Source organism: Amblyomma mixtum, chromosome 2, assembly GCF_055824585.1.
Source record: "Amblyomma mixtum isolate Tamu chromosome 2, ASM5582458v1, whole genome shotgun sequence".
Lineage (NCBI taxonomy): Eukaryota > Metazoa > Arthropoda > Arachnida > Ixodida > Ixodidae > Amblyomma > Amblyomma mixtum.
Window position 1 is genome coordinate 133,061,821 of NC_143013.1, and position 71,797 is coordinate 133,133,617.

At 47.0% G+C, this 71,797-nt stretch overlaps 1 protein-coding gene across 3 annotated transcripts; it reads left to right on the forward strand.

The window, feature by feature from the left end:
- Positions 1-5,149: 5,149 nt before the first annotated feature.
- nes (lysophosphatidylcholine acyltransferase 3 protein nessy) lies at positions 5,150-57,605 on the forward strand. 3 transcript variants are annotated; one of them, XM_089572562.1, is made up of 13 exons: positions 5,150-5,482; positions 19,362-19,469; positions 26,181-26,287; positions 30,626-30,719; positions 31,404-31,441; positions 39,292-39,309; positions 41,826-41,933; positions 45,041-45,111; positions 48,930-49,038; positions 50,472-50,558; positions 51,159-51,325; positions 51,773-52,079; positions 54,843-57,605. In XM_089572562.1, the coding sequence occupies exons 1-13, from the start codon at positions 5,395-5,397 to the stop codon at positions 54,963-54,965; spliced, it is 1,425 nt and encodes a 474-aa protein (XP_089428688.1). In that variant the 5' UTR covers positions 5,150-5,394; the 3' UTR covers positions 54,966-57,605. The 3 variants fall into 3 exon arrangements, with proteins under 3 accessions (XP_089428688.1, XP_089428689.1, XP_089428687.1); XM_089572561.1 differs by having other exon boundaries at positions 5,151-5,482; positions 39,289-39,309; XM_089572563.1 differs by lacking the exon at positions 39,292-39,309.
- Positions 57,606-71,797: the final 14,192 nt, after the last annotated feature.

The following is a 71,797-nucleotide window of genomic DNA, read 5'->3' on the forward strand; positions in this document are numbered from 1 at the left end:
GAGCAAGAACCAAAATACAGGTATCGCCGCCACAGGCCAAACTCGCAAGTACAAGCTTCATAACGTCATAGGACAAAACAGTGTTGCTAGAACCAATGGTTCTAGCAACGCTAGGACACGAGAAGCCACGAATCACTGAGGCGCAGCCAATGCATGCGCAAATCTCCTTGACGTCGCCAGATGGCGCCACGTGCCGGGCAGCTACGCGCTCGCCTGAAGCATCGGGACCAATCAGCGCCTGCTCGCCGGCGTTAGGCGGGCTCCCGGTATTCCGCTAGCGGTATCAAGGTACACGGTATGCTAAAGGTGTCTATTTGCGAGAACTTCGTTGACGACTTCGAGAACGAGATCCATCGTAACGCTCGCAAAACGCCGGTGCAAACGTAAGTGAAGCGACTGTAGCGACGGCCGCAATAGCCGATAGATGCCTTCAACGTGCGGCCGGCGGTAGCTTTCTTTTCGGCTGCTGCTAGGCCGCACTGCTGGCCGGCAGAAATCACGGAGTCTGCGTTACGTCATGGCACGTCATGTTTCACGTCACTTAGTCCTCTGTCGTCATAGCCGAATTCCAAGTTTGAATCACAGCGGCGGGAAAAACCTTTTCAACTTCGAATCCAAATTTCTTAGAAATAAATGCATTTTTCGCTGCCGGCCAAGTGGCAACAAAGCCATGACATGCCGAACTATCGGATTTTGCTATAAAAAATATATTAATAGTGCTCTCCTCAGTGTCCCTTTAAGGCCGGCGTAGAGGACGCAGACGCAGTAAAGAACGCACAAGACAACGCTGAACTATCAACTGGTTTTATTTCAGTGAAGATCACATATATAACCTTCACCAATGAAACCAGACAGGCGCACACATTACATTTAACATGAAAAAAAGTAAAAATAAATAATGGAGGAAAGACGCCATTCACACAGGGCTTTAGATATCTACAGGTGAGTGCTTTACAAATGTGTGATGCCAGTGCACGTTAAAGAACCCCAGGTGGTCGAAATTTTCCGGAGCCCTCCACTACGGCGTCCTCATAGCCTGAGTCGGTTTGGGACGTTAAAACCCGCAGAAAAAAAACAAATATAATTTTCTGTGTTGAGAATGGCTCACTGAATTAAGTGTCACGAAGCATCAGTTTTTTTTTGGATGATATATGGTATGCCTTGTAAATTGCTCTGAAAAGCTCCCGAGAAAAGTAGAAGCAAAACCAACGGAAACGGAGCCGGCAGATGAAAAGACTAAAGAAAAGAGTGCCTTACGTGCACACACTGTCGCAAAGCGTAAGGAGGATAGACACGGTAAAGACGTCGCTTTTTCGGCCCTACTAATGCTGGCCAGTTTATGCAGGAGCATTGGCCATAAACAAGGCGCAGTGCACTGCCACTAAAAAAAGAAAAGAAAAACAAGTCAATCCAATTGGAAATTTCCAGTTAGAATCAATTGAACGTTCCATTTGGAAATTGGCCCCCAATTAGACCAATTGGAATCCAGTCCAGTTGGGTGAAAGCCACTAGAGAAAAAAACACCATCATCAGCCTGACTCGTGTCTCTCCAATTAACCATGTCCTTCGCCAACTAAATGGAATGCAAAACCAATTGGAGCCCAGATGGAGCTACTTGGACCGCTGGAAGATGCTGCCTTGAGCCAACATTTTCTAAAAGGGAACTAAAATTATGGGAATGCCATGCATGCTTTTTGTGGAAGTAAAACCACCTTCTATTGTTTTTATACCTTATACCCCATTTGTGGGGCTTTCCTGCTGGAGACAGTAGCACTTTTCCGTTAAGTGAAGTTATTTCATTTAATCATGCACAAAGTGATGTGGGAAATAATGAAAACAATTCAGCAGATTACATAAGGGTGGGAAATTGGCCGAGTTGGTACGGATCCATATTATCGAAGCAACACCAGGACGAGGACGGAGACGTAGGAAGCCAGAATAGGTGCCCACTATCAACCGACAAAAAATTTATCAAGGCGGAAGGCTTTAATGCCTCATCGTTGTAAGCAGGAGAAATGTCACGCTTTTCAATTGGTCGTGACGTCAAATTGCGCGAATTTCAAACGGGGCAAATTGTGCTTTGCCTAGTGACCATTTAACCAATTAAAGGGATAGTATAGTGATGCTCCAAGTGGGGTTGAGTCTAGTTAATGAGTTAATGAACCAGTTAGCCTAATTAACCCTTCTAGTAAGACCAGAAAAATAAATAAAACCGAGCAGGAGATTGGTCGAGTTGGGGAACCGAACCAGCCTCACCGGAGTGCGAGACGAGCACGCTAACCACTCCGCCATGCCAGCTCTATGGTTTAGAATGCAAATGCGTGTCTAGTGAATATGGTGTCTTCTTTCACTCCCATCTTCCTGCCTTCCCTTACGACGAGGTTCAGGTGTCCACCGCGATATGCGAGACACATACATTTCCTTTCCTCAAAAACTAATTTACCGACGAGCAAGGCGTAGAGCCGAACGGGCGATGGCGTTCTGTGGACTCGCTGACAGCGTTGCAAGACGCTGTCGCGTTCCACTCTCAGAGGCGAAGCTTAAAGCAGCAACACCGCGCTTAAGGCTTCCGCCTCACCGCTCTTTAGGTCAACAAAGTAACCCCCTAATTTTTGGGACATGCAATATATGCAAAAAAAAAACAAAACAAAAGAAAAGAGCACGAAAGCACATGACAAGCGCAGTCCAGTTCATGATTACATCACTCAGCCATAAAAAGAGCACGTGAAGCAACACCACAATTCAACACGTACCACAAGGACAGTGCATTCTCAAGGTCAAGTAACAGCAACGATGGCGCACTCACACAAGTATCGGCTGACTTTCTTATCCTAAAAGACTCTATAAACACACCGCGGTGGCTCAGTGGTTACGGCGCTCGGTTGCTGGCCCGAAAGACGCACGCTCGATCCCGGCCGCGGCGGTCGAATTTCGATGGAGGCGAAATTCTAGAGGCCTGTGCACTGTTCGATGTCAGTGCCCGTTAAAGAACCCCAGGTGGTAGAGATTTCTGGAGACCTTCACTACGGCGTCCCTCATAGCCTGAGTCGCTTTGGGACATTAAAACCCCCAATAAACCAAACCATATTAATACCCCTGCCACACGGCAAATTTAATGTCATTCGATGAACAAATGTCATTCGATGAGAATGACATTAAATTTGCCGTGTGGCAGGGGTATAAAAGACGCCATCATCTCCCAGGCTGTCTTATCTCTATGCATCCATCGAACACGCGTTTCTCCGAACAGTGGAGTGTACTTGCTGGGTCGAACGTGTCCCTGAACCGCCATCAAGTGACCTAGCATGTTCCCGAAGGCGCACGTTTAGACAACGCCTCGTCTGACTGGTGTCCATAAGATAAGGGAACATGGGCGTCCGGAAGGGGGGGGGGGGGGGGGGGCGGCTGCCCCCCCTTCGAATTACGCATATTATTTATGCCCTAGTAGAAAACAACTACAAACCTACCGCCTCCCCCATCCCCAGACATCGGTGGTGTTGGTGGTGATTTCTTTTATTCTCCCAAAACAGGGGACCAGTCTAAGGACCGGTTGCGCTGGCTTAGAGGAGGTCGGCGGGGATCCCTTGGGATGTCGCGGCCTCCACCGCGCGCTGGATAAGCCGGCGTTGTTCTGCCGGCTCGGAAGTACGCAGGAGAGACTCCCACGTCTCTGGGGTGTTTGGGTTGTTTGTGTTGTAATGTGTACAAGTCCACACCATGTGTATGAGAGAGGCTGGAGTTGAGCAGTGTTTGCACATGGGGTCTATCTGTTGCGGAAAGATCTTGCTGTATAAGAGGGGGTATGGAAAACTGCCAGTTTGTAGTTTGCGCCATTGGACGGCCTCGCGTCTTGTTTTTTTATTTAGTACATACTGCAGACCCTTTTCAGGGTCCAAGCAGGACAGGCATATATTCTTAAAACTCAAAAGATACAGAACACAATGAAAAGAAATATACATAAAAATGAGGAGACAAATATTGCAAACTATTACGATGTCATAACATGGTTCCAATCGGATATTGTCCGCGGAAAAAACGAATATTTAAAACAGTCAGTTTTCGCAAAATACGGCGTCAATGAGTGAATGTGATGATGTTTAAAGGGGATATGTACTGTGAAGGATCCAAAGCAAACTTATGGTTAAGTAAAGAATAAAGAAACTCAAGGCGATATTTTCCTCTTCGCGTTTCAAGTGTTTCAATATTGTTAGCCGCCATGAGGTCAGTGGGGGAGTCGGTGATTTTAAATTTGGAATAGATAAACCTAACAGCTTTTCTTTGAACCCTTTCTAATTTATATATGTTAAGTTTAGTGAATGGGTCCCAAACAACCGAAGCATACTCAAGCTTTGGCCTGATGTAAGTGTTATACGTTAGCAGTTTTACGTGAGAAGGTGAATTTCTTAGTTTATGCCTCAGAAAACACAGCTTTTTAAATGCAGAGGAGCATATGTTATCTATATGTGAGTTCCAGGAAAGACTGCTTGTGATTGTTACACCTAGATATTTGTAGCTATTAGATCACGGTGTGCGGAAGGATAGAGACATCTTTCGAGCCGCGTGCGCTTCAAGTGCTGGAATGACACCAAACAGCGTATCAGCAGTTATGCTACCTATTTTTTTGCGCCTCACTTGACCTGAAGGTCAACTACATGTCACAGCCATCGGTCGGTTGATGAAACCGAATCAGCATCAAGACATTCAATATTCATTCATCAACTATTTAATTATTTAGCGGTTGTAGGCGTACCCGCGGGTTCGAATCGCGAATATAATGCTGTAATCCGTGTCTAATGCAACATTTGAAAGAAGAAAACGCGCAAAAAAATCTCACCTTTATTTCGTGTCGGTTTCACGCTACTGTGTTCTTCGTTCAAATATATCGTTTCACCTCACCAACCGCTCTGATGCATTGAATGCAGTCTGCCTCCACCTAGTGTTTGTAAGGATCGGTCCCTTACGGGCTGATCCAAACATACCTCCTGTTCATTCGTAATAAATGTTTTTCACCACCACCACCACCCACCAAAGAATGCCGAACCAAAACCGAAAACAGAAACGAACCTTTGCGCAAAGCAACGTCGTTTGTGGCGCCGTCTTGCGGCTTGCACGTTTGCGTCGCCGCGGGGCGCGCTCATCGTTTTCCGCGTATTTTCGCGTCTTTGCGTGCATGGTCTACTGTGCCCATTGACGGGAGGCGTACGTGACGACGGGGAGCAGTGCGCGACGGCAAGTGTTTCGCCGCGGTGCTCGTTGTCGCGTGGTGGTGCGAGTGGTGCTCGGCAAAGCTGACGAAGCATCGCCGCTCGAGCGATCTCCGCGTGGCGTGCTGGCTGTTGTGACGCTGACGGCGGCGAGTGGCCGACTCGAGGCTCTTGGCAGAGCACACCGATCATGACCGCGCCGGGCACGCTGGGTCGGGTGGCCGCCTACCTGGGCTCGTCGGAAGCGGCCTTTCGGCTGCTCCTGACCATCCTCGCAGGTGAGCCAGCCTGCGCTGCGACATCGCACTCGGCTCTTCGTCCAGGCGCCCTTCGCGGCTAACTGCGCTGCTGCACCGGGTGCAGACCCGTCGCTCACCACGCCGGCCGCGCACTCCACCCGGGTTGAACCCCGGACCGGCCCGATCAGCCGCGTCTGAGCCGGCGCCAGAGCGTAGTGCTCGTGGCGCGATCTGATCATTCCGGCTGACGGCATATCAGCCGAGCTGGGGATACGCCGCTTTCTCCGGAGATACGGGGCCGAGAACTGGTCGGGTTCGTTGGCCGTCCGGTCGCCAGAATAGTACGAGGAAAAAAAGCGAAGCGTCCGCCAGCGGTGCGTGCCGGCCGGCCTTCGCACGGGCGCCGAAGACGGAAGCGCGGCGTGTTTTTTTTCTCTGCTAGGCGGGCAGTCGCTGGCCGCAAACGGGGAGGAATTAGCTGTGCTTTCCATTCATTCGACGGCCCGTCCACGACCAGCGGAGCGCTTGGGGTCAGCGCGTGGCGGTCTGCTGATATGTCGTGAGGGTCTGAGACAGATCCCCGAGCATCGGCCACGCAGTACAGTTGTAGTACTACGAGCAGTGAGAAGCGGCGCCTGCGGAGAGGGCAGCAAACTTTGCGCTGCCCACAGCATGCTAAGGGATTCCTCTCATTCGCGAGATAAACTGGTTACGAATAGGGGTTGGAGTTTTCGTTATTTTTTGAAAATTCGGCAGATTTCTGCGGTGTTTGTTTCAGAGGGTGGTTTTTTTTTTTTCGGCGAATATTATTTGCCGTGGAAGAAGTACAGGCGTTTTTCGATGATATACTTGGTACCTCTGTGCGGTGAAAAGTCGCGTTGTTTATCTTGACTTTTTTTGCTAGCGAGTAGTACCGGTAATCAACACACAGTGGTCATGTTCAGAACAGTGGTTGCAATGTGGAGCACTATCGCAGCATGAAGAAAAACTAGGCCATGCAAAGATCAAATATGTGGGACAAAAAAAACTCTAAAGCAACGGGCACAGCAAAACGCATATATGCTCGCCTTGGTTAGGCTAGTAAAACGAGGAGTTTGTCGGGTTAGCTACGAACAGCTTTATCTGGCCGTGGGAAATGTGAGTGTGTGTCATGAAAGGAGCAAGTGCATCACAGAAACAAAGCTATGGATTGTGGAGGAAAAAAAGTAACCACAGCAGAAATCCAGAAACCAGAGGGCCTATGAGCGCAAAGTGCGCAAGATGATGGCAGATCCCGGCCGAATTTCGGTGAAGGCTTATTAGAACTCCGTGTACTGTGCGGTGTGAGTGTGAGTGTGCGTGCGCGATGTGAGTGCAAGAACCCCAGATGGTTGAAATTTACAGAGCCCTTCACTACGGCGGCCCCCTTAGCCCGAGTCGCTTTGGGACGTTAAACTCCATACACCATCCAACCAGTGATGAAAGTGCCGCTGAACTGCCACAGAAGTCGGAACGTGACACTTTTTGAAGATGCTTGTTCATGGGTTCACATTAACAATGGCTTGCTGTGGTTACAGACATTGTCAGTGTCCTTACATGCCATGTCAAAACCTCTGTGACAAAGCAATGGTTCTGATAAGGTAGTGACAGTGTGTGAGAAGTTGCTGTGTTAGTAGGCTGAACTTGATGGTGTGGTGCAGCCTCTTAGTCTGTAGGAGGTATTCACTGAGGCCGCGCTACCAGAGGGCCCGAGCGTCGTTGCGGCAACTGCGCCATGTTTGCGGTCGTTTCACGCCAGCTCTCGCAGTGTCACGGAACACCGTGAGGTACCGGGCCTGAACTGTTAGTGATCCGTAACATATTTTCATGTTGTTAAATGCGTCAGCGACCACTTTTCTTTGTGGAACGCTTATTGTGCATGAAGTTTGCAGTGGAATTCTTCTGTGCCGTGATATAACCGCGAACTGCCTGCAGCAACTCGGCAGCAAAACTGGCTGGCTGCACTGCACGCAAGAATGCACACGACTTGCACCTTTTAATATCAATTGATAACTGTTAGCTAGTCATGCAGGGTACATCGTGGATAAACAGCACGATTAATTACCGAAATTCCAAAACTGGCGACGCAGAAACTCATGTTTCCAGCGGCTGTAGTCAGCGAACTGCTGAAGCTTCTCAGACGGTCTTTCAGTAGAAAGGCAAAGCATCATAGCTGCCTTATTTACACGACAGAATGGTCGAACAAATACTGTCACGCGCTCGTAGCACGAACGGCAGACCCAGCGAGAATGTTTTGCAGTTTTGATTGTAGCTACGTAGCGCTGCTTCGTATGCACAAGACGTCTAGCCCTTTCGCAGCAACGCAGTGTGCAGCCATTCCGCTAGATTCAGTAGTAACACGTCACTTTCAGCAGATAGAGATGACAAATTAAGCTACAGCTAAGCGAAAAGACCCTTCGAATTATTTCACCTGTCCAAAAATGGCACTTCGGCCGTCACGACTTCGGCACCCTCAGCATGGCTCTTGGACCCACCCGCTTGTCAAGTAATTGCACCCTCTCATAGATTTGTATCCTTTAATTCCTTGGCCTGCCGGCAAACTTAAGCCGTGCATAAGGTGGGTCTCGATACCGGTGAATTTAACGCACGGCAGCAGTCCAGCAGTCCTGTACGTCTCATATCGCGCCGGCGCCTCCGCTTTCCTACGGGTCGACCTTTTCACAAAGTGGAACCTTTTGAGCGTGGCCGCTCTTTTCTGCTTCGCACAGTCCACGGAACAACCACTCAGTCACGCGGTGTTACGGGCCGGACAGAAATTATCTGCGGTGACACGCGAAATACACTCACATCACCAGCTATTTAAATGCAGCAGCTGGCTGCGGAGGCTATGCGCGACCGCCAACATGGCGAATGCCGCACCGGCCGCTAGCGCCCCTTGCGGATGACGTCATGTGAATACCTCCTACACCTGGCATAAGGTATCACACTAGTCATGAATACACCTATATGGGAGTAAAAAAGGGAGTAAATTGTCCTCTAGCACACTTCCTTTTATATAAAGGAGTGCACTATAGTACAGCCCACTTCCTTTTCACTCCTTTACCGGGGAGGGGCAGCTCCATCATGTACTGTTCTTCGTAAAAATATATTCTCTGGCCCTTTCTGGCTGTGTTGACGTTTGCTCAGCAGCAAGAGACGCATTTATCGACGAGAAAATTGGCTGTAAAAATCTTTCCGCCAATCGATTCAAACCTGTGACGTCCTTGCCGAAAAGGGCTGGTCGTGACCATTTTGGAGTGATTGGCAGTGTAGCGTAGCGTGTGTGATCCACATCTAAAGATCGGTGTCGATGCGTGCATTCTACTTGCGCAATCGGCTGCTGATGGCGACTTCTGTATTTAATTTTTTTGTCTTTCCTAGCTCTCATTAAAGTTCCGTTTTCAGTGAGGGTGGCCACTGTGATTAGAACGCGGTGCCCTATTGGTTCAGATCAAAGTCTATTTGTCATCAGTGTCCGTTTCAGTAGTGGAGCAATACGTCAAAACATACAAACTGCACTACACAAAGGACTGTAGAACACCGAATTTTCGCTATACAAAGGACTATAGAACACTGAATTTTTGCTTGCATGTTTTGTTTGTTGTTTGTTTTATGGGGCTTAATGTCCCAAAGCGACTCAGGCTATGGGGATGGCGTAGTGGGGAGCTCCGGAAATTTCGACCACCTGGGGTTCTTTAACGTGCACTGACATCGCACAGAACACGGGTGTCTAGAATTTCGCCTCCATCAAAATTCGACCGCCGCGGCTGGGATCAAACCCGCCTCTTTTGGGCCAGCGGCTGAGCGCCGTAACCACTGAGCCACTGCGGCGGTTGACTTGCATGTTTTCTTCTATCATGTGATGCATTAGACATTAACATACATGTTAGGGATCCGTCTTGGGCCCATTACTGTTCATAATTTACATGAATGACATCTTTTCAGGTATTTCTTCATACATGCGTCTTTTTGCGGACGATTGTGTATTGTATAGAATTATTAACGATCAAAGTGACTGTGATGCATTACAACAGGATTTGTGTAAAGTGGCCCAATGGTGTGAGAACTTCGGAATGCATATTAACTTACAAAAATCTGTACATATGTGTTTCACTAAAAAGAAGGTTCCCCATATTTTCACTTATAACATAAATAATAGCAGACTGCTTTCAGTGTTGGAATTTAAATATCTTGGTGTATATTTAACAAGTTCAATGTATTGGCATCGTCACGTGGATTTCGTTTCTGCCAAAGCCTGTCGTGTGTTAGGCTTCCTGCGACGTAACGCTAAACTTTTCCCCTTAAAGACTAAAGAACTGCTGTATAATACAAACGTTAGAAGCATACTTGAGTATGCTTGCACAGTCTGGGATCCGAAATCCTTTCTTGATGTTCAAAAGCTAGAAAGAGTTCAGAATTTGGCCGTTCGTTTTGTTTTCAATACCTATGGGCGATATTGTAGTGTTACGTGCGCGAAAAAATCTTTGGGTTGGGACTCCCTTCAAAAACGTAGGAAAGTTCTGCGTTTAAAATTATTTCATAACATATTTCATTCTAGAACTGGAATAGACAAAACCAAATATATATCCAACCCTGATTACGTGTCTTTACGAAGAGATCATCCACTTAAAGTTAAAGAATACAGATGCCGGACTGACCTTTTTAAAATGTCTTTTTTCCCTAAAACGGTTTCGGAATGGAACAAGCTGCCTGAGGAAGTAGTGTCCATATTATCAAATGATTCGTTTTCTTCCATGCTGTGACATTTTTTTATGTATAATAATTCCGTGTTCTTTCTATCTCATTGTTATCTTTTTTTTTGTAACCACCTGCATGAGGTAGCATTTGTGTACTTTTTGTTCAACCCCCCCACTGTAATGCCAGACAATGGCGCTGTGGGTATGATGATAAATAAATAAATAAATAAATAAATAGATTATTTTGAAATGATTGGCAGAGCATTGTGCAAACTGCAGAGCATGGGAGCCATGGCTGAAGGAGATAAAGATACTTGGCAGAGGTGGTGATAAGATGACACGTGAACTATTAGAAGCCTTTCACATCAGGAAGAGGGGGCATGACTGTGTGAGTGACACATCAGTTAATCTTTTGGAGGCAGGTATCTTGAGCACATATTGTGAACTGACGGTGTGTTTCTTTACTGCGCATGTCTCCTTTTATGTATATATTTTTGCTCTCTTGCCTGCGAATAAATCAGATGAAGTTAGCGCCTGTCCTGCGTGTTCCCTCTTCTTGTGTGCGTGTTCTTGTGCGCTTAAATTCATTTCAAAATAAGCTATGCACCATCTAGCCCAAACAGAAGTTTTGTTAAATACATAGATTACCGCATGATGTTCACCTACGGCCGCTAAATAATTGATAATTGAATTTCTTCTTGACATTGCTTCCATAGAGAAAGAAATTCCTTTCTCTGGGCTGCTTTGGTTTCATCAAACGAATGATGGCTATGACATTTAGACATTTAGTTGACCTTCAGATCATGTGAGGTGCAAAAAAAAACTGCAGTATAACTCCTGATACGTTGTTTGTTGTCATTCCAGCTCTTGAAGCGGGCTAGTTTGTGTTATAGTTAATTGAAACTGCATATCAGGGTTTATATTGCAGGCTTTTTTCATTCTTCACACATCACAGCCATCGTTCGGTTGATGAAACCGAAATCTGAGCAGCATCAAGAAGAAATTCACGCATAAATTATTTGGTGGTTGTAGGCGAATACTACACAGTGATCCATGTATCCTAATGCATTCTATGGAGGAAGAAAACACAGAGCTAAAATTAGGTCTTTAGTCCTTTGACGCAACGATCCTGTTGTCTCACCACATTCTTGTCTTCTTCTGCGCTTCGTAATTCTCTTGTGACAGTTTATAACTCATGCTGAATAGCTAGCAATCTGTGGCGTGCTACTCAAGGTGGTGTCTTTTAAGGCGGAAGCCTTTAATGCCTCATTGTAGCAAGCAGGAGTTGTCAGCAGAAATGTCACGCTTTTCAATTGGTCCAAATGGTCGTGACGTCAGTGTGCGCGAATTTCAAACGGGGCCAATTGTGCTTTGGCTAGTAATTATGCAACCAATTAAAGGGATGGTATAGTGATGCTCCAAGAAAAATAAATAAATTAATAAAACCGAGTAGGAAATTGGTCGAGTTGGGGAATCGAACCAGGGTCTCCACAATGTGAGACGAGTACGCTAACCACTCCGCCATGCCAGCTCGCTGGTTCGGAATGAACAAAGGCGCGTCTAGTGAATACGGTGTCTTCGTTCACTCCCATCTTCCTCCCTTCCCGTTACAGCAAGGTTCAGGTGTCCACCGAGATTTTGCAAGACAGATACATTTCCTTTCCTCAAAAACCAATTTATTGATGTGCAAGGCGTAGCGCCGAATGGCCGATGGCGTTCTGTGGACTCCCTGGCAGCGTTGCGAGACGCTGTCGCATTCCACTCTTAGAGGCAAAACTTAACATCTTAACCCCACCTCAGTGACACAAGCAGCAACACCGTGCTTAAGGCTTCCGCCTCATCGCACTTTAGGTCAACAAAGCACCCTCCTGAATTTTTGTCATTTAAAACAGAATAAAAAAAATGAATTCAACGTAAATTTATCCACAGATGTCGACTGCAGGGGGCTGTAGGGCTAGAGCCTCCCTGTCCCCCCGGAGATCGAGAGATGGGGTTAGGGGGCAGCATATGTTCATTCGTACGATTTTTAGACAGATCGACTAAAGAACTACAGTTGCCTAAAAATTAGGAGAACAGCACAGCCTTCAACAGCCGCGAGCACATAGTTTTGTCTCCCATCAACAAAGGAGAAGGATGACTACACTAGATTGAGTTCATCTTTGAGGGATCCAGTTGGCAATGGGAGCTATTCGGACGTCTCTTGGTCAAAGTCTGTATGCAGAATCAAATGAACAGCTACTTCTTTCGTGTTCTAAGACTTTGAACTCTCCCCCAACACTGAAATCATGTCTTGATCCAAAACATCAGCTTTGATGATATACAGCCTTTGTCAAAAGTTTGGAGTCCAGGGGGTTTGCTTCTGAAGCACACTGTCTGGTTCGTAATGCATCTCCAGCGCTCCAAATTTGCTGAAGGTAAGAAGATTTCTGGTCCTGCCTCCTCCAATGGGTAGGGCTACCACGAATGTTACAGGAGTCCCACTGCGAGGCTTAGAAGCAAACCCCCTGGGCTCTAACAAAGACTGTACCTTTCAATATAAGGAGCCTTTACGTCTGCCTTTCGCTATCCACATGAAGAGCCCCTTACAACACTAATTTTGCTGTCCTATCCCCACCTAGCAAAGGATTGCTTGTTTGAGAGAAGAAGAGTTCATAATCCATCTTTAACTTTTGAATTGTTAGCTTATTTTGTAAATGTTTGTACTGCTGAGCGTTTCTATAGTATTTGAATTGTTAGCTTGTTCTGGAAATGTGTTGCCCGGGGTTTTCTCTCACTTTGTCTAAGGAAGTTATGAATTTATACCTAGCGTTTACGTATTTTTAGTTTGTTTTGTTCTCTTATTTATTAGTTATCTTAATAAGAACCATGGGGTCACTCCTGGTGTATTCACTCGATAGAGACAAATAAAACTGGCATTCACGTATATAGCTTCTGCGCCTGTCTAATCTCTTGTGTGAGGGTGGAAGGGGGAGAGAGAGAGAGCAAATGAAAAAGAGAGTCTGCGCTAATTGGGTCCCATGCATCCCCCCCCCCCCCCCCCCCCTGCAGGCTGAAAACTCTGATGTCTATGGCACGGACATCGCAGAGAACACCTACAGTGCTTAGGTTTTCTTAGGAGAGTGTGTGATGAAGGGTTGTTTTGGAAGGCACACTTCGTCATCTTTTATTCCATTGCTGTTAGACTTCAGGTGCGGTCCATTCGTTTGGGCGATGCCATTGTGTGATGGTTCCCCCTTGAGGAGCTGCAGGGAGAAGATAGCTCGCTTACTGGGCCACAGTTAAAATTAAACCAGAGCCCTACACTGTGGCATTCCTGCTGGCCTGCTATGTCTTTTTTTAGCACAAAAAGTGAACTAACCATTTCTGGCCTGGCCATCTGTATCGGTGTTTGTTCGAAATGAGAATTGCTCTGTGCTTCTCATGGCTCCATGCATGGCAGGCAGATGTTCCGAATGTGCTTAATAGAAAAAGGGAGAAAAGCGTGACTGTCAGGAAGGAGTGAGAAAAATATGGGAACAGCTGGAAACATTTTGTTGGTACAGATGAGCAGCTTAAGGATTGAAAAAAAAAGAAAATCTGCGAGTGCCTTATTTTCACTGGCATTTGAGGCTAGTATAGCTATGTGAAGCATTCGAACCATGCGCGAGTTTTTATTGTAGTTTTGTGCCAGACGTTGCCGAGTGCACTGATATCAGCTAAAGGAATGTGTTTAAAAAATTCAGGGGCACTTTGGCTGTCTAAAGTGCGTAGAGGTGAAAGCGTTTTCCGCACCACTTTGGCTGCTTCTGTGGCACTGGTGGCGTCACATGTAATTGAGTACTAATTACTAAGTGACGACAAATCACTGATTAATGGTTAATTACTGATTAATGCCTGAATACTAATTAACTGCTAATTAATGACGCTTAAGCTTCGCCTTTAGGAGTGGAACGCCACAGCGTATTGTAGCGCTGCCACGGAACGCCACTATCCCTTGGGCGCGATGCCTTTTGAATGCAACGCTTTTTGAGGAAAGGAAATGGCGCAGTAATTCTCTGTCATCTCGCTGGACACCTGAACCACACGGTAGAGGAAGGGAGGAAGTGGGAGTGAAAGAAGAAAGACAAAGATGGCCCATGAAGAAAATGAAAATTGTATTTGAGGAAAGGAAATTACGCAGTAACTGTCTCACATATCTCGTCTACCCGTCAAAATTCAGGGGGGGGGGGGTGCACTTTTTTGACCTAAAGTGCGGTGGTTAAGATGTTAAGCTTCGCCTCTAAGAGTGGAATGCGACAGCGTCTTGCAATGCTGCCAGCGAGTCCATAGAAAGCTACGGCCCATTCGGTTCTACTGGTTTTTGAGGAAAGGAAATCTATCTGTCTCTCATATCTTGGTGGACACCTAAACCTCGCTGGAAGGGAAGGGAGGAGGATGGCAGTGAGCGAAGACACCATACTCACTAGATGCGCCTTTGTTCATTCCAAACCATCGAGCTGGAATGGCGGAGTGGATAGCATGCTCGTCTCGCACTCCGAAGACCGGGGTTCGATTCCCGAGCTCGACGAATTTCCTACTCGGTTTTATTTATTTATATGGCCTGACTAGAAAAGTTAATTAGGCTAATTTGGTAATTAAGCAATTAACTAAGCTCAGTCCCACTTACTTGGATCATCACTATATGATCCCTTCAATTGGTTGCATGGTTACTAGCCAAAGTACAATTGGCCCTGTTTGAAATTGGCGCACTGTGACGTCACGACCGTTTCGACCAACTGAAAAGCGTGACATTTCTGTCGACAACTGCTGCTTACAACGATGAGACATTAAAGGCTTCCGCCTTAAAAGTCACAACCTAAATGTGGATCCTAAGTGGGCTTCATAAGTTCAGCGTGGTATGTTTATGCTAGCCAACGAGTTGAAAATGTGTGGAATGAAGTTACTGGGCTTGCTAACACTGCATGAAGGGTAGCGTCACAAGTGGAGATATGTTGTTAGTGATATCTTTGTCGTATACACTTGCATCCATTTGTTTTTGTCACCTTTGTGAATTGTTAAATTTTGGTTAAGTTTGTTCTTTACACCTGTGTAGCGGGGCTTGCAAGAAGTCATATATTAATGTGAAATGCAGCAAATTGTACTTCATCGATGAAGTATTCATGATTACTTACTTCGTTTCTTTAAGATTTAACTAGAACATTAAATGGGGTTCGATATCAGATACTTCTTTGTTAGCTAGGTCAACTTGACCTTGGCTTTAACCTTTTAAAGTAGGTTGAACATTTGCTCACTAATCTGTTATAGTTTCTATCTGTTGGTGGTAATAATTCTCCACTCAGATGTGCATTTCAGGTTACCTCAGAGCTCTGTTCTATTACTCCTTCTACCATTATTGATTTACATTAATGACCTCCTTTCATAGCCATCTTCTTAACGTGTCTCTGCAGGCAAATGCATTTTGTTCAGCAAAATAAAATGTCCTGCTAGTGGTGATAGGGCCTTTAGACCAACTTAGTCTGATTTTAAAATGGCGTAACTAATTTTGATGGAACTAAAAACAACACTAAACTAAACACAAACAAGTGTTAATTCGTGCATGTGCCCCAGGTGTACAGTCTGTTAGGACAAATACTGAGGCTGATAGTCACCACCTGTTGTGTTTGCCCGGCGCTAAAGCCAACGAGAATTCAGCACTTGGCGGCAGTGGGTCGTGTCGAACAATACTGATTCATACACTACTTGGACGCAGGGACCATGTCATTGTTCACTCCTTGACTACATTAGATCAGCAAACCTTTTTTTCATTAATTTTTGCATCGTCGTCATCCACCATTACATACCCTTTTCTGCCCTGAGGCAATAAACATCACATAAAAAAAAAACATTCCTTCAAAATGTAACTGTATTCACAAGTACTCGTTAATTTGCATTGCACCGAATCTCTCTTGGGCAACTGATTAAATATTAAATTACAGAATCTTAGTGTATGTTTTGCTTTTTTGCACCAAGGTTTTTCTAGTGCTCCCTTTTGTGTAAAGTTATTGGTGTGTAAGAACCTGCTACGTCCCAGAGTAGACTAGGTAGCATCAGCACGATATTCTAATCATGAAAAAGTGGCAGGAATGAATTATGGCATTAGAGCTACTTCAGAATGACTCTGTCATCTTTATTTATTGGAAATGCAACCGAAAGGATTGGAACCAAAGGAAATTGTCCTGTTTTTCTAGTTGTATCATCGCACTACACAGCACAGAGAAATGTCCTTTGGTCGCAGTACGTGCCCCATTACATCGATTTTAGCTCTAAACTTGTTATTGATACGACCAGTGCAAGCACCCTTTTGAACTCATTTCTGCCTTAACATTGGCAGTTTAGAACTGCCTTTAGCAAGGTACAGTTTCCACCCACGTTAACTAGAATTTTTACGTCAAATATTGTACGATCCAAAAAATACTTTATTACTTAGTAATACTCTCACTTTGTATGTTTTACTGCCTTCGCTGGTGCGATTGAAATTGTTTTGTCTTTAGTTCGTGTTTGACATTCTCATCTCCTCAGTGCAATCCCGATTGTTTGGTTTTGTGGGGTTTTAACGTCCCAAAACGACTCAGGCTACAAGGACGCTGCATTAGAGACCTCCAGATAATTTTGACCACCTGGTTTTCTAATGTGCACTGACATTGCACAGTACATGGGCCTATAGCATTTCGCCTCTGTCAAAATTCGACCGCCGTGACCAGTATCGAACCCGTTTCTTTTGGGTGAGCAGCCGCGTACCGTAATCACTGAGCCACCGTGGTGGCTGCAATCCTGTCTGTATTTAACCTAATTTGCTTGTGTGGACTAAGTGGTGCTGCTATATTTTACGCTTTCCCAGTCAGTATTCACAGCGTGATAGCGAGAACTGCATAAATCTTCATTGAGTTTTTTATTGCAGTTGCTGTTTCGCTAATTTAGTACTGTTTTACTTAGTGATATAGGAGGTCTCAGCACAGTCACTGACTACGGGACCTCCTTCTGTATAAATTTGTCTAATTTACGTTTTCAGTTTTTATTTCAATAAACTGATTCTGATTCTGATACCTGTGTGAGGCAAACTTACTGTTAACAAGGGCTTTACCTAGTGCTAAAGGTGTTTGACAGCGTTGCTGTGAGGCGGCTCTAAGGGAGCTGTTAACCTGAAGGTCCTTATTGGGCTGCGTTTAGATGCTCAGGACATGTGGAGCAAGGGTCTTTTCAGACCACTCAGAGTGAATGTACACTGCAGGACTATTGCTGTTCAGTGCGTGTGTTGACTGCACTTGATAAATTAATGGTGCTTTGTGACCCCAACCTCGCCCCCTCTGTTGTTGAATTTTGCTGGTTTTGAGTTCAAAGCACTGACAGCCGACTGGCACTTCCTGGCAGCTGTAGAATTTTGTGCTGAGCATGTAGCCTGGAGTTCTCTATCCAGCCGTTATGGCTGCGTTTGTTTCACTCTAAGCTGAATCTGAGAATGCTCGCAAGCCGAGGCTCTGCTGTGCGCTAAAGAACCCCAGGTGGTTAGAGTCAAGCCTAAGCCTTCGACTCGTTGCAGTGTGGACTTAAACTGCGCCAAGACCCTGATAATTTGGTAAATTGGTTTTTCGAGGAAAGGAAATGGCGCAGTATCTGTCTCACATATTTTGGTGGACACCTGAACCGCGCCGTAAGAGAAGGGAGGGAGGTAGGAGTGAAAGAAGAAAGAGAGAAAGAGGTGCCGTAGAGGAGGTCCCCGGAATAATTTCTACCACCGGGGGACCTTTAATGTGCACTGGCATCGCACAGCACACGGGCGCCTCTTGCGTTTCGCCTCCATCGAAACGCGGCCGCTGCAAACGTTTTTTGGGTGCAGGTAGGAAATCAAGTGTTCTACAAAAGTATTGCAACAAAACCCGGGTTAACGTTGAGGAAGAACTGCCCCTTGCCCATTGCAAAAAAGAGGGTAAAATTCACAGGAGAGCTTGGTGGCTTCTGAATTTGGGTCTCTGTGTATCAAACAACCTATGCAGAAGTGCTCACTGGGAAGATTGTTGCGTACGAGGTGGCAAGGCTGTTTGTTCTGCCCTGAAAACCTTTGCAGGTACCAAATGGAGTAATGATATGTTGTAGCAGCGGCTTCAGCGAAAGCTCCTCTGATGAGGGATTAGTGTCACAAACAGAAGGACCAGGTGCTCACCAAGGTTTTAAAAATTATAACAAAAAAAGACCAGGGAAGCACATTTGAGGAGTGATATGGACACCTTGTTCACAATGACGGGAACGTTGCTGCTATTAATTAAAGAGGTAAAGTTGGGGGTGGTGGGAGTCTCATGGAGATTACTCTACGTCTAGTGTGTTTTATCATCTGTGGACTTTATCTGTAATGAGTCTGGTAGCAAGTGGCGTTATTCTGTGGCTGTGATAGATGGTCCATTGTTTCATGATCATATGCCAAGGCACTGGGAGTTGTGCAACTGTTCTGTTGTTGTTTCAGGCATCCCGTAAAGCTTGCCCATTCTCCGGTGTAGGCTGTGTCATTTTTGGAGCAGCTGTTCCCAGGGGGTCTGTTTTTTTGCTGGCTGTTGTCAGTGCAGATTGATTTTTCTGGCTCTTTCTGGGTACGTTAATGTTTGCCTGGCATCAAAAAACCCATTTGTGGCTGAGAAAATTGACCTCAGAAATTTTTGCTGCCACTTGATTCAAACTCGTGATGGCCACACTAAGTAGGACTGGTTGCCACAGTTTTGAAGTGAAGTGAATGGTGGCATAGGATAGCTTCTATCGTCCGTGCCAAAAAAAATCTGTGTTGACGCATGCATTTTACTTATGAGGTCAGCTGGTTATGGTGACACTTGTATTTCGTTTCTTCACACTGCACCGTGTGGTGCGGTGTTATGCGCTACAGTGGGACGCCACACCACAGCACGCCTGCATTGTAGTTCAAATTCTTTATTTCTGCCTTGTAAAGGTACAGACAGTGGAGGCGCAGAAAAAGCTGTGAGAGACAGCTTGACTAAGCTGCAGTGTTTCCAGTGAAGTGGTGCTGAAGTTTCCTGTGCCTGCATTGTGTGTGCTCACTTGTGTTGGCGAGAAGTGCCCGAGTTTAGGGAGAGCAATCTAGGCAAAGGGTTAGGCCTGTGTGTGCAATTGAATGCCAGTGGAGAGAGAGTCTGGGTGCTCATGCCAAGAGAGGACTGTGACGGTGTCTCTTCCGCCCTATGCAGGCTACCCGCTGGCCCTGATCCATCGGAACTTCCTGCTGGGCAAGAGCCCCAATGCACAGCACTTCTACTTTGCACTCTGCGGCCTGGTGCTCTGCTGCTTCAACTATGGTGGGTTCCCTTGCTTTGCCAATGTTCGCTTGTCTGCCACTCAAGCCCTTTGAGGCTTGGGTAGGCCTGATTTGTGTTGTACGATAATTGACATGAGTAAAAGTACTATCTATCTAGCCACAGCTGCTGCTGTGGCTGTTCAGCCGTCCTGTTGGCACACGATATGGTGCTCGACCCCAAGCTCTTTGTGCAGACTGCCCATGTCTTTGTGGCTTGCGTGAGAGTGAGCAGTCTTAATGCAAAAGCATTGGAAGGCTCATTGGGACAAAAACGTGACGCTGCCCCAAAAGTGGCGACATTATAAAACTCGCTGTTGGTAAGACAGTGACATCGTCAAAGGCGAGGAAATACGAACTTTTAACCAGTGAAGTCAGTACTAGTACATACAACTGCACCAACTACAAAGGAATAGAATAGAATTAGTATAGAATTGAAACGGAATTAGGATGGAATTGAGATAGAAATGCAGTGCTTTCGCACTACTTGCACATAAATTCCTTAATTGCCCCCGGTAATTGTGTTGTTCCTGCTGTATGAACTGTTAACCGGTGAAGTCAGTGCTAGTATATACAAATGCACCAAGTAAAAAAGAATAAAGTAGGATTGAAATGGAATTAGTATAACCAACTACAAAGGAATAGAATTAGTGTAGAATTGAAATGGAATTAGGATGGAACTGAAATAGAATTGCAACAATTTCGCATTACTTGCACATAAATTCCTTAATTGCCCCCGGCACAAGGAAATGCAGTAAGTCCTCACAGTCTTGTAGCAGCAACAGTGCAGTGTTCTCTGCCACTGAAAAAGATGGTCGGGGTATTGGTCTCTTGATATGGGCAGAGCGTCCACTTTGATTTGCAGGGTGTCGGTAAGGTACTACTACAGAAAGTCACTGCACACCTGATAATGATACTGCACGAAACATGTTATGAATTTATGATGGGCTCACCAAACAAGTGCTCATTGTGTACCCTGGCACTCTTCGCACAATTAGCAACGCACCAAAATTTGTCTTTAACCCATTCAGCTCTGATATTTTTTTGTGTTGGTGGACCTTTTGTACCGACCCAACTTTTCACCCTGAGAGCATGTATGCAGTGAATGCTGCTTTGCTCTAAAATAGGCGTCTGGTAGAAAATAAATTGTAGAAGGAGCTAGACACCGCAGCGGACACGGGACAGAGAAAGAAGACGACACAGGGCGGTACTTGCAACTAAAATTTTATTTGAAACTTCATGGCTTTATAAATTTTAGTTGCAAGTACCGCCCTGTGTCGTCTTCTTTCTCTGTCCCGTGTCCGCTGCGGTGTCTAGCTCCTTCATGTCTCACCAACTGACCTACACATCTACCCTCCTAAATTGTAGAAGCAGTGCGACAAAAGATGACGATATACTCTGTGATATACTCTGTGAAAGAAATAATCAGTGTATTTTATGGATCCTTCAGAGCCATGGTGGATGCCTTCCATGCTGAAGGTTAATTTCTGGTGGCTCTGTACATTGCTGGTGTCATGCCCTTCACTCCTCTTGCTTTTGTTATCAGTAGAATGTGCTGAAAACTTGCTTTCGTTGCTGCAGTCAACATCATCAGCGCTGTCAAAAAACAATATTCCTCATGTTTTATAAAAGAGACCACGTCCTTATCCACTAAATAAAATATCAACAGATAAAAAAAAAATGCCATGAAAAAGGGAAACCACTGTTGCCATCTACCAAAAAAGTGTATAACGTCCACCGAACAATTTGTACTTACACGCAATTTCGGAATGGCTTTCAGAAGAGTGAAAAAGCCATGGGCCATTATTTCAGCGGCGTTGGTAATTTGGTCCCACTTCTCGTGAGCGCCAATCTGGCTGCTTTGTCAGTCAGCAGGTTTAACACACTCTACTATGAGTGTGTTCTGCAATGGCAGGCCTGGAATTTCATGCCAGGGTTATTTTTATGGCAAGGTTAGGTTTGGAGATTTGACGAGGGATTTTTGAATACTACTGTGCACATACATGGTTCAGAAGGGCCTGAGAACGGTTAACCTTTTTGGTTTGGTTGTTAGTTACTTCTGGGATGTAGTGGGCCTGGCTTAGCTGCGGCTTATACTATTTGGAGCCCTGTTGTCACAAGCCATGTGGCAGTTTTGAAGCCATGCATACAAAACGAGCATGGAAAATCATTTTTAAGATGGCTTCTCTGCGTTTTAAGGGACTCTGGTGAGCATATGTTTTGCTTGCCTGTTTCTGCAGTATTGAGGACTTTAAATCTGCTGATTAATTTACAGAACTACTTCTTATTGCATAAATTAGTCAAAACAGGTGTAAATGAGACCCTAAAAGCAGTGTTTAGTCATGATGTGTACGCAGGAGAGCATAGCAACAGCTTGATGAGCCCTGGGAGCTGGCAGCAGGCAACGGTGACAGCAGTACAAAAATTCTATACAAGATATCTACTGCTGTACTTAAAAAAAAACAGTCACATTTTATCATATATTTACACAAATAAGGGGTGAAGTAAATGTATAAAAATATATCAAGGCGTTATACAAAGACTAGCATTAACATGCACACGATACTGCAACAAAACTGATAATTGCACACATGAGAGGTTAAAGGGCAACTGCAGCACTTTTTTGAGAATTTAGCGATATTCAAGGATTCAAATCTATATAGGCTGTAGGTCAAGCATGCCAAGTGTTTATGCACTGTCATTTAAAATAGTGACGTAATCGATGACTGAATTTTGCGCTTCTCCTCAATGCACCGGAGGAGTGCACGGAAATTCAGCGTGGCGTCACGGAAGGTATGATTTCAAATTACCGCTGTCGTCAGCCACAGCCTGCCTTGACTCGTTAGATGCTGCCAAACAGCTCTCGGCAGGGTTGGCCTTTGATGGCATTGGTTTTTTTTCCTTCAAAGCAGGCGGTTGTGCTTTGGAAGTGTACCGATACCGTCGATGATGTCATCATGCGCCCCCCCTACTTGGTGTTGTGCGCTGTGGAGAGGCTTGAAGGGCATCCGGATTTTAATCGGCGATTACTTCACTATTTCAAGTGCTAGCCCAAAAAGACTTCGCATGATTTACCTGCAAGTTTCACACATTTGACCCTTTTGAGCTATTTGATTTCTAAAACCTATGCAGTTTTCGTTTAAACTAACGTGTATGTTACATGATTAATCACTTCGTAGGCGGGAATTTTTCCTGGGAAATCCAGACACATTCTTGAGAAAAACCATAAAATTTTAAAATGTGTCTCCCATGGGTTAGTAGTTCGTGTCTGTGGGGATCAACCTTTTGAACGTGTACATGTGAACTTGTGGCATTTAGCGTTAAAGGACGCCCTGTTAACTCTTTCGCTACCGCGGAAAAATGCACGATTTGGAGAGTACTGAAAGAAAAATTTTTTTTCACAAGAACCAATACACCCAGCACATATTACAATGCATGAAATTGTAGCTTATTAGTTACACTTCTGAATGAAACAAACAGAAGAATTGTGTGTGCAAAAGTAAATGAACATTTATTTGTGAAATTTGCTAAAAACACAAAAAAGTATATAGCAAAAACAAAAATTACCGGCTGCACCAAGCCCGAACTTGATTAGAGGAAAACTGGAATATACAAACTGTTGCACGTGTTTATAGCTGTCATTATTCACAGTTTCAGCTATGAGAAAAATTTACTGCACTTTCCATGGCTTGTCAAGTCAGGGGTCATGACTGTAGTGCCACTGTGAAGAGCAATCAGGGGTGAAGATGTGAAGCAGAGGTAGACTGACAAGTGCTTCACATAAGGTTTTATCTTTGGTCCTCCCTTGTTCTCTGATAGCCAAGCTTGCAGTTTCTTCTTTTTTTCATTCTTTTCGGTTGGTGTTGAATAGATTCTATGAAAGGATTGGGGGCGTGGACTTCTTTTCCCTCATCATACCCGAAGATTTCTTGAATGAGCTGCTCCCTGAAAGCCAGCTGATAAAATTTGTCATTTTAGGCAAGCTCTAAAACATCAGGATCGATGAAATAAGTTTTATCAATGTGGTTCAAAAGCCAGGACACTTTCTAAGTGTTGCCAATAGAAGCTGCCGCCACTGAATCATCCGGGTCCGTTACGTGCAAAAAAAAAACAAACAAAAAAGCGAGAAACCAATTTTGAGAAATGATTTTTGATGGCAGAGGGCCAGAATAGATTATTCTGGTATTTCAGTAGAGATAAAGTCGTGGCAGGTCAATAATTCCAATGTATATGATGATTCCAATGAACATCAGAATCTCCAACAGATTCACGTCTTCCCATGAGCCGTCACGGCGAATTTGCTGAAAATCTTCATCCATGCATACTTATTAGTGTTTCCGCACATGGTCTTCATCATTTCCGCCGTGAAGAGCATCAAAAAAAAAGTCGAGAAGACGAGCGAATCTCCGAGCGCCGCTCCGCAGCGATGTGCCGATATGGATACCTAGCTGTCGTCTTGGATGAAAAACGCGACGCGACCTTGAGCATTTGGCAAACTGTCTTCGCCATACGTTGTCAAGACCCTGAAACACAAAAATAAACCACTGTCATCAATTATAAACCGTATGCACCGCAGAAAACACACAGCGAACGAAAACAGAACTTGCATGCAAGTACGCGCTGATGTTCCAGGCTCCCGAGGCGAAGTCTCGCTCTCGAAACCGAAATCCGACGGTTGTACATTGTTGCCCGACTGATAACTGCTGCTTTCGTCGCAAAAAACGAAACCAAAACCGGCCGACGTGCTCGGTGTCAGCTTTCACTTTCGAGGAGCGCGCGGCGACGCGGACGCCATTTTCTCCGGCTGACGCTGCTGCGGCCATTCAAAGTTTTATTTTTCACGGCGCCCCCTCATGTCAAAACACTGAAACCAAGTATGCAATCGAAAGAGCAGTTGTTGAGCTCGCTAACTAGATGGCGGAGCACGTCCACAACGCTCCAAAATGAGCTTTTTTGCGCGGGCGATTTGAATCGATCATATGCGAACGATGGCCTATGGCGCGGTAGCGAAAGAGTTAAATGAGGGAGGTGACACTTCAGTTGCCCTGTCATGTGTGCTCAAAGGGACACTGAAGGCAAATTCATCAAATTATTTTCCTTGCTAAAAATATATTCTCTGGTTTGCTGTTTGTTCGACAACAAAGATTTGTTTTTTTCTAAGAAAATTCAATTAAAAAATTTTCCGGCCAATTAATTTAAACTGTTTGCATGAACGATGAAGCCAGGCCTCAGGGACTCGCACACAAAAAGTTGCCTCTCACTGTCTCCAGTTTGCTTGTTAGAACAACCGATGGTGGGAAAAATGTGGAGGTGTGATGCGATAGCCCAATATGCCCCAGCAGCGACTCATCTTGCCCACACAGAAACGGACACTGTTTCCATATGTGAAAGATGGCTGACACATGTCTGGAGTAGCATGCTATGTTAACAACCAGGCAGACCTCTCCTTTATTCTAAACTCTCTCTCCCTCTGGTTCAGGGTTCGATTCCCAGCTAGTTACCCCAATTTTCTTTTTAGCACAGTTCATTTACTTTATATACTTACATTCCCTAATGACGTTCGAGGCATGTTGCAGCCTTCTGATTACCAGTTTTATAATGTTTCAATCACTTTTCAAACCGACCATTTCTTGTATGATGTAGCCACCCTTTCGACCATTCCGGATTTCTCACTCGTGCCACTGTTGCTGGATTTTCTGCAACACGGGACCCTTAACTCTGTTTTAGGCCTTTTCTAGATTATAAAAGCTATGTCTTTGGTGAGGAGAGTCTCTGTGTGATTAATACATGGTAACCTATTGATGCAGGCTGGCATCAATTTGTCCTTGGTGTCTGTTTAAGAACATCTAAGGACCATTGGCAGCGTACAGTAGTCTGTCTGCTTTCAGGTGCTGTGAGTTCCAACTTGTGCACAACTGTGATTCTGAGAGGTCATGAAGCTAGATGCTTCCTTACTGTCATGTAAGCTGTGCTGTATGAAGCTCAAACATGCCGTGATAAATGTACAGGGTGAGTCCAAAGTTCCCCGGCCTCAGGGTCTGCCTTAGAGTCATGTTGTGGGTCACTGCGGACACAACTCTGAGCCTCAGAATCTTTGCGGGGGGGTTGGAGAAGCATCATTGTCATGTCTGAGAACCTTGGTGGCTGTATAGGTGTCTTAGGTGCTTGAATATAGCATTGCAAAGCAGTCCTTTTTTGCATTCTTTACCTGTTGTCTTTTTTGGGCTTGTGAGGAAGCATTCTGGGTGGTGAATTGGCTATACAAGACTGTGATCTTGCTAATCGACCTTTTCGTGAAGCTGGGCTTGGTGTCAGCTGGGAAAGGAAAACTGTGGCCTTTTCAGTGTGTCTGCTGGCTTACCCTTCGTAGGCTTACCGCAGCTTTGCGCATTCGGGTGAGTTTTTACAGTGGCTGCACTGTCCGGGCCTGTGCTGAGTCCAGCATCAGTATATTATTTACGTGCTGCCTTTGCAGGCGTGAATTTGGCATCTCCCTACAACCCACTATTCTTGGGTCTAAACGTTCTCTTACCTGTCAGTTATGTTACCTGGAAATGTGGGGTTTGAATTTTAACTGGCATTGCTCACGTGCGGCCACATCCGTGAGCGAGATACCAGCATCGAATTGTGTGGGGGGATTTGCTGAGGCGATTGCCTGTCATCATCGGTGTGGTTGTGTGTGGGCCGTCTTGCCTGACTGTGTGGTCGGGTGCAGGTTTTGCTGTGTACCACTCGCTGCTCAACATCCTCATCGTGTACGCCGTGCTCAAGGTGGCGGGTGGGACGCGGGCTTCCGTCGCCTTCAGCTTTGTCTTCTGCATGGTGAGCTTCCCCTGTTCTTACACACCTTTAGCATACCATATGCCGGTTTACCGCTGCTACCGTTACCGGAGTACCGAAAGCCCGCCTACCAGTGGTGAGTACGCGCTGATTGGTTCTGACGCTGCAGGTGTGAGCATAGCTGCTGGGTATGTGGCGCCATCTGGCGGCGTCAAGGCGACTTGCACGTGTGCATTGGCTGTGCTCAGGCTCCCGGTACTCCGGTACCAGTAACGGTAACACGGTATACGCTATGCTAAATGTGTCTATAATTTATTAATGCAAAAGCATTAGATGGCTCATCCACATGGAAACCCGGCATCGTCCAACAAGTGGTGGCACTGCAGAACTCGTGATTGGCCAAAACGGTGTGATGTCATCAAAGGCTGCTAGGAAAATAGGAAGTGGTAACCAATATAGTCAGTGCTGGTACTTAACTGCACCAACTACAAAGGACAGGAATAGAATTGAATTATTGGGCCGCCGCAGTGGCTTAGTTGTTATGGCGCTCGGCTGCTGACCCAAAAGACGCAAGTTCGATCCCAGCTGCGGCGGCTGAATTTCGATGGAGGCGAAATTCTAGAGGCCCGTGTACTCTGCGATGTCAGCACACGGTAAAGAACCCCAGGTGGTCAAAATTTCTGGAGCCCTTCACTACAATGTCTCTCATAGCCTGAGTCAATTTGGGACATTAAATTCCGTAAACCAACCCAAACCAGAATTGAAGTAGGATTAAAATGGAATTGGACTACAATTGCTATGCTTTCGTGTTACTTGTGCGTACGTCCTTTAGGTGGCCCCGGTATTTCTTTATATCTCTACGTACTGCAGCTGAGTGGTGCTATTGCCGTAGTGGGTATGGAAATTTTTGAGGCTAACAGCAATGCTGCAGTGTAAAGCAAAGTATGCGACAATGCGAAGTAGTACAAGCAAAATGAACGACATCAGCAAAACGTAAAAAAAATTGAAGGGGACACTTAAGGTCCCCCTTAAGGGTGTGACACGACAGCGTAATGAGTTAATTATAACCCCTTCCAAAGTATCACTGAGATAAAATCACTGCTGGGCTGGGAACCGTTAAACATCAGAAGAAAAAATTTGAGACATAAATTCTTCCACCGCATCTTCTATAATCAAACAGGAATTGATAGCCGTAACTACCTTTTGGAACCAACTTAAGTTTCGACTCGGCACGAACACTCCAAGAAGGTGCGCGAATACAATACTAACACAAACAGTTTTTCTAAATCATTCTTTCCACAAACTGTGAAAGACTGGAACTTGCTGCCGGAAGAGTGTGTTTCAGTCTTTGATAATCGCGATTTTTACTGTCGACTGTATTCCTGACAATCTAATCCTTTCCTACTATTGTTCAAGATTTCTGTTACCTTTAATAATGTTCACTTATTGTTTTGTTTTACTTTGATGTTAACTTCGCTTAATGTTCTTGTTGCTTTTTGTGTGAAAATGAATGCGTTGTTTTGAAACTGTCTCCCCTGCGGTAATGCCTTCGAGGCGACGCAGGTATTCTGTAAATAAATAAATAAATAAATAAATAATTCCCATATATGCAGAAGTTCATTCTCCACATTCATAGATCCCTGGGAGTCCTCATACTGGTGCAGTGGTTAAGCCCTGGTGCAGTGGTTAAGCGTTGTGCCACTGCCCTGCAATGGCAGGTGCTCCCAGGGGTGGGTCTTGTATGGTCCATGTTCCTGAGCGACCACTCATTAATTTAACGGCCACCTGCCACAGTGGGCAGGTAGTGGTGACCCCTCAAGGTCACATGACCTAGGTGGCCCACTTGCCTCCTAGGCTGCTCACTAGAGATCACTCATGATCACTCATGAGATCACTCATGCTCATGATCTTTCGCTCACATCGCTGATGCCAACTTTTCCGCATAATGAGGCCTTTCGCGCCATTGCTTTAGAAGTGCTAATGCTGTTAATGCTGGCCTTTCCTGAGTGTTGAGCGTTTGTGCTGCATACACGTTAGGAGAAACATTGAGCGTGTGGGCTTGCAGGGGGTTTTCGCAAAAGGCACTCAGTTTTGGTTTATGACTTTCTGCGAGAGGAGATTGTGCTAGTGAAGGTGAGAGACCTGCTGGGGTTCAGTCCAGGTGGGCTTGACTTGATGGGTGAGGGGCTTGGTGGAAATGCCAAGACACAGCACACTCACACTGTATGAGAGTGCAGCCAGGGTTGTGCTGTTTGGTTGATGTGGGTCTTGATATACAGCCTCAGTGTATTCAAAGGTAGCTCAAGCATACACGTATCATGTTTATGTCAGTTAGCATAATTATTTAGGCTATCTGGTAGGTATTTGATGGATTTGTACTGTCCCTGTGATTTACCCCATGAACTGCCTCGCTCACATTACTTGCACGTCAGTCCCTTAAGTGGCCCCGGTATTTTTTTTTATCTCTACGTACTGCAGCTGAGTGGTGCTATTGCCATTGACAGAGTTAATTTTTCAATTGAAAACTAGTTACATATTCCGCTTATGCTGAAGTATGTGTACTGGTGACATTGCAGGTATTCTCAAGTTATCAGAAATTTAGCTTAAGTGTGTACATTTACGTTTATGGGTGTTTAATGTCCCAAAGCAACTCAGGCTATGAGGAACGCCGTAGTGAAGGGCTGCGTGAATTTCGACCACCTCGGGTGCATTAACGTGCACTCACATCGCATAGCACACGGGCCACTATATTTTTGCCCCCATCGAAATTTGACTGCCGTGGCCGGGATTGAACCCACGTATTTCGGGTCAGCAGCCGAGCGCCATAACCACTGAGCCAGTGCGGAGGCTCTGAGCTTAAGTATCCAAAATGTGAGATCTAGTATGGGTGTTTAGGGGTTCCTTGTCAACCACTGTTGGAACTTTTCACACTCACTCTTAGCACACCATAGGAGGCGACAAATATAAATGGGGTGGAATTGAAGATAATACACTGCAAAAAAAAGCTCTTAGGCGGTCTTCAGTCTATTGTTTGAATGCGTTAGCATTTTATTTTGCTGCTGATTCTGTTGTAGCTTCGCCTTAAAGGTACGATCCGATAGCGTTTTTTTGAAGACCCTCTTCCCCCCCATAATGGGCTGTAATATGTCCGTTGAAGTTGCTTTAAGGTCCCTTTAAAGGGCTACAGAGACCTAATTTTATTGTGTATTTTCTTCTTTCAAATGATGCGTTAGATATTAGAATACACGAATCACTGCGTGGTTTTCGCCTACAACTGCTGAATAATATATAATTGAATTTCTTCTCCCGTGCTGTTTTGGTTTCATCAACCAAACGATGGCAGTGACATGTAGTTGATGTGTATTTCACGTGGTGCACAAAGAAACGGCAGTACAAACACTGATACATATCTTTGACTCACTGCAGCACTTAAACCAGCCTGCTTCAATAGCTGGAGTCACAACAAATGACATATCGTCAGTTATAGTGCAATTTTTTTGTGCCTCACGTGACCTAAACATGAACTCCACGTCACAGCCATCGTTTGGTTGATGAAATCGAAACTGCGTTGAGAAGAAATTAAATTATAAATTATTTAGCGGTCATAGGCGAATACCACGGGGTGCTCTGTGTATACCAACGTCTAGTGTGCTATGGCCGAAATGAATGTGCCAGTGATAGCCCTCTTTGTCCACACTGTGGTAAGCAGCATGAGGCGACGCTTATCCGCTGCACTGCCCACCAAAAAGAGAAGATCATCTATAAGTACAAAAACTCCAATAATACAGATTATAAGACAGCAAAAACTGCTTTAATTGAGCAAAATCAAATCTGGGGAAGTTGCCGCAGAAAAAAAATCATCGCCGGGGAAAAAAGCTCCTTAACAACTGGATAAAGACAAAGCAAGTCACCTGTGCATTGAGGACGTGGTTGAGTTCCCTCCTCTTCCAGAGCGCCAAAACGTTGAGTCACCTCCAGGAGCGAGTACACGTGTGACTACTCCACGGCAGCCGCAGTATGCACCCTGGAACCACTCGCATGAAGGATCTATTTGACAAAACTGACAGTACCAGCTCCCTGCTGCGCTCGCTTGTTGAGGCTGTCCACGCTTTTCTTACGCCACTCTCCTCGCCGGTGGCACCGGCCATCCTTGCAATCCTCGACTGCATTTCACCTCTACTTGCGTCTAGTGCGTCGTTTGGAAGTAGAAGACGCGAAAGAAAAATTTGGTGTCTGTAGTCCTTTAAGCCAAGGCTCTGCAGACATTGTGTTCCCTCTGCAAATACCTGTGAAGTTCCCGACCCCGTGGCATCCTTGTGCACTTTTTAATACCCTGAAGTGCACTAAGTGTGGCTGAGCCCACCCCTCCTCCTCCTGTAGGGCTACCTGGTGCTGGGCTACTACTACACGGCGACCAAGGAGTACGACATCACCTGGACCATGCCCCACTGCATCCTGGCCCTGCGGCTCATCGGTGAGTCTGCCCTCCTGTCATTTGTGTGTTTGTGTGTGTATCCTTTGGCACACCTGTACAGGGCTTCGGTCAGAAGAGGCCATCTTAGGTCCCTGGCAAGACCCACGGTGTTACATAAGGCAGGGGGAACTACTTACATTTGAGCTATCCTGACATGCAACCCTTTGCATGTCGGGGTAGCTCTCTCCTCTTTACCCATTGTTACCATCACCCACATTTTATTACCCTTCCTTATGTCTTGACTACTTAGTAGCGGGTTAGTAATGGCGCTTCATTGGTTGGGCTGAACTTCAAGCTTATCTTCTGTATTGTCTCCTTGATTTTGCCTCATGAAAATGCACTTATCATTGATCAGACATTCTTGAAGAGAGAGTAACTGTTGAGGCAAACCTCTTGCATCCGTCTAGCACTGTTTTGAGCGCCCTAGCTTGTGGCCAACCTCTCAGTCACTGACGAAAGTAAGGAGATAAGTTTACCAATTAAGTTAATAAGTTAAAGCTTATAACACAGGCTTACCAGACTGCTGGGACTGGCTCAAGTTCATGTAAGAAGTAGCAACAGAAGTGCCCCCACCTGCCTTGCGTAGGGCAAACTGGGAGGTGCCTAGCAATGCCATTGGCAGCCTTTTTCTCATTGCCTGCGTTGTGCTCAAAAGTCACAATGCAAACTTTCTGTCGTTTGCAGGTCTGGTGTTTGACGTCTATGATGGCAGAAAGAACCCCGTAAGTGGCCTTCGTTCTGTTGTTCGCCTGCAGGCTGGCTTAGCTCTTTTGCAGTAGTGGAGGGAAGTAGAGCACAAAGAACGTATGTGCTGAGCAAATGTTTTTATTTTATGGTGTTTATTTACTCTATACTGTAGACCTTTCTTTAGGTCCAAACAGGGAGGGCACACAGATGTAAGGATACGATCGTGTTGCTCCTGTCCAGCTGGATTGTGGCAGTGCCTGTTTCCCCCCGAAACGTAACCTAACTAAAGCTGACCCAGCCTAACGTTAGTCCAAGGCAAGGAAATGCACAGTGCAGTCAGACATGTTACCCAGTCCATAATAGATTGATTGCAAGAGCATTTCAAGACAGATAACATGATGCTTTGGTTAAATGGGTTTGGGCAGGGCATGTAATGCGAAGATGAGATAACCACTGGTCCTTAAGGGAGTGGATTCCAAGAGAAGGCAAGCGTAGCAGGGGGTGCCAGAGAGTTAGCTGGGCGGATGGTGGTGGATTTTCATGGCGCAGGGGCACCTGTGGCCAAAGAGTGCCATGGCACAAGGGTTTTTCTTCTACTCAAGGAGAGGTCTACGACCCATTTCCCGAGCATTTCACCCTGAATAAGCCGAGCACCAGGCCAGGGGAAAGCCTGTACCCATTGTATCACTGGTGGGTACCCAGCGGAAATTGGGAATCGAACCTCGCACCTCCTGTATGTGAGGCAGATGCTCAGACCACTAGGCCACCGCTGCGGTATTTGGGCGGATGAGATTAAGAAGTTTGTGGGGACACGGAGGCTACAACTGGCAAAGGACAGGGTTGATTGGAGAGACATGGGAGTGGCGTTTGCCCTGCAGTGGGCGTAGTCAGGCTAGTGATGATGTCTAGTTGCTTTAACAGCTGTTGTTGCATCTCGCATTACACAGTGGTGACTGTCACGTGAGCTACTTTTTTTTCTATTACTGTTCTGTCTGTGGTATCTCTGCCCACAGGTCACTTGATGGTTACAAATGTGCAAAGGTTAGGGATGTCGGACTACTAAGTCTCCCAGGGCTCTATGTAACGTGGTGTTTACATCAAGCGGAAAGCTGGGCGCATCAACACATGCTGAGTGTTATGCAAGACCTGAGCCAAAAGGAACAATGGGCAGTTCCTTCTGTTGTGCCCTGAGCACTGGATGGTCATCCTTTCAACTTATGAGCGCACAAATGGTGATCCGTTGGAGATTGCATATACGAACCGAATGTTCAGTGCCTCAAGCTTTTTGTTGCCTTTTATGCAATTTAGCTCTCTTAAAAACAAGTGTGCGCAGAACTGTAGGCTGTTGTAAATTGTGGCATTGGTTGTGCCTAACTGCGACATGCAACTTATGTAACTTCAGAAGATTCAAGCTTGTCGCATGCGGTTTGTAAAAAAGGTGTGTTAGCAATTTTCTGGCAGTTTTGCAAACCTCTAGTTGGTATTGCTTTTACAGGTATAAAATTCTGATCTTCTGTTCGTGATTTGCAGATGCTGTTTTTCTCAAAATTTGGGGATTCCCTCGCCCCCTGTTGTTGTTCTCGACTGTTGTACCTGTTGCCTTCCTCTTACAGGTGCACTGAAGAGGAATCTGAACTCGTAGTTCTACCGCTGGAACTCGATCTACACATTCCGAGTGTTATTAGAAACTTCGATTTATTGCCCTGTTTGGCCGATTGCCCTAATTTAAATCGGATTGACGTAGGGCTCCCGCCTGTTTTTTTTTTTTAATTCCCCGCAAACGGTGGGAGGAGTCAGCCAACCTTTCCCCCAGTCCTGTGGCGGCTTGCTGCTCTGCCATCAGCGGAGTGATATGTAGTGATTGGCGAAAGCAAAGAGTCCACGCGCATTTTTATTTCTTCGGGCCTAATTTGTAGGTATGCAGTCTCTGACTAGACCTATTTATTCACGGGACCCTAGAAGAAACAAATAAAAACGAAAGCAAAGTCGCCACGCGACTGCCTGAAAGGCACTCCATGCGTTGGTTGACTCCTCCCACCGTATGCGGGGAATTAAAAAAAAAGGCGGGAGCTGGACATTAATGCGATTTAATTAGGGAAATTGATCGCACAGGGCAATAAATCGAAGTTTCTAAAAATGCTCGGAACGTGTAGATCGAGTTCCCGCGGCAAAAAGACGAGTTCAGATTCCTTTTCAGTGCACCTTTAAGGTGGAAGCAATTGCCAGCCAGCAGAATGCATTCGTTGGCTCTTGGGGATTTCTGCCCTTTGTGTATGCACAGATTATTGTTTTGTTCATCTTGCTGTGTGACCGCAGTGTACAGACATCATGCCGCGTGGTGTGGTCTGTCTGAGACGGCTGTTATGCTTTGAGTGGATGTTAGTATTTGGTGCTCTGCTCTTGCACTCATTGCCCCGACAAGGCCCTTCAGCAGAGCACTGTGAGCGGGAGGAGTGCTTGCCTCTTCCTGTGGAGCCAAGTGCGTAATGTGACTAAACCGTACATGACTTTAAAGGGAAACTGCATTGCATAGGTTTTAGAAATCAACGAGCTTAAGAGGGTCGAATGTGTGAAACTTGCAGGTAAAGCATGCGAAGTCTTGTTGGGCTTGCACTTGGAATAGTGAAGCGATCGCCGATTAAAATCCGGATGCCCTTCAAGCTTCTCCGCAGCGCACAACACAAAGTGGGGGGGTGCATGATGACGTCATTGAAGGTATCTGTACATTTCCAGCGCACAAATGCCTGCTTTGAAAGAAAAAACCAATGCCACCGAGGGCAAACCCTGCCTAGAGTTGTTTGGCAGCGTCTAAAGAGTCGGGGCAGGGTTTGGCTGATGGCAGCGGTAATTTGAAATCATACCTTTCGTGACGTCACGCTGAATTTCTCTGCACTTCTCCGGTGCGTTGAGGAGAAGCGCAAAATTTGGTCGTCGATTACGTCACTATTTTGAGTGGTAGTGCAAAAACACTTGGCATGCTTTACCTGCAGCCTATAATGATTTGAATCCTTGAATATCTCGAAATTCTCAAAAAAGTGCTGCAGTTTTAAGCAGTTGGTGAAGAGGGACAGAATGCACACAGTTGTTAGTCCAGGGTTACAGTGCTCTCTCGCGTGCATTGCTCTTGTTGGCAAGGAGGCAGTGTTAGCTGGAACGGCAGCCCTGCTTGCCGCACACTGGCACCGTGTGCCCAGAGTGATTTACCAGGCAAGCGGGAATAATGTCCCTGTGCAGCGTATGACAAAGTTGAGAAGGTCATATGCAACAGTGCAGTTTGTACAGTTGTGTGCTGCTCGGGCACACAATCGAATCGCAGTCAGTGGTGAGCATGTAACCAAACTGCCCTGCTGCCTACGGCCTTCTCACCTAGCCTAACCTAACCTAAAATAATGGGGTGGCTGTCTGTCTTTGTTTTTTTTCTTCATGACTCTGTGTTCTCGCCTGGGGTTCGTTAGTTGCTTGTTGTGGCAGCCGGTGAGTTCTTGGGATGCAAGCGCAGTGTTTGCATCTGTCGTGCTGCCCCGTCTTGAGCAGGAAGTATCTAATTACCTGCTCTGCACATAACTCTTGCTTTCATGTTAATGTGCTGCGTGTTGCAGCATGGTTTAAGTTCAACTGTGAATTACGGGTTGCGCTCCGTGGCCTGCATTTGGTGCATGAGGCTGCACATAGTGTGTTTGTTTCCTGGTGTGTTAACGAGCACTAGTGTGTGTTCGTGTCAAAGGTCCAATGTAGGTGGGGCTCTGGGAGTGCAGAGTATGTTTGCCTTGTAACGCAAGCTTTTTGCTGCATCTTTTTGTGAATGATGATGTGACACGGGGCTGCCCGGGGTGAATGTTATTTTGTATCTGTTCTAGAGTGAAGAAGATATCGTGGTAAGTGAACTATGTGTGTATACCTGCTGCCACTCTGTGCTCTGCTGTCATACAGGACAACCTTCAAGCTGTGCGAGGGCTGGTTAAGCTTCGTGTATAGTGTTCGAATGACTTTGTATCCAATAAGGAAAGGTGTCAAGCAGGGAGACACGATCTCACCAATGCTATTCGCTGCCTGTTTGCAGGAGGTATTCCGGGGCCTGAAATGGGAACAGTTGGGGATAAGAGTTAATGGAGAACACCCGAGTAATTTGCAATTCGCTGATGACATTGCCTTGCTAAGTCACTCAGGACAAGAACTGCAAATCATGATCAATCAGTTAGACAGGCAGAGCAGAATGGTGGGGCTAAGAATTAACGTGCAGAAAACCAAAGTAATGTTCAACAGCCTAGCAAGGGAACAGCAGTTTGCAATTGATGGCACAGTGCTGGAAGTGGTAAGAAAATATGTCTACTTAGGGCAGGTAGTGACTGCTCATCCGGATCATGAGAGGGAAATAACTAGAAGAATAAGAATGGGGTGGAGCGCATATGGCAGGTTCTCTCAGATCATGAATGGTAGCTTACCAATATCCCTGAAGAGAAAAGTATACAACAGCTGTATCCTACCGGTACTCACCTATGGGGCAGAAACGTGGAGGCTAACAAAGAGGGTTCAGCTTAAGTTAAGGACAGCGCAGCGAGGGATGGAAAGGAAAATGATAGGTGTAACGTTAAGAGATCGGAAGAGGGCGGAGTGGGTGAAAGAACAAACGCGGGTTAATGACATCCTGGTCGAGATCAAGGGGAAGAAATGGGCTTGGGCAGGGCATGTAATGCGAAAGCAAGATAACCGCTGGTCCTTTAGGGGTAACAGAGTGGATTCCAAGAGAAGGCAAGCATAGCAAGGGGTGGCAGAAAGTTAGGTGGGCGTATGAGATTAAGAAATTTGCGGGGATATGGTGGCCGCGGCTGGCGCAGGACAGGGTTAATTGGAGAGACGTGAGAGAGGCCTCTGCCCTACAGTGGGAGTAGTCAGGTTGATGATGATGATGACGATGCCTTTGTATCCTGGCCTGGCAACAGAAAAATAATAAAAACATTAAGGCAATGAATGAGGCTACTTGGTGCCAGTTGAACTTTGTGCTGTGTCTTTCCTTGATGCTGTAATTGTGAAGGTCATTCTGCACGGGATGTGGGAATCTGTCTGTTCAGCAGGTGGCGCTGCACATTCACCTTGGTTGCCTGGCTCCTTTTGATCTTTCTACTTCCATCTAGCTCTGTTAGCTCAGTGGCTGTGGCTTTCAGCTGTCCAGCGTCAGTGGTCTCACTTCTGGTCCTTGTCATGGTTTTCTCATCTCTCTAGAGGGACAATCACCTTTGTACAGTGCATTGTTAACACTTGTTGAAGGTGGTTGAAATTACCACAGCAGAGCAGGTGGTTAAGTAATCTAGCATATCATGTGGGACTCTAGTATATCATCTAGTACTATATCTAGTATATAATCTATTACATCACGTATAGTATATCAGGTGATGGGGTGCCCTAATGGTTGAGAGCTGTGTTGCGTGCTCCATTTCTTGATGCTACTGGCATCTTGATGCCACTGGCCTTTAAGGCCAAAGTGCCAACACCTTCGGCGACACACCTGTAGCAATGAAGAGTGCGGCTGTTCCTGAGCCTGCTACATTGACAAGTGCTTCAGTTCAATGAGTGCAGCTCTGACCACTGCATTGCTGATTTCAGGTCTGTTGCGAAAGTTATGCTTGAAAGTCTGAGACACCACAGGACAGGTTCAGACACAGAAGAAGAGCAACAACAACACAAAGTTTGGACTTACAACTACTTTGATTTTGTGGTTTATGTGCTGATAGCCCTGGGCAAATGCCAGAGAAGTCTGTGCTTTTTGCTGTTGCTTCTTAGGGTCGCCTGCATCTTCCCTGCACTGAATCCAGCTTGTGTACCAACTTATTCTTCTCGTAAATGCCAAGTGCAGTAGAATCTCAATGGTACAAATCTCACGGGGTCATGAGAAATATATGTGTCATCCAAAATGAGCAGAACCTGTGTGTAAAAACACGGGAAATGCATTGCTGCAGAGCTGTTTATGGCTGACAAGAGTTACGTACGACTGCGTGCTGCCACTCACTGCTCACGTTGAGCATGACTGGTGATATGGCACAGGGCATAGCTTAGTGCTTGAGTGGGCATTTGCAGCTCGCTCGTTTATATTGCTGCGGTGACGTTGGCGCGTTAGGAAGATCTGAAATGTGGCCTGTTGTACGCAGTGCACCTTAGCCAGGGAATTTAACAAATTCACATCGTCTAAATCCATATCAACTGTAATCCTGTCATCGATATTCTACTGTATTTAAGTGTTGTTCGCACAGTTCCTGCATTGTATTGTGAGCTGGAGAGACTGAACGATTTGCTTCAATTCAGCAGATCTCTGTGGCCTGGCTGCCTGAATGCATCATCGTGCGATTTGTTACTATACTCCGTTTCATACATAGCAGGCAACGCTACGGAAGTTGCTGAAGTAGTGCGTCCACGAAATTATATTACTCCGCCACATATCATCCGTTCTTCTCGAAACTCCGGTCATTGTTTGGACGAATACAAAGAGCGGTATAAAACGATGTGGTAGCATTGAAAATGACGGTCGAAGCTGTGAGGCGCTCAGTGTTCGTGCTCTCTGGCCATAATTTTCACGGATTGTGAACTACTTTTCGGCCGCGGATTTAGCAGAAGCGATTCGCCCCACCAACCGCGTATCATACCGCCACGTGTACTTTTTGCTTCTCGAAATCTCAATGAGTCGCAGGATGAAAATGTGGCAAGAGGTAAACCGAAGTCCAGGAGGTGCCAGTCACGGCACTTAAGATTTGTCGCTACGAAATATGCTTGTGTTCACTTTGGTTGTGTGGCGAACTACTTTTTGCGTGCGGACTTAGCCTGTGCGAGCAGGCGCGTTAGCTTTGGCAGCGTTGCCTGCTATGTGTGAAACGGCGTATAGTGCAGTGGTAGGGCATGGCGGAGGTGTCCTCAACAGATGCCTCTCTGTTGATTAGGAAGTGCGCTGGTGGAAAAGCACATTGTAACCCGTGCATTGCACCACTGCACTTCTTGCCCAAGAGGAAGCGGTGTACAGCGAAACTCTCGATGCGTGCTGTTCCCAGCTGACCTGAAGTTTCCTTTGTTGGTTTTGTTCCATAGTGTAATGGGTGCTTGTTGCAGGGGATGCCTCTCTGCAGTGTTGGTGGAACGGTTGCAGCATCAAGATACTAGCTGCACTGCGAGGTCTTTACAAGCCTCTACTTTCTGTGCAGGCACAATTGGTTAGCCTTTAGTTAATTGAATAATGGTTGTCAGCTTTTTGTATGCCCTTCAAACAAATCTGGAAGAAAGGGTCATGGACAAGTATACTTGTTAGTGTCATTGCTGGTTTTCTTTTCTGTTGCCTTGGACTTTTAAAGACTGTTTGATGAAATTTGGCTTCATTCCGTTGTTGTGGTGCCTATTGGCAGACGATAGGGTCTTGTTACAACCTTGAAGTGGGATCACACCTCCCTTGTAACCTGAAGGTTACTAGTACTATCCCACATCAAGGTTGCATTGCATGCCTTTGCCAGGTTTGCCTTTCACAGCCGGCAGGCAATAGCATCCTTGCTAGTGTGGAGTTGAAACTTGGTGGCTGTGACTGGTGTCAGCGTCTGCTGACACCCCCTGTCATGAACTGAGAATAGACAATGCACTGTTGTTTTCAGAGTGGGCACACAGTTGGCTGTACACCTTTGCAAGGGAAAGCTTTGTGCTGGGTTTGGGTCGTGCACTGAAGAGAGGAGTTGCATGTGTTGTCCCTCTGCGTAATGAAACCACGGCTTACCCTGTGGAGATGCGGTGGAGGATCCAGGGTGTGTGGGGTACCACGAGGGATGCCCTGCGACGCACTTGTCGATGAGGAGGAGGTTGCACAGTGACTTTGCCCTCATTTCTTCTCCTCCCACATGTGCCCCGACTTTGGTAGCAGCCCAGTGGAAAACAGCAGGTGAGCGGGCTCTCACGAGGCTGGCTCTCGCACGCTTGCTCCCCCTTGTGCCACCCCCTGAGCGTGCTGCGCGTCGTGCACAGGCGTGCATCTGTCTCTCTGCCGCACACAGCTGCTTGCTCTGTGCTTGCAATGCTTGGCATTGGGGGGGGGGGGGGGGGGGGGAACACACGGAGAGCTGTGGCTACAGGCGCAGTTGCACACAAGGCCTTTACACATTCAGTACAGCACAGAGCACCCGAAGGAAGTCAGTGTCAAACTCAGCTGATGCGTCGACACCTGCTTCTCTCGGCTGAGCAACTTGAAAGTTCTTAAATTCTAGTTTAGACCTTTTCAACTGGTTGCATGTGTGCTTGCTAGCTAAGTGTCATTGGTGCGTAGGAACCACGGAAGTGGCAGCGTGGCTTCAGCACAGATTTGGTCACTCAAGGATCATGACATCGTATCGCATATCTGCATCGTGAACCCCAATGGACAAGAAAGTTTGATGCCGAATGTGTGCCAACATTGCCTCACCCTGTGGTGGCTCTAGCTTACCTATAAAGTTTTCAGAAGACCGAGTCATGCAAAGAAACATTTATTTGTCTATGATGCATCTCTTGAGGCTTCGCTTACTGAGAAGGATGCAGTCCTCCTCACGGACATTGTTCATTGGCGGCACATACCAGGCATCATCATCAACCCATTGTACCGCTTCACTCTAAGAAGCATGCTTCAGCTGCCATCTCAGTGTCGCCTTTGTTCACTGTAGAGTGCACTGATTCACTCTTTCGAGTGGCCTGTTCAGCACATGTTCAGCGGCCGAAGAAATGGAATGTCAGTCTGCTCACAGCATTTATCTGGTCACATCTACCATCTGCTACTGCTTTTTTCACACTGTCGGCAATGTGACCGCGGAAGGGGTGCAGGAAAAGCGTACTGCGGGGCTGATTGGCGTTGTGGTGCGTGGGATCAGTGTAGCAGCACTGTGTGACAAAAGGTTGAGGAAGCAAAATGTGCTGAACTTTTGCCTCATGAGTTCCGTGAAGAATTGGAACACAGGCAGCTTGCAGGTGGATGGCGTGAATGCCCTTTTTTTGGATGGGTGCCTTCAGGTAGCAGAGATGGAAAGAAGCCACAGGCGGCAAGCTGTAGCACTGGTTATGAGACCTGGATGTTTCAGGTCGGACATTGACCTTCGCACATGGGCCACGGTAGTAGTCGGGTTTTGGGCTGCACTCTAGCCAGTTGTGCTGCTGCTGTGCTCAGCCTTATAGTTGGACGCACTGTTCACGTGATGAATTCAAAGCAACCTCGGCCTTTGTATATGTGTGTGTTTCATGCTTTTCATCTGTGAGAGTGGTCTCTTTCGGTTTGTTGTTGTACTGTGTACTTCATTGTTCCTCACATTTGCAGTGATATCATTACATGTTGGGTCAGAGATGCGGGACTGGGACATCCTGTACTGCAGTCGTTTGCTGCTGTTGCTTTGCTTGTGTTCTGGGCGTGGTGTGGCAGTGTGCTCGGTCAGTGTGTTCCGTGGTGTCCGCTTTGACCTGCTGGCTTTGACGTTGCGCTGCCTCCTTCAGCGCTGATGCTTTGCTTTTTGCTGCAACAACTGCCTTGGTGTAAAGGGTTGTGTGTGCTGCACTTGGAGGCAAACACTGCCTTGCAGCTCTTTGATGCGATAGCATTTATGTTGTTGTTGTCTTGCAAAAACCTCCGGGTTTCTCCGTCACGAAATTCCCTGATCACTTTAGAGGGTCCTGACATTATCAGCACCATTGAATTTGAAAATCTCAGGAATGGAATGTTAGAATGCCTTCATTGAATTGTCGTATGGGATTAAACTAAGCTGATGCACTGTTCCACCCCACCCCACAATCCCCCCACAAATCCCCAGCAATCCACCTTAACCCATCCAGGAATCCTTACTAATCCACCTTGATCCATTTTCTGGGGTGAGCCTTTTGGGGAGGCCTCTGGAATTTTTTGGGGCGAGCCAGCTTCTAAATGCTGTCGAATTTTCTTCTTTAAGAATGTAGTTAACGAGGAGATCCCAAGTTTTTTAGGAGGCCATAAGGAGGCTACTGTTGATTGGTTGCCAATGCGATGTTGTGGAGCACACAACAGCTTGTCCCATGTACCAGGAGGGTCTTGCGGGAGCATAGATGGGTAAAAAAAATCCCTTCTGCAACATTGCAAGGAGTAATGTTTCAAGACCTCTCTTTTTTTCTTTTTTTTTTTAACGAGGCGAGAGCCAAAAGTACAATTTTCTACTTCGCACGGCTTTGAAGGAAGCACATTTCCAAAGAGGCTTTTAAGTGCGGCCGATGTGGATGTCATTGACCTCAGTCTTACGACTCGACCTCTTCAACTTGGGTCCCTGATCTCAGTTAAATTGAACCTGGTTAAAGTGCTCGGGTCACCGTGTAATAGTGCAGAATTGCTGCGGAAATGAAGCTGCATGGAAAAAAATGGTGCTGTAGTACTTTTGGGTTGCATTTGGGTGACGTGAAGTGGCGGTGCGTGTGCAGGAGGCGCTGCCGCATGACCAGAAGCGCACTGCCCTCGCCAATGTGCCGACCTTCCTCGAGGTCATGGGGCACTCCTACTTCTTTGGCGGGTTCCTCGTCGGCCCACAGGTACGTCTCTGCACCAGGGGTTGCGGTGTCATGCGGTAGTCCCTTGTAGCCACTGCAGAAGTTCAATGATGAGGCTGTCCTAATGGGGGACGTGACTTTAACCCTTTCAGGTGCTTTGTACGCAATTGTGTAAACAGCAAACTCACAGCCTTTTCTGAGAGACTGGTGCGCATAGCAGTGATTTCATTGTTCCAGTCGAACTGAGCAGCCTTCTTGTCGCAAATAAGTTGTTTTTCTTGTACCAGGTAGCGAGCGCAGCAAATATTTCACTAAATAGTGAGCCAGGTAGCACATTGTCCACAATTTTCGTGCAGACGGATTTTGTTGCAAGTGAAAACATTGATTGTTTTTGATCAATTTCGAGCATAATGTGCACTTTCGAAACGCCAAATGATTCCACGATTCCTAGGGTGCTTACCTGACACACGAGAGCATTTCGATGTTACTATTTCTAACAAATCTGACACTGTGTACGGAATTCTCCACATCGTTGTGAAAACTTAGCCCTCTGGTCTTTCACGCTCAAAAACTAACAAACTGCCTTTCTTGAGGCCTGAATATACTACTGAGGTGAAAAAAAAATAACTGATTTCAACAAAACAAAAAATGGCGCCTCAAAGGGTTAAATTAGCGTCCAAAATCGGCCAAAAAAATTGATTTTTCCATACTTGTTGTAACCGCTTGTGTGCTTCACGTTTTATCCTGCCCCAAAGTTTCATTGGTGAAATCGACTGGAAAGCACTCGAAAAACTACAGAGAATATTCACTTCATTTGAGTCTTTGAACGATTTTGCTCAGGGTTGGTACTAATCAGATTAATGCCAATGCACCAGAAGATTATTTCATGAACTGCAGCGGCTGTGCATTGCGGGGACATGCTCCAGCAGTCGGCGTTTCTCTCCGTTTCGGCTTTCTGACTGCATGCTCACCTTGTGAAGCAGATTTCTTCACCACTGTTTCATCTGTTGTGACCATGTTTGTTTTGTTGCACGCCGTAGTGGAGGGCTCCGGGAATTTCGACCACCTGGGGTTAAAGAACCCCAGGTGGTCGAAATTTCCGGAGCCCTCCACAACGGCGTCTCTCATAGCCTGAGTTGCTTTGGGACGTTAAACCCCAGTGAACAAATAAACCAACCGTTTCTACAACCATACTGCTGGTCAGGGCTTTCTTTCTTTTTAAAATTTGCGAATTTCATGCATGACATTTTGTCGCTCTAGATGTGTCATGTGGACATTACAGAAATTCAGAACAAAAATTTGTATATTGCAAAAAAGAAAAGAATGTCTTGACCTGCGGCTCCCCAGCAGAAATGCAGTGAATGTTGAACCAGCCTTGTGCCACGCTTTCTTGACCGCAGCATTTTTATATGTGAATCAGAGGAATAATATACATTAGAAAACAATCTTCCGGAGATATAGCAGGGAAGTTTTGTGAGAGTAGTCATAAAATTATTTCTAATACGTTAAAAATAGTTTAATGCAAATACATTAAGATGTAAAAAAAAATGATATTGAACTCAGAGGAGGCTCATAGTAGTGTTGAGGGCGGAATGGCAGGCAGCACTCAGGCCGACAAGGTGGGCTCAGTTATTCACTCTGTATACGTGCGCAAGAGAGATTGCTGCGGACCGAGGTGATAAAAATTGAACTCAAGCAATGGGTGTTTCGCATAAGATGGTCTACAATTTTTGAAATAGGCTTTTTGAGTTATAAAAGCACATTTTTTGGCATAATGTTCAGTGCTACAGCGCATCAGAATAGAGCTAAGACATGCTATCTAGTAGGTTGGTTAGCTGATATTGAGTAAACTTTTTAACTATTGCTGTTAGTCCTCTTGTTTATTGAAAGGCGTGTAGCCCACCATTGAAATATCCATATCAGTTTTAAGGCGAAAACCTTTAATGGCTCATACTGTCCAACAGGATAGCTATGCGGGCGAGTTGGTGATACATTATGCAAAAAAACAGCGCGAACAAACGGGGACACGAGGAAGAATACACAGGAACAAGCGCTGCCTGTCATACTGTGGCAGAGTGGCAGTTAGCCGTTAACAAAGCGTGTCACACTCATTTAACTCGGGAACTAAAAAATATACAAGAAAACCGATGGTTGCTTCAGATAGAGGAGGAAATATGAACCTAGAACCGAAGTTATATGACTGTACTTTTCAGGAGGACACAGGGGCACAATAAAAGACACGGACATAGAAGTAGACAGGGACAGGGCGAATAAAGCCTGTTGATAGTAAGCGCTCGTCCCTGTCTACTTCTATGTCCGTGTCTTTTATTGCGCCCCTGTGTCCTCCTGAAAAGTTATGAACCAACACGCCCAAATACAAGTACTTCTGAGCTATATGACTGTAGTTTAATTAGTTAATTAATTATAGGCAAAAATGTCGAAATTGCATCGAAATAGCGCAGATGTTGATATAGCCACGGGAACGGTGTGACGTCACTTCCACCGGAAGTCGTCACAGCATAGTGTCCTCGGCTTTCGCCTCTCAACACATTAAAGGGACAGTGAGGAGAGCTCTATTAATACTCTTTTTACAGCAAAATCCGATAGTTCGGCACTTCATGGCTTTGTTGCCACTTGGCCAGCAGCGAAAGATGCATTTATTTCCAAGAAATTTGGATCGGAAGTTGAAAAAGGTTTTCCCGCCGCTCTGATTCAAACTTGGGATTCTCCTATGACGACCTTTTCTAGCACAGCTGTGCTGTGTGAGGAGGTTTGGCTCATTGGTGACTGACACAGTGGGGACTGGTGCAGAGTTTTGCATGAAATTATGCAGGCCTAGGACGGGCAGGAGAAGCATTGAGCACTGTTTTGCAGTCGTGGAAAGCCTTGGGAGAGCAGCTGTCTAGCAACTGTGCCAACAGCGAAATAGGCGCGCATTTGTAGGGGGCTAGTGGGGAGCAAGTGATGAGGTAAGGGAGCAGCTTAAAGTTGCGCTTAGTTTTATTACGTGGATTGTATTGCTGACTCCCCAGGTGCCTTAAGAGCAGTGCAGGTGCTGTTCTTTGTGGAGTGTGTATTTTCTTCCCTGCCACTCTTGAAGGGGGAATGCATTCGTAAGCAGGGCCTTGTGCCGTTGTGCACATGTGCAGTTCCCAATGAAGCGCTACCTGGACTTCACCCAGGGCCACTTCTTCCATGGAAAGGCTGTCAAGCCCTCCTGGTGAGTCTGCTTCCCTGCGAGGCGGCACCTGCATTCTCAGATTTGGTCCCCATGGCGCTAGATGCCTAGACGAGAAGCAGAATTTGTTGCAGTGACCAACTTGTGCACAAAGACGGTACTGCTCTCTGCTGTGAGATGTAATATGTAAAGGCTCTGTGCGTCGAAAGCACTTGCGTGTGCATTAGGGCTGGCTGGTTTGCATCTCTTGACAACTTGGGTGGCGTGTGCTGGCTTTGCAAGCATCATTTGCACTCAATTCGAGCGCTTCCATCACAGGCTTTCATTCTTCAGGCAGCTTGCAGTGTGGTGCTGCTGGCACTAGCTGTTTCATATAATGTCTGAAGTCGCGTTTCACTGTTTTAACCCTTTCAGGCGCTTTGTACACAATTGTGTGAGCCGCAAACTTACAGCTTTTTCTGAGCAACTGGAGCACTTAATGATTTCATTATTTCAGTCAAATAGAGCACCCTTGTTGCAAATGAGTTGCTTTTTTGTACCATGTAGTGAATGCTGTAAAAAACATCTCGCACAAGAGTGAGCTAGGTAGCACTTTGTCCGCCGTTTTTGTGCAGACAGATTTTGCCGCGAGTGAAAACATCGATTGCCTTTGCTCAATTTTGAGCTTAATGTGAATCTTAGAAACACAAAGTGATTCCACGATCCCTAGGGTGTTTACCTGACACACGAAAGCATTTGGATGTTACTATTTCTAACAAGTCTGACACTTTGTACGGAATTCTCCACATCGTTGTAAAAAATTACCTGCTGGTGTTTCACATTCGAAAACTAACAAATTCCTTTTCTTGACGCCTGAATATACCACTTAGGTAAAAAAATAATTGATTTCAGTCACAACCAAAAATGGCGCCTGAAAGGTTGAATGACTATCACCGATGCTAATGGTTCGTGCTAAATCTCGTGGTAATGGTGAGGAGGGGGTAGGTGTCCGTGGCTGTGCTCCCTAGTGCACTGCACAAGCCCGGCCCGGCCCGCGGGCCAGGCCAGGCTGGGACATGATCTGTTTTGTCGGGCTGGGCCCGGGCCTGGAGTTGCGGGCCTGGGCCGGGCTTGGGCTTGAAGCTGCAGACCCGAGCCGGGCTTGGATCCACGTATAGAAACGGCTAGTGTCTGACTATTCATTCACTATTGCAGAGTGAAGTACACAACTGCGGCATTGGAGCAGCAACACGGATGAGCTATGGGTAATAGTACGCACTGAGAAAAAAAACTATAGCTTTATTCATTGACTTATTTATGTCCTTATTTTCATGCCGCGGTGGCTTAGTGGTCAAGGCGCTTGATTACTGAGCCGGGGAACCAAAGTTTGCTCCTAGCCTCGGCAGCCGCATTTCTATTTAGGCGGCAAGCATGACAGCCATGTAGTACTTTGCAGTATCATTGCTCGTTGAAGAAACCCAGGTGGTTGAAATGATCCGGAGCCCTCTGCTTCGGTGTCTCTCACAGCCTGACTCGCATTGGGCCCTTAAAGGGCCACTGACCAGGGTCCGGACATTTTTGAAAAACAAGCCCACTGCATAGATGAGGCATCGAAGATAACCTCTGCAAAATACTAGAGCCATGCGCGCCCCGAAAAGCTGCGAAAATTCAAATCAAAGCCCGTTCGTTCTTTCCTTCCTTCAAAAACGGGCCCGGCCCACTACTCTGCACCCCGCTGACGTCAAGGGGGGCTACTTTCGCTAAAGGCACTCCATTGGTGCATCGTTCTGACTGACGGGAGAAGGTTGGGCGTAGCCTTGGCGTCGCGTCGTCTGCACAACGCTTTCCGCAGCGCCTTCTGTTCTGGCTCATGCCTACAAACCCGCATGAAGGAACAAAAAAAAAAAAAAACTGCGGAGGGAGCGTGCGGCGACAGCCTTGAACCCTAGCCATAAAAAGTAAAAAAACAGTAAAACTGAGGGAGTTGGCTCGCCCCCCCCCCCCCCCCCCCCCCCCCCCCCGCCGTGATCCCGTCACGAGACGCTCTGCGTGCGCGCTCCCTTCTCAGTTTCTTTTCTTCTATGCGAGCCCCCCAAAACAAGGTTTTAATTAGTAGTGCAGCAGAGCCTTTTCCTCGCTCGCCCACTTCACCGCTCCGCACACATACCGCTTATCTTTCGTGCATCTTGCGTACGCCTTGACTCCAATGAATGACATATGCTTTGGAGCGGAGAAAAGACACAAACACACAGAACACAAACACGCATGGAGAAAAGCAAACGGGCGGTTGCCGGGTCCGCGCTTCGCCGTGTGTTTCGAACACAACCGACTTCCGCCCCTCCGCTCGTGAAACGGTGGGGAGGCCTAAAAGAAAATGAAAAGGTGGCTCGTTAACTGGGAATGACAAACAGATGTATGAAAGGATGCGCTCGCTAACAAGTCTAGGTGGTCGAGCCGATCGCGCCTCTCGATCGTTCAGTGTGCGGAGAAAATGCAAAAGCCAAGAAAAGAATTCTATTGAAGGCGGGGCCATGACGTCGCCCTGTGACGCACTCCACAGACACCACGCCTCCGGCTTACACCGGAGAAGGAAGGGGTGATTTTGCCTTGCCGAGCCTACTCGACGAGGAGCGGGAGAGAAAAATTTCGAGGAGGGAATGGAAGGAGAGGAGGCTCGCTCAAAGTGAGGTAGAGAGTGTCTGCTGGCCGCGGGTGGGCAGGGGGCCTTTAAACCCCAAAAACATAGCTTTTATTTTATAGCTATATTTTTCTTTTGTGATTTTCTTATGTGATAAAATTCACAAACAAAAGCGCGTTTGGTTTTATTTTTGATCAGCTGACCGGAACGTCTCATAAATGAAATAGCCACAAAAGCTCGCGAGTATCTGTAAATCTCATCTCATAACCACATCTATCCCTCCTCGCTTCTTCAGCCTGGATGACATGACAAGTGTTTTGCCCTGTAAGTTATCACGTGGTTCGCGCGTTATCTTCTTCTCCACCAGCAAGAGTAATATTTAACCGGTCTTAATTGGCCATTGATCGTTCGTCATCCCAAAACGTACCTATACACTATTAGAAATGGATTCGGGAAGGACATATTAGTTTAGCACGCTTATAGTCTTCAAAACACACATCGCGAAATATTCGAGCCTTCTAGCTTTTCGTTTCTGCTGAAAGGCGACCAGTTCGGTTATGAGTTCAACATGTGAGATCGCGTTCACTAAAAAAATGTCATCCTACTGCTTGCTAGGCAGCTTTAATGCTTCTACTTCGCGGGCGGCAAAATATAACTGATTAAAATTATGGGGAAATGCATAGTAGTCGATTACGCGTTTATGCAGCCCTTTTTATTTGGCTCTCGGAACTTCCGAGTTTATCTTTGCGCACCTACACGAGATCACTGTCCACAAGACCGGCCTGGCGACCACTACTCTTAATCACTTCCTTCTGGGTTAAAAAGAACCAACTTTCTGCAAGCCAAACTGGGGTTTCAGAACCTTTGTCGGCCAGTTTCTTATTGGTCTAGTAGCAGTCTACTTGCTCAGAGTGAGCAGTATATCTCAAGCGTTACTGTGAAACGGGCCGGGCCAGGCTCGGGGTGGGCTCCACTCCGGGATACACGGGCCGGGCCGGGCTCGCTAGAACGGTAATCTAGCGGGCCGGGCCGGGCTCGGGCTTCAGGTCTCGGGCCCGGGCCGGGCTTGGGCCTCAGATTGAGGCCCGTGCAGTGCTCTAGTGCTCCCTGTGTGGTGGCAAGCACAAAAGGTGCTGGCTTCCCGTGCCTGCGTTTGGTGTCTGTACTGTCAGCTTCTGTGCCGGTGTGGGGGGATCTGCAGTGCTGTCACTGCGTTGACGGTGAGTGGTGTGCATGTGCGCAGCATTGTGCCTGCGCTGTCTCGGCTGGCCCTGGGCATGTGCTGCCTGCTGCTCAGCCTGATTGGCTCGGGGCACCTGGACGAGAAGTTTCTGCTCTCGGACGAGTACGCGGTGAGCCCTGGGCCTCTTTGGGCCCTCATGTTCACTTCTTTTGCTGCCTCTGTCTGCTTTTTTTTTTTTACTTCAAAAGCAGTTATACTGTCACTGCTGCTCCCAGGTTGCTCCAGGATTATCGTTCTGATACAGAGGTGCTCCAAAATAGACATTTTTCTGCTCCGAAAATTACTCCAGGACTTGAAATGGCTGGACCACCACTGTGTCTGTCTTAATGTGACGAGCAGTGACTAGCAACCTATTGAATTAACCTTTAATCTCAAACTTTGTTGTTTTGTTTGCAAAGTTAAAATCCAAGGAAAGGTATGCCTTAACTCAGTGCACTGATAACTGGTCAATTCCTCGTACGCAGTCAAGTAATGTAAAACAAACTTCATTTCCTTACACCTGATACTTTAAGGAGATATGAATCTAACTAGCCAAGTCTGTAACTTCCTGGGAGACAATTCCGAGCTGTATTCTGTAAACAGGGTTACCTGATTCGCGATGAAGTTTGCAGTGTGTGCATTCTTCTGTGTTCATTATTATTTGCCTCCCATGCAGTGTGTGGCTCTACGGCATCTATTGTTCTATTCTAGGTGCTTTGTGAAGGCCACAGGCACTTTCAAGCTGTCTTCTTTAGCTTTAAACTTGTGGGCTATTATCGGCGCACATGCAGTCGGAATGCAGTCAGTATACTGTATTCTAGACTAAACAGCAACAAAGACATAGTGTAGCTTTTGTCCATTTTCAGTTGAGGAAATCGGCTCAAGGCGAAGCACCTTGAATTTACGTCTGGGTTATTCTGTTTACATGGGCTGCCGCAGTGAGAGGTGGGGTTGATGATGCAAACATAGTCATACCTTACAGCCACCACTGCCTTGTGCTACCTTCCTGCATTTTGTTCATTGCTTGGCAGCTGCAGTTTAATGTTAAGCCTAGTAATGCTAAGCCTAACTGTAACGCTAAGCCTAACCGTGCAGCTCTATCTGCTACCTGACTCTTTTCATGTCTGCTGGCTAACTCTGAAATTTGTTGTGAAATTGTTCTATTTTTTTTTTTATGTGGTGAAATCTGAGACTCATTCTTCTGTCCCTGAATCATTAGTGAAATTACTACTTAACTGTGGGAAATAACTTGTGGTGGAAGGAGTTTGCAGCTGAGCTGTAGGTAGTGTCCCTGTGTCCATTGAGGGGTGCACACTCGAGGCCTGTGGTCCCGACGAGAATGCCAGCCCCCTGTAAGAGGGTGAGGAGGGTAGTGGATAGGAAAGAGGGAAAGTGGTCACACTGAAGATAACGCTGTCTCTCTTTGTATTTCTTGGTGTGTTTTTCTCCCACCAAGGTGTCTAAAAATGGCATCTTAGGTGCAGCCAGTGGATGAGCGGTAAGGTGCAAATAGGCAGCAGGGAAGGAGTATAAGAAGAGCATGGTTGCTCCCCCTGTGTGCAGGCCCATGGTCCAGCCATGCGTCTGCTGCTCATGGGGATGTGGCAGGTGGTCACTCTGCACAAGTACGTCGCCTGCTGGCTACTCTCGGTGAGTGGCCCCTCCTCTGCTAATCCTGTGGTGCACGATGACTGTCTTAGAAGAACAATCACAGCCATGCACTTCAAATTATAATTGTACAGTGACATTCTCAGCTGTGCATGCCTGCTATCCAAGCACTCAGCTAATCTAGATAGTGCCTGTTTTTAGTTCAACATGGATCTCATCTTCTTTTGCATTCATGCCTGTCATTAATGGTGACTGTAACACTTCTTACTGGTCAACTTTCTCACACCATGGGCTCTGCATTTGTCACAAAACATTTGGTACAAAGCCTTTGGCACAAAGCAGCACCTAAATGTCCAAACATGTGCATTCCAACAGAAGATAGGGGTGGATATATGGGGAGGGGAATAACCTCCCCCCCGCTCCCCCAAGTTACAATTTCTACGTAGGAAAACCGTGCTGAAGCCCTTTTTTTTTTTGCCAAAGAAAAAGGTAGAAGAAATACTTGGTTCAGATGGACTCTCCAAGAGCGACCCATAAGTCGATGCCCCTGATAAAGGGGGGGTCAGTAGCACTGTGACTGGGCTTTGTCAGGAGGAGGTGGTGAGCGTGTTGTTAAGTGGGCCGTCTTGTTGCCCCCTGCAGGAAGGCAGCTGCATCATGGCGGGCCTGACGTACAACGGCCGGGACGAGAATGGCAATGACCTCTGGAACGGCTGCGTCAACATCTCGGTCTGGCGCTACGAGACGGCCACCACTTTTGACGACCTCATCAAGTCCTTCAACATCAACACCAACCTCTGGGTTGCACAGTGCGTGTCCCTACTCCTCCTCCCCTGTACGAAATCCTGGAAGGTGCACATATCTGCCCGCCTGGGCTATTGTAGGAAACAGTTGAAAGTGGCAGTGTACTCATGTTTCATACATTAATGGATCGCTGATGGTACTGCTTCAGTATGGAGGTAGTATCTGACCAGCTTACGGTGCTTCGTGACAGCATTTGGTGACCTTGTCTGTCATGTGAGCATCAGGCCACATTGCGATCTCAACTTTCTTTAGTGCCAGTCCATTAGGAGGGCTGTGACGGCGAAAGCTGTCCAGCATTGGCATCTGTGTGAAGCCTCCAGCTGCTAACCGTGGCAGAACGAAACACAGACTGCAATGACACATTGGCCATAAGAAATGACCCGCTGTTTACCGATTACTCACTGCCATGGGAAAGGAGGCTACCCTCACACAATAAACAAATGTCGCTGCAGGTACGTGTTCAAGCGTCTGCGCTTCCTGGGCAACAAGCAGCTGTCGCAGCTGAGCGCCCTCCTCTTCCTGGCGCTGTGGCATGGCCTGCACTCGGGCTACTATGTCTGCTTCTTCAACGAGTTCATTGTGATGAAGTTTGAGCGGGACATGCTCGAGCTGATCGAGCGGCTGCCACGCCTCAAGCGGCTCATCTACCACCCGTACCTGCGGCTGCCCCGTTTCCTCTGCCTCAAGGTGTACGTGCTCGTCATGTTCGGCTACTGCATCGTGCCCTTCGTGCTGCTCTCGCACCAGCGCTACATCGAGGTGAGGCCCATTGTTTGTCGGGGCAAGGATGGGGCCCCACATCCCCTTCATCATCATCATCATCTGCCTGACTACGCCCACTGCAGGGCACAGGCCTCTCCCATGTCTCTCCAATTAACCCTGTCCTTCACCACTTGTGGCCACCGTATTCCCGCAAACTTCTTAATCTAACTTTCTGCGCGGTGGCTCAGGGGTTATGGTGCTCGGCTGCTGACCCAAAAGACGCGGGTTCAGTCCCAGGCTGTGGCGGCAGAATTTCTTTGGAGGAGAAATTCTAGAGGCCCATGTGCTGTGCAATGTCAGTGCACGTTAAAGAACCCCAGGTGGTCGAAATTTCCGGAGCCCTTCACATGGCGTCTCTCATAGCCTGGGTCGCTTTGGAAAAAACTAAAGCTGTTTTCTTCAGATCAAAAAACCGTATATTGGGCAAGTTACCTGCTTTAAAGCTGAATGATTCAGTAATTGACATCGTGCCTGCAGTCAAGTGTCTAGGAGTATTCTTCGATGAACACATGTCATGGAACTTGCAAGTGGCATCAGTTGCTACAAAGGTCTCTCGCGTGTCTGGTATTCTTTTAAAATTACGATCATATTTACCAAAATGCATTAAACTTCTAATATATAATTCATTATTTCTATCAAGTCTAAACTACTGTCACCTGGTATGGGGCACTACTACTGTTTCAAATAAAAATAAACTCTACATTCCTCAAAAGAAAGCAATTCGCGCCATCATGAACACTCCATTTGACAGTCACACACAACCAATTTTTACTGAATTAAACTTACTTCCTATCCCGGACATGTACGATGCTAACTTGTTCAGGCGCTATGAAGCTGGCATAAAAAAGAATAATACCGCATTAGTTAAGATTGCAAACCTAAAGCTAAAAACTAGTATTCGTACTACACGACAAGCTGAAACCTGGGAAATTCCATACTCACGAACAAATTATGGACTTCAAATGTTGCGTCATCTCCTTCCCTCATACTTAAACAAATGTAGGTAGAAGTTTTTTTTTTCGGTTTTTCTTTTTGTTACGAATTTTATATTTCTTTAGTCATTGTTTAGTTTTTATTGCAGTCATTCTCTTGTTGACATATCATGCAATATTTCTATGCTATTAAGAACTGCCTTCATAGTAGATTTGTTTCATACATGCCTGTATTTATATTCCTAACAACTGTACCAAGTCGCTTACCTTCTGTGAACTTCCATTTGTGTTCCTTTTCTTTCTTTTTTTTCTTTTTTTCTCTTTTTTTCTGAGAGCTGTGTACAATTAACTTAGAACAATTTTCTCTTGCTGTATGCCATGCTGCCATGTAGAAAAGGGCCGTGGGCCTAGTCAAGCCCATAAAGAGGCTTTTTGTCCACGACCCTCAGCATTTTTGCGGTGCTGAAATAAAGATTTGATTTGATTTGATTTGATATGTTAAACCCCATAAACCAAACCAAACCTAACTTTCTGCCGCCCCCTGCTACGCTTGCCTTCTCTTGGAATCCACCCCGTTACCCTCAAGGACCAGCGGTTATCTTGCCTTCGCATTACATGCCCTGCCCGAGCCCATTTCTTCCTCTTGATTTCGACTAGGATGTCATTAACCTGCGTTCGTTCTCTCACCCCCTTGAGGTGGGCTATGAAGGCCTGTCTTGGTCACTCTGTGATCAGGGAACCAGCGCGAGCTCAGGAACATGTCTGCTTTAGTTTCCGACGCGATGTGCTCAGTGCCTTTGTTTGGGGAGGCTACTACTGACTGAAAGTTTTCATCTCTCCCACTGCTTAACCGAAAAGTAACTCTTGCAAGACTAGGGCGAAAAGAGAAACGTTGTCCTGACTTCACCCTTTCTCGAAAGAAAGGAAAGGTAAGGCAGTGATTGCAGCTGATAACACATAGCAGGGCAATGCTGCAAGGGGCTTTCTCTACATAGCCCTTTCTACACTCCAGTTATGCGTGATACTGCCAAGGCTGGCATGCCTTCTTGTTCATGCTGGCTGCATCTGCTGCAGAAAAATAGTTTGTCACCAGTGGAAAGAGAGAGAGACTGTGATGAATACAGGAGAGGCAGTGGGAATAGAGAACTCTACAAAACTCTTTTGAATCTGAGAGAGCAATAACTGTACATCTTACTGCAGTGACAAATGGACCTTCTTTTGTTGTGACAGTGTCCAAGTGCCACGATTTCAGGTGTGTAGTGTTTCATTATGCACTGCACCATGCGAAGGCAGGATAACCATTGGTCCTTAAGGGTAACGGAGTGGATATCCAAGAGAAGGCAAGCGTAGCAGGGGCGGCAGAAAGTTGGGTGGGCGGATGAGATTAAGAAGTTTGCGGGGATACGGTGGCCACTACTGGCGAAGGACAGGGTTAATTGGAGAGACATGGGAGAGGCCTTTGCCCTGCAGTGGACGTAGTCAGGCTGATGATGATGATGATGTTCATGGACTTGGTTTATGAGCACATGTGGGCATCGCAGCGCTTTTGGACTACTGACCCCTGGCCTTCACCGCGTCATGGTGGAGGAGGTAAACGAGGAATAAACAGAAGGTTGGGTGGCCATCTCTGCCCGCACCTCAGCCCAACTAGATTCACATGTATATAGACACCAAATTTGGGCTTTTTGTGAGCAGTGTGCCCCGTCTGTGTTTGTGTTCTGTTTTTCGGCCAACATTTTAATGGAGGGGGCCAGCTCAGGGAGAAGTGTTGAAGAGAGTGACTGAGCAGGGATGTGGTCAACTGTGTGTCTTGCGTCTGTTGTTGCAGGCGTACAGCCGCGTCTACTGGATCGGACACATCGTCTACCTGAGCTGGATGCCCCTGTCAGTGGTTGTGATGAAGGCTGTGCCCAGGCTGCCCAAGGAGGTGCCCGCCAAGAAGGAGAACTAGGCCCCGCACTGCAGCCAAGGCAGCTGTGCCCACTGGGGCAGCTGGTCAGGGAAATGAGTCGCTTTTTTTTTTTAGAGAATATAGTTACGCGTGAGCCTATGATAAAAAAACAGTAAGAGAACGATGCCCCATTTTGCTCCTCACTTTTAATGCGAGGTTCCAACGAAAGGTTAGGGCAGCCTTTGGCATTTTTCACTGTGTCAAAAATGGCAGTTCGTGGCACTGTGTGTGCTGCGCAGACAAATTGGCTCGGGGTAATCATTTCCGAGCCTGACTCAACATTGCAGCTGTGGGGTGTGCCAGCGCATAGTGGGCCGAGAGTTTTTCTCTGTGAGGCCTAATTGGGCTGCTAGGCTCGGGTGAACTGTTTACAGAATCAAAAGAGGCACGAATCTTTCGCCAAGTTGCAAAGAGGGAGAGGCACACGAAGTGTCCATTATTGCAGCTGACACAGGTCATCTGTTGCTGTACAGTATGGCAGTCTTTTTTCTATGAATATTTCCCGCACAGTGCTTGTAGCAGCAGCATCAACAGCACCTTCCTGTTAAGGCAGCGTACCCACGTTAAATCAACTTCGTTAGGGAGATCAGTGGCACATCATCATTGCAGAACGTTTCTGTTGTTCACTGCTGCAAGGTTGTGTGTGGTTGTGTTGTGGTCATTGAGTTTTTTTTTGTTGTTGTTCTCTTGTGCTGAGCACCTTGGTTCATGCTGTCGTCGACCCACTGTTGAAGAAGAGCCACGTGGACCAAATTGCTTGTTCGGAATACGGAGGTCTAAGGTGAGGGTATTTGCACACTGTTAAGACCGAGAACACCGATACTGAGGCGCCTTGTGTCGCAGTGACAGCATTCTGTTGAACGTTTAGGTGGAAACGCTGCACTTGTACATATGTTGAATGAAAGCTACTTAGGTCTTTTCAATCAACGGTTCTGTGTAGGTGAGTGACGTGTTCTAGGAAGCTTTGAAATGGTAGATGTTGTGTCCTTAAGACACAGAGTCCTGTGGTGAAGTTTGCTGTCTGAGCAAGTCTGGCACAAACTCGTTAGGCCAAGCAACTTTTTTCATTGAGCACCGCCCCATTTGCTTATTATTGAGTACAGTGTAAATAGAGCCGGTGACGTCGGGCTTTGTTGCAATCCACTTGACCTTGTTGCGGAGAGTGCTGGTTTGTCATCGTCAGGCGGCCATGGATTGCATGTGGGTTGTCAGTAGATGCCTTCATACATTTCGTGAAATACTCTCTGAGGGAGTGAGAGCACAGACCTGCTCTTCACAGTTTGAGTACACTCGTGAAGGGAGCATTGTTTGGCCCCGTTTTAGGATACTCTCTTGATGACAGTGGTAATATCGAAAGAAAGGTTTGATTCCCTAGCAGGGGCTCATGTTGTCTTAAGGGTTGGTCATCGCCAGGGACATGCCCATCCACTTGCCAGGCATGTGTGGTAGTTTTGTGAGCACTACATTTCTCTTTCGCTAGAAATTGCTGTTCTTCCTGAATGAGCACCCTTCCCTTTGCTCACCTGTGTCGCCTGGGTTCTGGAATATCATGCCTGGCTCTGTGGTTTGAGCACTGTGTTGAATCCAGTGTCCAGACTATTTGTAGCGTCCATTAAGAGTGAAATGCGGCACACTCTGACATAATCTACACTTCCTTTTCATTTTCCTTTCTGCCTGTCCCATGGGGTCCTTGTTGTTTGGGTCCTCTGTGCATTGAAGTAGGACTTTTAGCTGCTTTGTGATAGAGTGAAAATGCTGGTGCTAGTTGAAACTGTAGAACCTCTTTCGACTGAAGCAATACACAGTAAAAAATTATGAAGCCACTAGGCCATTTCTTAACTCTAGCTATGTGAGGCTACGCCCTCGCTTCTTCAGGGCTCAGTGTAATATTGCGTGCCCCTGCAGGTTGTCCCAGCAAAAAAGTAGTCTGTTGTCTTCTAGTGCATAGACAGGGGAGCAAGCACAATCATGCTTCTTCAGCTTCGCTGCTCCATTGACGCAATCTTGGCAACCAAATAAGTTAGACCCTTCACTGAAAAGACATTGTGTTTGAAGAGTATGCCTATGCAAGTACGGTATAAAAAGGATCATATCACCTTACTGCAAACTCGCAGCCACTATGCTGAAAGGTTGACACCCACGAGGCAGTAGCATGATTTCACGAGGAGCCATCGATTGCAAGTTCTGCTCAAGAGGACATTATTTGTCACCTGCGAGAAACTGTCCTCATGTTACCACATGTGTGCGCGGATGTCGGTTGGCTGCGTTTTCTTTATTGTCTTAGTGGCTGCCATTCCACAAGATGGAATGTGCCACCCTGCCACATGGATGTCCACAGGATGTCCACGGATCTCCACGAGTCCACAGAGAGGGCTGAGAGCTTTCCACAAGTTCTACCCTTGTGCATAGTGAACTTGCAGCATGACTTGCAGAGTGCTGACTTAAACCTGCGCCATGTTTTTTTTTCCTTTCGTGCATGCATCACTAGGAAGGGGTCCAGTACACTGCTGCAGCCTTTGTTCACCCATATTTGAGAGCTGTGCTGACGACGTAGTTTACACAGTGCCCTTCTTCCTCATGTGCAGTATTATACAGCATACATGAAGGTGCCTTAATAAACAAAAAAGTCTTTCGTTTTGATCTGCACGTGTTGTGTGTTCTTTTCAAGCATGGTGTGCCAGTCTTCTTTCAGGGATGGAGCTTCAAATAAAAGTACAGAATATGAGATATGCAGCCATTTGGGTGCGCAGAGTGAATATTGAGAAAGGAAATACAGTAAAGAAATAAATTTAACCCTTGGCCCTCAGTCCCCAGCGGCTGCGGAGCAACTGACCATGGCAGCGGTCAGACCTGTGACGCAGCGGAGGGTGCTAAGAATCTTGGTCTACGGAGAGGCTGCCATTGGAAACTGAACCTGGCAATGTTTAACGCTAGAATCTTATCCAGCGAGCCTTGCCTAGCAGTGCTGTTCGAGGCACTAGCGGGTAATAATTGGGATGTCATAGGGCTTAGTGAGGTTTGGGGGACAGATAAGGTGCATACAGTACTAGCGCGCATGTACTTTGCCATCGTGGATTAGCGGACAGGAGAACTAGGTACGGGATTTCTTGTCAGTCTGGATATAGCTCTATAGTAGTATCGAGAGGTTGGCAGCTATCTTAATTGGGCTTAATAGCAGGTACAGGGGCAATGAAACCTCGAACAGAGTGGAGGCTAGGTGCTCCGCTGTTCGCATTTCTGTTCATCGCGCTTTTACTTGGCGGTAGACAAAAGGCACTAGGGTCATCTGTGATGCATTCTAGGACGACAGTAACATCTTTTTTTTCTTACCGCGCAAGTAAAATTGCGATCAAAAGAACCTCGGAACAGCGGAGTGTGTAGGTGCCACTTTGGTCGCGTTTCTTTGGATTGCAGTAGGTTTGATTTGGTTTATTGGGGTTTAACATCCCAAAGCGACTCGGGCTATGAGGGACGCCGTAGTGAAGGGCTCCGGAAATTTCTACCACCTGGGGTTCTTTAACGTGCACTGACACAGCACATGGGCCTCTAGAATTTTGCCTTCATCGAAATTCGACCGCCGCGGCCGAGATCGAACCCGCGTCTTTCAGGTCAGCAGCCAAGCGCCATAACCACTGAGCCACCGCGGCAAGCAATAGTACAAGCTGAAGGTGGTGCAGGCCTACGCTCCTACATTCAGCCATGATGACCAGGTTGTTAAAGCTTTTATGAGAGTAAAGTTCAGGTTCTCTATCTTCCTTGCACCAGAGGTGCCCCGCCAGAGACGGTTTGTTCACTTGAAGACTGAAGCGTTTCTTCGCACCAGGGGTGCCCCGTCAGAGACGGTCTTGCGATGTGTTGACACGCAGGGATAAATAGAAACTTAATGATTTATATACAGAAATTTACGTTAGATACAAGCTCAGGCACTGGAGACAAATTAAACGGCAAAAAGATACAAAACAACAAAAAGGCGGAACTAGCTAACACTGTTATGTATGCCCACAACAACAACTCGCCTTCGCATCCTGTGGCGCCATCTCTACGTGGCCACCTCGTCCTAACGGCTCCACAGCCAGCGCCACCTACGTAACAGCTAACCAAGCTCAAATCCTGAATAAACCTCAGTTCCTTTTCTGTTCACAACTGGGCTGGTCCGTGTCCTCAGTCTCTCCGACAATAACTAAACATAACATAATGTCAGAATAACCTAGAACCCCGTAAACATGGCCAGTGTGTTTCTGCAACCACCTCCTCACTTCGAGCCCGCCGACAACCCGCACCAGGCATGGGAGGACTGGAAAGACGCCTGCAACATCTACGAACTCGCATGTGAGTACGCCAGCAAGCCTCCCGCTACTCGCAAGGCCCTACTGCTCCATGTTCTCGGGCCCCGCGGCCGCCGCGTCGCCCAGACATTCCCCCCTCAACCTCCGAGCGCCGACGCCGCGCAGACGCCGGATCAAGTTACGTACCTCCTCGAGCAGTTCGACGCTATGTACAAGCCATACAAAAACGTAATACAGGCGTCGGCTGTCTTCAACAGCATGCAACAAAAAGAAAACCAGCCTTGTAACTGACCTCCGGAGGCAAGCAGAAAAATGCGACTTTGGAGAAAAGGCAGACAGGCTCATAGGGGACCGCATCGTTGTCGGAATTAGAGACACAGCATTGAGGGAGCGACTTTTCCGTGAACGGGACCTCACGCTTGACAAGATAATTACAACATGCAAAGCAGCAGAGATTTCTAAGAAGCACGTAAAAGACCTGCAAGAGCCCAAGCTTGAAGTGCAAGCCATAAACAATCAGAAAAGATGGAACTCGTCAAAAAAAATTGCTGAGGCTCAGCTTGGCTAAGCCTGGGGAATGCGAAGCATATTAGTGGCTAGGCTTGGTAATACATGGCTTCCTTGGTTGAATACTTGGTCATTTTAATACAACCACTAGAAGCCTTCGTCGTGGGGGAAGACAACGGCATGGCTACAGCGGAACGCCGACTAACCCCGAGACGCGCGTTGGGTGAGCGCCTGGATTGCCACGGAAGCCGCGTCTGCCTGCCCGGTGGAGCGAGCGTTTCACCTACACCGAGTGTGAACGCGCGTTCGAAATGCGCGGGTGTGATGGCTAGGGGTCCCACGGCGACGGCGCGAGGTGGAGGCCGGCTCTCTCATCCGATGTCACGTGGTGTGACGTCACGGTGTCACGTGGCGTGACGTCTAGGGGTCCCACGGCGACGACGCGAGGTAGCGAGGTGGAGGCCGGCTCTCTCATCCGATGTCACGTGGTGTGACGTCACGGTGTCACGTGGGGGTCCCACGGCGACGGCGTGAGTGGTAGCTCTAGCAATATACTTCGCATAAAACCAGCTTTGAGGACCCCGCATTCGATCCCGAAGCAGCAGCAGCAACGCGAATGCTCGCGCTGTGGTACAGCGCACAAGCCGCGAGCCTGCCCCGCTTACGGTCACAACTGTTACACCTGCGGCAAATTCGGGCATTTTTCGAGCATGTGTAAACAACGCCAACGAGGCAGCAACTCCTCAAGTCAGCGAATCGGGCTCCTTGAAGGTCCTCAGCAGCAGGATCAGCAACAAGAATTCTTCCTGGAGACCCTCGACCTCCTCAACGTAAACAGTGCCTCAGAATGATTCGAAACAGTCTGTGTGAATGGTCACAGCATCGGGTTAAAGTTAGACACCGGCTCCGACGTGAACATCATGTCCATGCATCAAATCAGAAACTGGCGTATGCAACCAGACATGAAGCCGACGCATGCGAGTGACGACGTACAGCGGGCAGGAACTTCCTATATATGCTGAATGCCAACTGCAATGCTCAGCGGGCGAAAACTCCTGCATCTTGAATTTCCTCGTCGTCAACCAGCCGCTAAAGCCAATCTTAGGCGCCGACGCATGCAAGGCATTGCAGCTCATCAAAAGAGTACAGTCGCAGCGAACAACTGTAGCTGCATGCACAGCAACCCAGACCATAAGGAACGTGCTCGACGACTTTTCTGATGTAGTTGAAGGCATTGGGAAATTGCCTGCGGTGTACTCCATACAACTGAAAGAAGGAGCGATTCCTACGGTGTCAGCTCCACGCCGAGTACCCTGCGCAATAGAGCACAAAGTGAAGGCCGAGCTGCAACGCATGGAAGAAAACGGCATCATAATGAAGGTGACAGAGCCATCCGAGTGGGTTCACCCAGTTGTCATTATTCACAAAAAAGATGGCAACGTAAGGCTGTGTTTGGACCCTCGCAACCTGAACGCAGCTGTGAAAAGACAGCACTATCAAGTTCCAGTCCCGGAAGAGTTGTTCGCAACGCTGAACGGTGCAAAGATTTTTTCTGTTCTCGACGCTAAAAGTGCATTCTACCAGCTGGTCCTAGACGAGCCAAGCTCGCGCTTGTGCACTTTCACGACGCCCTGGGGACGCTATCGTTAATTCCTTCGGGTTCCATTCGGCCTTGCAACATCTCCTGAACTTTTCCAACAAGCCATAGACAGGGTGTTTGAGCAGCAACTAACTGTCAAGCCCTATTTTGACGACATATCCTTGTGGCATCAAGAAATCTTGAAGAACATGCGGCCGACCTGAGACAGGTGCTGACCATCTCCAGAGCCAACGACCTAAAACTTAACAAGGAAAAGCTCCAACTGGCTTTGACGTCCATTACATACCTTGGACACCAACTATCATCCCATGGGATTGCTCCAGATCCAGCGAAAGTGACAGCCGTCGAATCTATGCCACTGCCAACAAACAAGCAAGAACTACAGAGATTTCTCGGAATGGTTACCTACTTGACGAAATTTATTGCCAACTTTTCGAAACTCACAAGCCCTCTTCGTGAACTACTGAAAACGAATGTTCACTGGCACTGGACGCAACAACATACCGACATCGTCAAGCTCGTAAAGTCAAGGTTGATTACGGCACCCGTGCTTTGCTATTTTGATCCATCAAAGCCCGTGACAATTTCTACGGACGCCAGCTCCTACGGAATGGGATCAGTCTTGCTGCAAGAAGGCAGACCCGTGGCCTACGCTTCAGCAGCTCTCACAGCCACCCAGCAGCAGTATGCGCAAATCGAGAAAGAACTGCTAGCCGTCGTGTTTGCGTGTGAAAGATTTCATTACTACTACACTTTCGCACGAGAAGTGACCATACAGTCGGATCACAAACCTCTGATTGGCCTGCAGAATAAGGACCTGAACAAAATGTCACCCCGACTTCAAAGGCTACAATTGCGCCTCCAGCGGTACACCGTGACTCTGACTTACGTTCCGGGAAAACAACTAGCAGTTGCAGATGCCTTGTCAAGAGCTCCCGATGGGTCAACAAGAATGGAAACAGCAGATCACGACCCCGGACTTGACGTTTCAAGTTTGGTTCAAGCAACTCCTGGCAGACTTCGCGAGATCGCTGAGGAGACATCACGAGATTCGACTCTTCAAACAGTAACCAAATACATCAAAGAAGGGTGGCCTCAAAAACTCGCACAGGTAGACAACAAAGTCAAACCATTCTACCATGTAAGAAGCGAGCTCTACACAACGGAAGGCTTCGTGTGCTACGGCCAACGCTTGGTTATACCAGCCGCATGCCAGGCAAATGTGCTTCGCACGCTCCACCAAGCACACCGCGGAATCGTTGCGTGCAAGGGATTGGCAAGCCAGAGTGTGTATTGGCTAACTCTAAACCAAGACGTTGAGACTTTGGCCAAGAGCTGCTACATATGTCAATCACATCAAATTGGCAATCCACACCAGCCTCTATTGGACCGAGCCCTTCCAGATCAACCTTGGCAACAACTCGCCATGGACTTCTTCCATCTGCAGGGAAATACATACCTCCTGATTGTCGATTATTTTTCCAAGTATGCAGAGGTCCGGCAGATGAGGACAACCACAGCAAGTTCACTGATACAGATACTGAAGGAAACATTTGCCAGGGTTGGCATTCCAACGACAATCGTATCTGATCAGGGACCACCCTTCGACAGCGACGAGCTCAGGAAGTTCTTCCGTGATTGGGACGTGACACACCAGCCGTCTTCTCCCTTGTACCCTCGTAGCAATAGCCAAGCGGAAAGAACAATACAGACCATCAAGGCAATGACTAAAGCAGCCGAGGAAGGCAAAGACCTAGCTGTAGTGCTCCTCAACTACCGCTCCACACCAATACCAGGAGAAAAATCATCGGCTGAGCGCCTGATGGGTAGAAAGCTTCGCACATTCCTGCCAACACTACCAAGTGCCTTGAAACCAAGCTTTCCAACTGAGGCTCACCAGAATCTTCTGCAGGGAAGGCAGAAACAACAACACAAGCATGCTGACCTGCACACAAGAAACCTTCCCCCGCTTGTTCCTGGCCAACCCGTATGGCTCCGAAATAGCCGCAACTGGGAAAAAGCCACCGTGGTAAACGTGGGCCCAGAGCCTAGTAGGTACACTGTGAAAACAGACACCGGAGGCATCTTTGTAAGAAATCGAATCCACCTGCGACCTCGAACGGCGGAACGTCCTACTGCCCAAACTTCGCCAGAAGACTACGAGGTAATCGATTCAAGCACTCCTCAACAGAACCCAGAATATACGGTCCTTCCTCCCCAACCACTTCGAGTACCTCCTCGCCCACCTCATACTACAGTCTAGCCCGGTTATAACGAAGTCGGCGGGAATCGGAAATCACTTCGCTATATCCGCTATTTCGTTATATGCGGACTACGAAAAAAAAAATGCAAACACGTTTCGCGAGTGCGGATTTCAGGATTACGGCTTCTATACCATCCAACTGCGAACCAAAGATCTGGTCGAACTCCGCGATAACGCGATAACGATAAAAATGAGCCACGCTTCCAACATGCACAATGCTGCCGCGCTTTCTCCCTGCCTTGCGCACCGCGGCACCGACATAAAACAAAGCGCGCGCTGCCACACCTCCTGCAGACTGCAGTCCAGCCGTGGCGCCGACTGCCTGGGAGAAATAGAGAACCGAGATTGGCCAAGACGGCCGCTCTCTGCGACGTCATCGAAAAAAAAAAATCGTCTCTGTTCTTTTTTACATTTTTCCCCTGCGCGGCGTGCTCTACCGCACTACGCCGTGACGCCATTCAAGGACGGCGCAACACGAGACCGGCGTGCCATGCGATGCAGTGAAGCAACCTTTCGCTCCGCAGGAGAGCAGACGACGCCACGAAAGGACGCCGTCAGCCGAATTTTGCTCTTATTTTCGCGGAAAAAATCGCCTCAAGGACGCAAAAATGTGTTGATTGGCAGATTATTTTTCGGTTGGTATTAAATGTCTTCGTTATATCCGCTGACGCGCTCTTATTTACTTCGTTAAAACCGGACCCAAAATGTATTGAAAATGCAAAAATGGGAATGGGAAATTGAAATCCCTTCGTTATAACCGCTATTTCGCTATAGGTGGCTTCGTTATAAACGGGCTAGACTGTAGTACTCGATCAGGAAGAAGGATCAAGCCTCCTGCACGTTATCCAAGCACAATCAGTGACTTCAGATAACCAGGATATTCCGTGTGCAACCTTCTCAATTTTCGTTAAAGAAGGGCGTGTTATGTATGCCCACAACAACAACTCGCCTTCGCATCCTGTGGCGCCATCTCTACGTGGCCACCTCGTCCTAACAAGGCTCCACAGCCAGCGCCACCTACGTAACAGCAAACCAAGCTCAAATCCTGAATAAACCTCAGTTCCTTTTCTGTTCACAACTGGGCTGGTCCATGTCCTCAGTCTCTCCGACAATAACTAAACATAACAAACACTAGGGGAGGCCCCTACTCGGCATAGCCGAAGATGCATAGCATCTCACCTTAGCGCAGAACCCTTTTTCTGGCGCCGGAGCCCGGTTTTAAAGACCTCAAGGCCCGGCCCACATTTGGTAATACCTAATAATTTTACACTCTTCATATATATTGGTTTATCGAGGACATGGTCAGCCCTCCAGCTTCTATAAGGTAAACCACCCTCTCCATATTAAAATAAAAGCAAAAACAAACACAAACGCACGGTCGTGCCAGCACGTACGGGATAGAACATTCTCTCCACCACAAAACAAAAATAAAAACAAACACAAATACACATTCGTGCCAGCACGTGCGCGAATCGGTACCGCGGGGCGGGGGACACCCGTACTTCCCGGCGCATTCGCGAGCGGCCGCGTTCCGAGGAAAGGAGTTAGAGCGCCCCCAGCCGCCCCCTCACGCCGGTGGCGTTGAAGATGGCAGCGGCGGGGTGCTGAGAAAGAATTAGCGGTAGTAATGACCCCGCACGCACTATCGATCCCTTACAATGAGGATGTGGAATTGGGAATGAACAAAGTAAAATCGCGGTGCACTGTACAAATGGGCAACTCCGATATGAAGGTAGGCAAAAAGCAGGCCAGTGACCAGGTGATAGGTGACTATATGGCATAGGCTCCAGTAATAGCAAGGGGCAGTTAGTAGAGTTCGCAGAGATTTGGACTGTAAAACTTTTATTTCCGAGAGTTTGAGGGCCTTATTCGTTGGCCAGAAGGTCTTGGCTTTTGGTGGCATCTTCGGCCAGTTGGACAACCTTTGTCCGAGTCTCCGGATCGGAGTTGAGTAGGAGAGCCTCCCATTGGTCAAGTGACTATCTTTTTTCCCTCCAGGGGGGTAAGAGGGAATTTCCGAAGAATATGATCGAAATGCACAGGAAAATAATTTACGGATCACGAATACCTTGTTTCGCAAACGCAAAAACAGGAAGTGGACACGAAAGAGCCTCAATGATGAGACTAAAAGTGAAACAGACTTCATGCTGTGTGTTCACCCTGGCATTGTGCGGGATGTAGAGGTCCTCGGGAAGTTGTGTTGTAGCGACCACAGAATGGTAAGGTCCTGAATTAGCTTAGACCTGAAGAGGGAACGGAAGTAGTGAAATGGGAGCCCATTAACTCTACAGACAGAGCTATCAGAATTCATAAATAAGTGGAAGTAGCCGACATGAGGTTTAACATGGAGAAAATTGAGCATGCTCTGACCAACGGAGGTAGCCTAAAAGCAGTGAAGAGGTGTGTACTAAGAGACAGAGCGCAATGTCATTAGCAATATGGATAAGATAGTTGAAATAGCCGAAGAGTTATACACAAATCTATACAGTATAGCCAGTGTAATCAACGTTAATGACAGAGGAAGTAGCGCACAGCAATAGGACATCCCGCCAGTAACGAAAGAGGAAGTAAAGAAAGCCTTTGGAGCAATGCAAAGGGGGAAAGCAGCTGGTGAGGGTAAGGTAAGAGACTTCATGCTTCCTTCAAGAAGGTCTCTTGAAGGATGGATGAAAGATTGTGCTAAAAACCAGTCACCCTGCATATGAAATGCCTTCCCAACAAACACAAAACCTCCTCAAAATCTCCCAAAAATGACCCATCGGGACATTTGGAATCTCCCCAGAAGGTGCTCATTTTTCCCGAACACATCTAAAAAACGTCCCCACAACTAGCAATGTCCAAAAAGTTGTGCGTCCCATGGAAAGCCCCAAAAGGTTAATGCTCGATTTCTCGGCTCTGGTTCAATAAAATTATTCCTAATTTTTCGTGCAGCCTGCAGGCATCCAAGCGCACATATGTGCCAAATTTCAGGTGCATACTTACGTTATACAGGTGGTGTAATCCACCTTTCCACTCGTCTGAATGCGTGCTGGCTCGGCCGTTCTGTACTTATCCGTGTACGTGAAATGTCCTAGCATTTTGCACACAAAGGAAATATGAACTCAAAAAGTCACCCGATTTGGCTCATATAAGAGCAAATAGCAGCGCCATACAGAAGTAATTTCAGTTTACTAGGTGTGCTCTTAGCACGAATTGCATCCTGTCGTCCATGCCGGCGACCGCACCATACACCACCACAATCAAAATGCATTCATGTTTCAGTCAAAGAAAAACAATACAGACCGAATTGAAAGTCCGTGCCGAAAAACTTACGTTCAACGGCGCAAATCTGAATGAATACAAACACCAGACGCAAACGTATGCACCATTTAATACACAGTGTACATAACACTACGGCGCCATGCATATGATGGCCACTTTTTTCTCCAGCCCTGAGAAATCTGCAATATGAAGCAAGTAAAACAGAATACAGGCTGAAAGTTGATGCACCTTAAACGAGCATTCTAAGGGCTTCAAAAGCAGATATGCACATGCAAAAGCAAACGTATGTAAAGAGCAACTTCGGTGACAAAAGAAAAGACGAGATGGGCGTACGCTGCAGACACGCAGTTTCAGGTCACGGATTTTCTTCAAGTTGAAACCCCCTCACGCTTAGAGACTCGGAGCAAGCTTCAGCGACGTGTTATCAAAACAGAAAAAAAATATTAGTTCTACTAGGCGAAAATAAAAAAAAATGCGAAAAGGGCCTGCAGTATGCTTGAATAAATAAATTAAATAAATAATTAAAATAAACCAACATACCTTGACGACGTTGCCTACGGAAACCCAGGGATGAAATACAAGGCTGCAACAGCTGAAACCATAAATTAAACGCAGGCTTCTGTCCTGCGCCTTCTCACAGCACAGCGAGCGCTCAAACTACACGTTACACCCTCGTAACGATCCTGGGAGTTTTATTTTTTTGTGACTAAGTGTGGGGATAAGACTGCTTGGAGCCAGGCGGGAAGGTGAACGTGCTCAGGTACGTGCGGTGGCGCGCTGCATCCATGGTGCGGCAGACCACGCATGCGGCACAGTCCAGCGTGGGAGTCGAGATCAAGGCACGATTAATCCAGTGGGAGAGAGTCAATATAACCACGCGAACACTGCACAAACTATACCGCTGCGGCAGGATGGCTGCGCGGTGGTGAAGTTGGTAGAGCAGGCTAATCCATGGGCACTCGCAGAAAGAGAGTACGTGGTGGGTCTCGGAAGGTCCTTCCCGCCTCAGACCGTAGTAGACGGCCACGCTGCCACCACCAACGTGCTGCAGTCGTCGGAGGCGCTGAGGAATGCAGGGTGCGTGCGAGGAGTCACCTATTACCACGAACTCCGCTGCCACGAACGCCGCCTCGAACAGCGGCATCAGTAGGGCCGTGGAGCTGCGCAAAGGACTTGCGATGCGCAGCCGCGGCATCAGTTCCAAAAGGAATGGTGTGGGCACGCCGAGGTGCGCGGGAAAACTTCCGTGAATCCGTAGCTACGAAGTCCACGACAGCCCAGTTGGCGCAGTGACGAGAGCAAGAACTGCCGCGCGCTGGGGCTTGTGCTCGAACGTCTGGGGCAGCGCGAATAAGCGTGCGCAAAATGGCGTCCGTCCAGCGAGGAAGCCGGGCGAGCGACGGGAGGCCATTACCGCACTTCTGCTAGACAGCGGCGCAGCGAGGAGTGCCGATAGTCGGAGACGCCTGGAGGGACCACCACACAATTTTGAAGTTGGGCGCAAGCTGGGAAAACGCTAGAAGACGGGAAAGATGTTGACCGCCGCTGCCGGCGGCGCGATGACAATGCAGACCGCCGCCGCCTGCCTGCAGCACGGAGCCGACGGCCCACGTGCGAGAAACGCATGCACCGAGAGAGATGCGGGGTTAACCGCTTTCTTCGGCTGTTCTAATGAAACTGCCGTTTCATCTCTCAAAACGACGAGTGCAAGAGCAAAACCTTCTTTCCCCGCAGCTTGTGGCGCTAAGGAGAGAGAAAAGAGAGCGCGAGCAGTCGATTTTTATTTCTTGTTGAAAATCATTGGTCCCAAAACGTTATGCCCAGTTACATTTCTGGGACGACAATGCATTAACTCGCTTTTGTTGCTGCTTAACACTCCAGAAAAAACGTTTCTAGACCTTTAGTGGGAGCACTGCCTTTTTGCTTGTGTTTCTATGTCGTGCCTCTATGGTCTGGAAACGTTTGATAAACGTTGTACTGGGACTGGGACATTCCATCCTTTTTTGGAGTTTCTGAGGAGGTTTTGTGCTTGTTGGGTTATGACCTCGAGCATACCCGAAGCTTGGAAGAACACTGGCATCTTAATTCATAAGAAAGGAGACGTCAAGGCCTCGAAAAATTACAGACCGATCAGCTTAATGTCCCTTGCCTCCAAGGTATTTACTAAGGTAATCGCTAACGGAGTTAAAGCAACCTTAGACTTTAATCAACCAAATGATCAGGCAGGCTTTCGTAAAGGATACTCTCCAATAGACTATATCCACGCTATCAATCAGGTGATAGATAAATGCACAGCATATTGCAACGAATGTTTGTAGTCTCTGTTAATCCTTCAAAGCTGCTGGCACGCCGCTTTATCGCTTCTTTGTGACGCAAGACACGCCTAAATTTATCTTGATTGATCGCATCCAGGTGGAGCCGATTCTACGTTGTTCCTGAATGTTCTAGTAACTTTCCAAGCATTATCTCGAAAGTTCGCTGTAAGCTTTAAAACGAGTGTGGCCGAGAGCGGCCGGCATTGTGTTCGACGGCCGCCGAGCACGCTTGTTGCTACGCCGCCTCCGAGTGATTCAGTTCTTTGCGGGCGCAAGTCAGCCCAAATAAAGAGTTTCGTTTAGAAGCCATTTTCGTTGTTTTCCTGTTCGCCGGACTGCAGTCACCACTACATGATATAAATATAACCAACCCCTATATATAGCCTTCATTGATTACGAGAAAGCATTTGACTCAGCTGAAACCTCAGCAGTCATGGAGCCACTGCGGAATCAAGGTGTGGAAGAGTTTTATGAGAAAATACTGAAATATATCTATCACGACTACACAGATACCATAGTCTTTCATAAAGTAAGCAATAAAATATCAATAAGGAAGGGTGTTGGGCAGGGAGACAAGGAGGTGTTCCGAAGCCTGGACTGTAAACAGGGTAATTTGTGATTCGCTGATGACATTGCCTTGCTAGTTCATTCAGAGATGAGCTGCAAACCATGATCAATGAGTGAGACAAGCAGAGCAGAACGTTAGGTCTTAAAATTAACATGCTGAAAACTAAAGTAATTAATGTTCAGCAGTCTCGCAGGGGAACACAACTGGTCTCGCTGTTCACAATTGGCAGTGAGGTGCTGGAAGTGGTAAGGGAGTATGTCTACTTGGGGAAGGTAGTGGCCGCTAATCCGGATCATGAGAGGGAAACAACTAGAAGAATAAGAATGGGGTGGAGGTCATGGCAGGTTCTCTCAGATCATCCCAGTAAAAAAAAAACTATTGTGACCAATTGGACATTCCAGTTGGAACTAACTGGACATTCCCATTGGTCCCAGTTGTGTTTTTGGACACCCGACCAATTGGACCCAACTGGATCCAACTGGACTAGCCAATTGGACCCATTAGGGCAGGCAGTTATTTCACCCAGAAAATATTCACAAAATATGTTACGTTCACTCAGAAAGGTAGCTAAATGTATGTGAATAATATGCTCTAGGATCTTGATAAATATTCCTACAACTTAACATACTGTAATGTGCAAAAGGAAAACTGATTTATGAGGACTACAGGGAGACACTCTGCCTACTGCCAATCAACATTTTCTACGGAATTGAAATTAACATGCTTTTATGGAAATCAAAGCCAATCGACACACATAATCACGCACAAGCAAACTGCACATTCAGGCACTAGTAGCATATATTATCTCAATATGTAATATGTACATCCGGAGAACACGCCTCTGCTTTAACTTATATACCCAGTTTATGAGGCTCTCATGCTGGGGCCAGTGGCGCTTGCCCACTGAGTGCAGTTATTTAATTTAATTTCAGCTCCAGTGGTGGTGTAGATGATGAGTACAACTATTAGGTTAAGCTGCTTTTAGCTGTTGTTATAAGAACCATATTAGTTCAACCTTTTTTGTCAAATATGCATTCATTGGATAAATGGGGTGCAGTTGGGTGAACCAATTGGATGCAATGGGTAAGACCAATTGGGCTCACCAATTGGAAACCCAACTGTTTCAAATGGATAATCCATTTGGACCATTCAGTTGGAACACCATTCCATTTGGAACCAGTCGGAAACTGAACTTGTCCAAATGGAACCAATTGGAAATCCATTTGGTTCCAATGGTTTTTTTTTGACTGGGATGAATGGCAATTTAGCAATATTCCTCAAGAGAAAAATATGCAACAGCTGTATCTTACCGGTACTCACCTATGGGGCAGAAAATGTGGAGGCTAACGAGAAGGGTTCAGCTAAGTTAAGGACAACGCAGCGAGCTATGGAAAGAAAAATGATAGGTGTAACGTTAAGAGATCAGAAGCAGGCGGAGTGGGCGAGAGAACAGACGCGGGTTAATGACATCCTAGTTGAAATCAAGAGGAAGAAACGGGCTTGGGCAGAGCATGTAATGCGCCTTAAGGGTAACAGAGTGGATTCCAAGAGAAGGCAGGCATAGCAGGGGGCGGCAGAAAGTCAGGTGGGCGGATGAGATTAAGAAGTTTGCGGGGATATGGTGGCCGCAGCTGGCAAAAGACAGGGTTAATTGGAGAGGCATCGGAGCGGCCTTTGCTCTGCAGTGGGTGTAGTCAGGCTGATGATGATGACAGTAAAGAGGCTTGAATCAACGTTGGCTTGAATAGTATACTGACGCTGCAGATTACTTAAACGGGCCATATATGGCTGCAGTAGTGGTAGATAAAAGCAATCGGGGCGTTACAATGCAGGCTAAAGACTGAGATGTCTTCGAAGAGACAGTAATTGCGCTGGCAGTAGGAAAAGCCAACGCGCTCTCAAAAAGCATGCAGAAATTGCATTAAGGAAAGAATAGTCAAAATGGCGGAAGCTATATGACAAAAATTGACAGGACGGTTACCGCCGGTTAGCGCGATATTCGGCGACAGCTGTTAAGGTATTTATATTTTAC

Bases quoted from the DNA above. Each gene is read 5' to 3' on its own strand.
- nes (XM_089572561.1), top strand. From the start codon at position 5,395: ATGACCGCGCCGGGCACGCTGGGTCGGGTGGCCGCCTACCTGGGCTCG. The intron at 30,720-31,403 runs GTGAGTCTGCCC...TGTCGTTTGCAG, and splicing joins CCTGGCCCTGCGGCTCATCG to GTCTGGTGTTTGACGTCTAT. The intron at 31,442-39,288 runs GTAAGTGGCCTT...CGACTTTGGTAG, and splicing joins ATGATGGCAGAAAGAACCCC to CAGCCCAGTGGAAAACAGCA.